Consider the following 72,089-nt stretch of genomic DNA (forward strand, 5'->3'; position numbering starts at 1 on the left):
GTTTTTTTGTTTTTTTGTGACTTCTTTCGACTCTCGCTCCTTTCTAGTTGTTTAAGTCTATCCTTTAGTATGTCAAGTATCCCAATACCGATGCTGAGCTCCCCCTAAAAAACAGATACACAATCCAGTGATCCCTTTGTTGGAGTCATTTCATTGACTGTTGGAGGAGAAGAGAGTCACTAATACAAAAAAAGTGAAAGAAGGCAACCCCGGCAACCATGATGTTGGTTATATTTGTGTAAAGGCTATCAGTGAATGACGAGGATTAGGACGAGTTAAGGAGATTATGTCACACATTCACAACTCAGCCACCCCAGTAGCCACCCACACACACGCGCGCGGATTCGAAATAAATGAAAATGTTGTTGATTTGAGGGTATTCTGCATGTCATGTCTGCTTTTCTCAACACTATGGGATGTTGTTTGAGAAAAGGGCATCATCAGAATTAAGTGAATAATAACAGGGAATTGAGGCTTTTATTTTGAAGGGCACTCACGAGCTAAAAAAAAAAAAAAAAAAGACTACACACAATATGTGGGCTTTTCTGTGTCACTACAAAAAAAATCAAAGAAATATTATGGAAAATGTTCTCCACCGGCTTGTTAGTGTCCTCTCGGCTGTTCAGCCAAAGGGCAGGTTGAAAGACACAACAATGGCTGATTGCAATTAACTCCGCCCCTCCGCCTCCACCCTGCCCGCTTAAATCGACACTTTGTGAGTCCATATGGCCCATAGTGTACCGTGGGAATGAACACAATTAGAAAAAAAAAAGAATATGGATTTCTTCAAGTTACCCGGAGAAAGCACAGCAAGCTGTCAAGGTCAGGGTGTCAGTATGCGGGCCCCCAGCCAGGCACAGTGCACCCCGGGGTGAGGGTCCTGAATCCCATCACTGACTGCAGGGCGCCGTGGGAGGTGTCCAACATTACAGCACCTTTAATCCACTGTACCTTAATTTTACAGTCTATGAGTGTACCCGGTTCTTAAAGAGAGGGAGTTGATTAATTTGACGTTACTAAGTATTGTTGTTTCTTGAATTTTTGTACTTTCTAATAAATAAACGATCTGCTTGAATTAATCCTAAAAGAAAGTATGTGCGCAGGTGATGTTAGTGAATCTGTGAAAAAAAACGAAACCGCACCAAGATCAAGTATAATTCTCATCACTTTAGTTCGTTTATTGGTTACATCATATTATTGTGCATTTTAAACTGCAGGTTCGTCAAGGTATTAGGGGCGATGGAGCTAGTTGTCAATTTTAGTTTTCACAATTTTTTTATTGAGATTTATTTTGTAAATGCCATCAATTCAATGAAAATAATATCTTCAGTTTTTAATTTCACTCTGCATTTTTTACGCATTGTCTCACCCTAAAACCATTTTTGTCTGGATATCTGCACTCAACAGTACTCTAAATTCTGATAGATTCTGTCTACTTGGGAAAAAAAGCTGCAACAGGTAATGCATAATATTAAGGAGTGAATGAGTGACATCGGCTTACGTTAAACCATCAAAGCATGCAATATAGATTATATAATAATATAAGCAATAAGCTATAAAGGAATTCTCAACTGGGTTATGGATAACAAGTCCACGTTATTCAACAGTAAATAGTCTATCGAAATACATAATTTAAAATTGTTGGCCACATGTTCTTATAGAACTCTAAGTTTGTAAAGGTCTGCTCAGTATGCACATTCTGAGCACTTTAATTGTCAAGGATAAACCAATACATTAAATCCGAACACATCTGTACCTAGTTGCAATGTTGCAGAAGAGTCTCATGCCTGTTTTTTTGTTTGCAATGCCTCTTGATCCTTGAGCAAGGCACTTCACATCACTTGCACCCACATTCACACGATCAGCCACGAACTCTCCCTCTCTCCCTCTCTCTCTCTCTCTCTCTCTCTCTCTCTCACACGCCAGTGACGTCAGGCTGGAGTTTGGAGTAGAAAGCCAAGTGGATGAAGGAAGTAGAGATCTCCACCCTCCAGCCTTCCCCTGACATTTCTCATAAATATTACCGAGGCTTATTTGAACAACTCGCAACACAAAGTCACATCGCGTCCTGCTTTTAACCTGTTTTCGCCTTTCAGAACAAGCGAAAACTGTCTGTCTCTTTTTTTCTTCTTTTGCGCTTCAGGCTGCTTCTCACCACATCCAACTTTATGCGCTGGTTGCTGCGCCGCGAGCTGGACGGCTGCTGTAGTCGCTAACAGGTCACTGCCCCGGGGCTGCAGACTGGTTCTTATCCCGCAAAGAAAGCCACACGTCTGACTGTCAGATACGGTGTATAATTTCGTGTCTTGATCTGGGCTCTTGAATCGGAGATCTGTCAAGTTTGGCAACTTGGGATTTAGTTCCGCCGATCTTCTTGCTGCCGGTAAGATTCCAAGGAAAGTGCCGCTTTCTCGCCTTTCTATGTTTTTGTAAGCGGGAGAAGGGGACGAAGAGAACGTGGACTTTTTTTTCTCCTTTAACTCTCCTCTGAAGTCTTGTTTCCATGATGAGCAAACCTGCTGGCTCAACAAGTGGCTGTCTGGATATTCTGAACGTCAAATCAAGTAAGTGTGGCTCCTCTCTTTGCTCACGCGCTCAACAGTTCGGTGTGTTGGAAATAGTAAGCAGGCCTCGATTGCAAGTAAATGGTTATTTACGTGACCTGTTATCTCGAATGGCAAAATAAATTCTCTGTAGTTAATCAGTCAGATTATTCCTCGTGGTCTCAGGAAAAACGTGAGTATAGTGCTCCGCGGGGAGACAATCCAGCTGTCGTCTGAGTGCGTAAAGTGGGTCCATGACGGTTTATTGAAGCGTTCGTGGCCTGGCTTGAAAGATTTTCTCTTCGAAGTAAATGTTGTTTGTAAAGATGAGAGGAAATGAGATTATACTCTGTAACAATGTTCTATCGTTATACTGGATACCACTTGTTGACTCTTCACGTCATTTTGGCTTTGGGATATATACTGAGGCCTTTCGCAACAAACTGTTCAATGACTGATAGTCAGCTGATTTTTAGATCAACTCGGTGTATAAGACACTTTCCTTTTGCTCTATTGCTAGTTTTGTTAATACGTTTTTTAATGAAACTGCGCCAATCTTTCATCAGATAAAGCACGATTTTATGCTGCCCTGATTAAAAAAACAAAACAAAACAAAAAAACCCATATAGGCCTACAAAATCAACCTGAATGCGTTTGGTTATTTTAGATTTAAACATGATGGCATGTATAAGTGCGCTGTAGATAATTAAATGGCGGTCAAGTATTTTGGATCAATTTGAAACAGTGGCTTCTTTTTCTTGACCTTTGCAATGAGGCCTCATGTGGCTTCACTTTAAATGAGATAAAGGCTTAATCGCTCTGTTTGAAAAGAAATATATTTGTGTCTCTTTTAAGGTTGTTAATATTTTGCAAAAAAGGTGACACACTGCTTCTTCCGTTCATTCGCGTGTTCACAGACTGCTGCAGATTACCACTTAATTTCATTATAAATAAAACAACTTGCACTATCATTCTGCACAGCTACTGTCAGTTAGGGTCAACCCCAAATTATGGGTGGTCAGCAGAAAGATGTCCTGCAGTCAGTAAAACTATATTTCTCTTCTTGTAGCAGCTTCTCGCCCTGATGGTGATTACGTTAATAGAAGATGCCATATATCTTCAAGCAATTACTGCACACAATGGGGACGAATTGGACCCCCACAGCGGGAAGTTAAATACATTTCCCCCTTTCACAACAAAATTTTGCAGCATTTTATTTAATTGACAATCGACAAATCCACAAAGAAATCTCCCAATTTGTTGAAATGTTGCGCACTTTATTTCATGCTTTAAAGTTTTACATGGGCTGTGCGCAAATGGACTTGATTTATCGAGCTTTAATTTATTCAAATGATGTTAATTAATAAGATACTTTAATTGGTAGGGACATTATTGTAATTACCAGAAACAGACGCGAATAGCAACAACAAAGTGGATGCATTTATTACTACACAGCATCGAGATTATTTTTGAATTAAACTTGAGATAACATGTTGACTTTTAGCAGGCTACGTGTTGCTTAAACTCTCAGGAGACACACATTCTGCATCTCTCTACAGCACATGTCAATGTCACGGCTGTGACCAACAGTCATCTCAAACGGTCCTCTGGGTTTCAATAATCTGCCAATGGAAACCATGTAACTCTCTCCTGGAGTCATTGTTTTTGCTGCTCACTGGTTATTCCCATGCTACCCTTTTTGCCGGGTCACTGGTGAATCAATGAGCAGGTGGCAAAACGTCAGTGTAATTACATAGACGGCGTTTCCCTCCAGAATAAAGAAAGACTCCCTCATGTGCATATAAATATAGTTCTATAGATTTCTAAACTGAATCGTCAGAGGGTGGAAAAAAAATCAAATTTTTTCATCTCTACCGGGTCGATTTACATACACTTCATTTGAGTTGGTGAAACGAGTTGGTGTGCATTATTCTCATGGTGCAGTGTCACTCCCTAATCCCGGGGCCTATAGACCTGCGGGATAAAGCAGCTGTCGAGTCCCATTATGAAGGGGAGTTGGCAGCTTGTCGAGATCCAGGCAGTCAGACGAGGTTCAATGGGGGAAAATCATTAAGTTAACACTTTCCCCTAATGTCTCCATTGTGCGCACCCGGTCTTTTGTCTTAGAGAGCTCAGATATGACGCTTCCCACCGGACTTTATTCTGGAAATGTGCGCCATGAATTCCCATGGTGGGACGAGGCGCGGGGCGCTGTCCAGTATGAGTGTATATTAGTATTTTGTAGGGATTCTGACCCCCAAAAAAATGAATTATGCGATTATTTGTTGGTGTAAAAAGGGCTTAAACGACTCCATTATCGGCTTTTACTGTACATTATATGCACATTGTCCACATTCATTATACTGTAGGCATAAACTGAAATTTATCCAGATCTTTAATACAGTTCCATTTTATCCCATCAGAATTTAAATCATCATAGCCGTTAATAGGCTACTTTTTTCCCCCCCAGGTCGAATTCTGGACATCCCCTGCAAAGTGTGCGGAGATCGCAGCTCAGGGAAACATTATGGTGTTTACGCCTGTGACGGCTGTTCAGGATTCTTCAAGAGGAGCATCCGCAGGAACAGAACATATGTCTGTAAATCTGGCTCTCAGGTGAGGCCTCCTTCTTTCTTTCAAGTTCTCAATTATCCTCTTTTTTTTCTTCTTTTTTTTTTCTTTTTTTACAAAGGCCCACGCAGGCTTTGCCACATGTTTTCTCTCTCGGAGTCAAAGTTGGCACGTTTTAGTTTATTTTTGGTTTGATTTCGTTGATAAGAGGGTAAATTTAAAAAAAAAAAAGCTCTTCATTCATTTTGATTTACGGCTATTTCTGTCCAGCTCACTCCATAATAAATAACCAACCAGAAAGTTACACACTATTTTACGTGTTATTAAGAGCACGATTTATGTGATCCAGCTTCCACAGTACTCACGACAAAAAAAAGAGCTTCACGCACATGTGCTCATTTTTACGCACAGATTCTGTTTACTTTTCTCTCTTTGCGCTGTGTTAAATCTTCCCTGATGAGCCTAATTGTGTCATGCCTCTACCATTAAGCATTGGGTTAAACACCGCGCTGCTGTAATATACCAGGTGTAATCCAATCTAATGTGATGACTCTCAGGCGAGGATTTAAGGCAGCAGAGGGCGGGATTGAGTGCTTATCCTCCGGGATGAGGCCACACTGCATCGGCAGGGGACCAGGTCGATAACTGCGCGATAATAGCGAGAGCTTTCACCTGGAGATTGGCCTCCCAGGAAGATAATAATAGGAAGCGTTTTTATTGCAAAACGGAGAGAAATTCAGGCTGTTAATCACCCTGTCTGTCTGTGTCTGTGTGTGTGTGCAGGGTGGCTGTCCCGTGGACAAAACCCACAGAAACCAGTGCAGAGCGTGCCGTTTGAAGAAGTGCCTGGAAGTGAACATGAATAAAGACGGTAAATGGGTTTAATTGAATTATCACTTCAGCCGTATACGCGCTGTGTGCTAGCGTTTGGGTTAGAGGTGAGGGACTTGGATGGAAAAGTGTGTTAAGGTTGTTGATAAATGCTGAAAGTAAATGAACAGTTTAATGATTATTGCTGTTCGTATTTTATATCATTAAGAACTGTATATCTGGGTGAGCAGGCATAGATTACATTAAAGATAATTTGACCTTTATGCAAACACCTTTGTGTCCTTTATGGGAATAATTATCAATTAATTATAAACAAAAGTAACCGTATTCAATGGGGGAAAATTAACTATACACATTGGAACGTCTTCATTCCTTCACTCTATGTCCACTTCTGTCCCGTCCCACAGCCGTCCAACACGAAAGGGGCCCCCGGACGTCCACAATCCGCAAACAGGTCGCCCTATATTTCCGAGGGCACAAAGAGGTGAACGGATCGTCAACCCATTTCCCGGGATCCTCTCTGCCCGGCCCTCCCTTCTTCACCACGGTCACCCAACTAGAACCTCATAATCTGGAGATAAGCGGAGTGGCCACCACACCGGAGAGACAGGCCATCGTGGGTCTGGCACAGCCAACACCGAAGGTATTGAGCTGATTTAGTTGTCCTCAAATATTGCTTTTTTTCGTATATCCCGGGATTTAAGTTATTTGCTCAACGAAGTTTTCCACTGTGACCGACTGTGCCTGTTGGAGATTTTACTTAACTTTTATAAACTTTATGTATAGGCTAAACCTAGCCTAATTCATACATATTAAAAAATATCTGAATATTTTTTCTTTAGTGTATCCTGTGGATATTTGTGTAATTGCCTTCCCAAATAGGATTACAGATTTTTTTTTTTCGCAAGGGTGAGAAGTTGAAATTCTTGTCCTGATTTAGCAGCTACAAATCCGCCTATTAGATTTCTAACTGTAAATCCTCCTCAAGCAACACCAACAATTATAAAACCAGGTGCTGGGGCTTGGAATTTGACCTTGTATGCTTCACGGTTCTCTGCACAGTGTTTCATTACAATTAAACAAGCCGATCCTTTTGTTCATGTTTTGTGCCTACTCCAGTATCCACATGAAGTCAGCGGCACCCCGATGTATCTCTACGAGGTGGCCACAGAGTCTGTGTGCGAGTCTGCAGCGCGCCTCCTCTTCATGAGCATCAAGTGGGCCAAAAGTGTTCCCGCATTCTCCACCCTGCCTTTATCTGACCAGGTACAGTGAGGACTGAGGGGCAAGGGAGAAGTTTATGGGTTCAAATCAAACCGTTAACGTAATGGAAACGTTTAGGAATTGATTTGGTCAATAATTGACGTCTCTATGTGTATATACCCTGTAGTAACTTTAGTTTTGAAAACGTTTAATTTCAAAAGCTGGGACTCTCAGCTTTTCCAACATAACGACTATCTGTGCGCAATATTGAAAACATGTTCTTACTGTTTTCTTTAATTTGTTACTACTTTTTGGTAATTAATGCTGCCTAAGAAATAATAGAAACATTCTTAATTGAAATGCAAATCTAACCTTGGAACAACTCCTCCTTGCAGCTGATTCTTTTGGAGGATGCGTGGAGGGAATTATTTGTTCTGGGCATTGCACAGTGGGCCATTCCCGTGGATTCCTCCACTCTCCTCGCTGTTTCAGGTATGTCCGAGGCACCAAGCGGCTGCTTCTCACATGATGTAAATAAGGTTAGGATTGTGTTGTTACAAAGTGTTCTAGGCCTCATAGCATTTCTCGGCATGTATTCCCCCAGGGATGAACACTGAAAACACGGAGTCTCAGAGGATGAATAAGATCATGTCTGAGATTCAAGCACTTCAGGAGGTGGTCACCAGGTTCAGACAGATGCGCCTCGATGCCACTGAGTTCGCCTGTTTGAAATGCATCGTGACATTTAAAGCAGGTTTGTGGCCTACACTTGTTTTGCTTAACATGTTATAGAATTATCATCTAATTAAATCGATTCAACGTTTTGCAATAAAAAAAAGAGGTTTATTTCTACTGATAATGATTTAATCCTTTATTTTCTGACTCACAGTTCCTACGCACGGCAGCACTGAGATAAGAAATTTCCGCAACGCCAGCGCCATCGCTGCACTACAAGACGAGGCACAGCTCACGCTCAACAGCTACATACACACCAGGTAACACCTAACTCAATCAATGAGTCAATCCGTCGGTCAATCAGTCAGAAACGCATGTATGTTTCACTCACAGCTTGATTCATGACGCAGAAGTCTCTGAACTCTCCTGTAATTGCTGTACTCTGTAATTAGCAGCTATTCGTCACAGGTGTGTTAATTGGCTATAGACCGAGACGGTCTGCAAATAGAGTATGAACAACATGGGCCCGTTTTGACCCTCGATGTTGTCTTGCAGGTATCCCACTCAGCCTTGCCGCTTCGGGAAGCTGCTCCTCCTCCTCCCTGCGCTCCGCTCGGTCGGTCCGTCAACAATAGAGGAGGTGTTTTTCAAGAAGACCATTGGGAACGTGCCCATCACCAGGCTCCTCTCCGACATGTACAAGTCCAGCGATATATGAGCACGCGCTATGTCGACAAATGGAGGGGAGATACTTGAAGTGAAGGTCCAGAGAGCCACCGAACAGAAAACAGACTGTCAATCATAAGGTGCAACCGTTGCCTTACAGGCTCGCATAAAACAAAGACAGCAACACAGCCAGAATTCACCGAGTAGCCTGTTAACAGTCAGTAGAGTTCAGGATTAGTTTGTAACTTTCATTGTAGAATGACTGAAGCCGCCATCTTTGCTGTGGGCACCGACTGCCTGCAATGTGTAAATGTTGTCTAAAGACTCTGGAGAGCACAAGCCAACTAGGCATGTCATACTAAGAAATATATATATATATCTATATATATAAGTTTTTCGAGTCTCTGAGACCAATGAGCTTGACGACCAATCTAGTCTTGTATTGCTGTGTTCAATCCCAATGGAGGAAACCAAATAAAGATGACGCATGCGTAATGGGGACGTGATTCGCTGTCCTCTCAATCCGGTGCTGAAACCAAACGCACGAGTGAACGAAAAAAAAAAAGCCTACTCTCTTGAGAATCATCAGCTGGCATTGCCTCCTGACTGTAATAGGAAATTAATATGAAGACGGTGTTTGTATTTAAATGGTAACTGTCCTGTTTGTGTTGGTGTGCCCCGTTTGAGGCGCAGCAGTGAACATGTTGAGGTCGACTTTGTGAAGTTAGACACTAACACTGGATAAAATGATGTTCAGCACTTGCAAATATTCTTTTGTGGTGTGTGATGTTTCTATTATGTTGTACATATTTGGAGTTATAACTATTTAGAGTTGTAACCATAATAAAATACACTGAATTAAACAGTTTTCATAAAAAAATAGATATGAAATATCTACTGCAGATTGGAAACTTGTTTGAACTCCACATAACAAAATAAGTGCACAAAACTCAGGCTTAAATGAATGAAAACGTCAGTACTTCATGTGGCCTTACATTAGGACAGGATTCGGTTTTTAAGCTTCTAAATGATCGTTCATTTTAAACTAGTCTTTATTCCAAATTAGCTGGAAACCAGTTGTTTAAGACATTGACATAGTAGGTACATACATTTGATCATAAAAGCCAAACAGCACTTATTCTTTCACAAATCTTCAACTGTTTCATCAAACTGTAAGTCAGACACAATGACTTAAACGTTGAATGACCCAACAGTCCTTTTTTCACATTAACAAGCTTTGGAGTTCTAGCAACTATAATGGATACAATAAGCCAAGAGCATGGCAACAGAGCTACTAATAACAATGTGACACATTAAGGTCATGTTGTGATACTAGTTCATATAAATTCACGAAAAGGCTTGGAACTGACAGTTCTGCTTTCAGAGAGGCCATTTAGGTTGAAGTACCATTAAAGGTAATCTGGTGGCATTTGAAAATCAATGCTTGAACATACTGTGATTAAACAACCATTTATTTATGATCCATTATTTGTTGACCAGTCAAATACGCTCAGATTAACCTGACCATCATAAAGCCTCCTGCATTAAGTCATGGATTAAATGTGTTTGAACCATTATTTTGAATCTGTGTTCCAAACAAATAAAAAATAAAAATAAAAACAACTCAGGAGGGTTTTAATAAACTCTGTGACGAGGCCTAAATTTATTGGTAAATGAAGATGATGTTGAATATAGGATTGCAGTAATGTTTGTGGCATTATGCAGCACCTGGTTGACTTCCTGTGGGGAGTGAGAGTGTGAGTCCAAATCAACAGATGTAATTATGCATGGAGACATTTCACCTATTTTATTGGAAAATCTTCAAAATAAACAAAAATGGCACAGCAGTATACAAATCTCAAAATGCATTAAGCCAGTACAAATACTGCAGTTCCCTCTGTGTAAATTACTTTTTCCTAACTAGAAAATCACTGTGATAACTGGGCAGGTGCTGGTTGATATATACACACACGCTTCCTTTTTTTAAGTGTGATTTGAAAGTCAAGGCCCATCAAATACATTTGTGCATGTGTTTGTGTGTTATGTTGCTAGTTATGGTGAGCAACATGCCATTAGGTCTCACACACACACATATATGGATATACTGTATGTGTAAATGAGGGGAAATGCTTGGTGTGTTTACAAGAGCTTTGCTTACATAGAACGCTCATTCAATGTTACTATATAAATGAATATATTGAAGACATATGCCTAAATGATAAATACATAATATATCCATGTTAGTGGCAGTTCCAGACAAAGAGATACAACCATAAAATACTTTTTAACCACACTTATGTATTGAACATTCTTGACTCCAATTAGAAGGTGAAGGGGAAAAAAACACCCATCAGGCTCACTAATTCAACTAAAACAGGCTGTGAATGACTTTGTTTTGGTGGGGCGCAGGGAGGGAATGTTGTCATTGAAACGCATTTATTGATTCATTTTCGTCTGAGAGGAACCTGGAGCAGTGAAGAGAGCTTTGGGTTGTTGGGGACCGAGCTGGGCCGGATCAGGCCCCAGCGGAGCCATCTTTTTATATGATCAGGCTTGTCTGATTTTGGATGGGGTGTAGTTCTTGTCCAAGGACTCGTCCTGTAGAAACATGTGCAGGCAACGTTCGTTCTGAGCAAGAGGATGACCCGCCACTCTGAAACACACAAGAGCAAAAGGCACATTTGAGACACCCACACTACTTGAAGACTTAAGGACACTGAAAAACAGAGCTGTGAAAAAACACCAGACAACAAAAACAGGCGGCTTCTTCTGGGGTAAGTAATCAGTGAAGGATTTGTGTTGTTAAAGTCTTAGCATGTACAGATTCACTTCTTTATGTGATATAAAGTGCAGGAGATCTTAAAAAAAGAAAAAAAAAATGGTGACAGGAAACTAAAGTGACATTTCCCCCCCCCTTCTAGATCTTTTACATTTGAAGTTTCATGACCTACTCATCAAAAAGTGTACATAAGCACAACTATACCGAACATCTATACCAAAGTTTTTTTTCCATTCTGACATGACAGTGGAACACACCTGATCTGTTTGTATGTTTGCCCTGTGTCATGCCAATTTATGAAACAGAAAATACATCAAGACAAGACACTCTTTAACCCTAAAGCCCCTCAAAGGAAGTAGATGGAGCGGCTGCCTAAAATGAATTGGTCTTTTACCTCTCTTTCAAAAAGGTATTGTACATTGAAATGCCATAGAACGAAAATTATTGTTTACAGTGTTTACATTTTAAAGTTGGTAAAGTCTTCCATGTTATCAGGATGTGAGATGATATCCGTGCTGTCACACACCAGACTGGGATTAAAGCCACTCCCAGTTAATCTTGGGTTAATACTTATCTTGGTTTCTGAAGACTTCCTGGAGCTGTTCACCAACATCAACACTTGAGCTCCTTTCCAGCATAACGAGAGAATCGTGTCCATAATCAACAAACCTTTAAACCGAGGGTTTGTGGGATCCTGGTAGCCTGTATGAGGCTTCAAAGACCGGACCATGGAGTGCTCAGGGACTTTGACTCATGATATCACTGTCAGTGTCTTCTGTCACCTTTCTAGCATCTCTGTTGTCCACAGTTCACATTATTACAGAATGCTTTAAGCTGTGTATAATTCATTTTGTCTCCTTTACATTTAAGGACATGAAAAATGGTCAACTGTGTTAGAGATGTTTGGTGTGGATTTTGGGTCAGGCAGGAGAAGAGTGGGATAAAAAGTCAAAGAAATGATGGAAGACAAGGTTTTACAAAAGGCTGCAAAAATAACTGAAATATGTTGAAACTCAACGTAGTTTAAGGGGACAATAATAAAAGTGTGTGTGATGGTCTGAGACATTCAGTCACTGATGAAGAGGCTTATTTACTGTTTGAACATTTTAAACACACAGGACACTAGTATATGTCACACGCAGTCAGGACTATCACATATTAACATCTTTCAAGCAGAAGCTTTAAAGTTTTACACATCATGGCCAGCCATTGAAAATGGAGTAAAAAAAATAAATCACCAACTCAAAAAAAAGGAGGCTTGTATATTTACATGATGGAAATAAAAACAGTACTTTTTTAAGTGTTTTGTTGAAACAATGTGAAGAAAACTTTGTATATTTGTGACCGTTTCTTGTTTCTGCTCAGATGACGCAAATGGTTTTAACAAGAAAAAGCCAGAGCACCTGAGACCCCTAAACATCTCATTTTGAAATAGTTCCTCTCAGTCCACATGGACATAGTGACATTTTTTGTATGCAGACATCTTAACCTCTAAGGGGAAATAGTTTGGAGTAATCAAGCGGAGTGTGTGTGTGTGTGTGTGTGTCCCATGTTTAAAAGGTTTGTAAAATGTTGACATGAGAGCCGAAGAACGCTAACGTCTCATGGCCTGGCTTGCTTTTTGAAGCAGGGATGTGAGCCACTTTTCTTTAAAAAAGGAAGCATGAATTATATCTGACTCTCCTTATTATCAAAAACTGATGGTTATCTCATCTCCTCCTTGTCACTTCACAGCAACAATCATGTTTACGCTTGCAAAGATTTCCTCTTCACAATGCTCTCAATCACAGATAAATAGTGCTGCCAGCCACTCGGGCCAGTATCAAGTCTGAACAATGCTGTGATCAACTCCAGTGTTTCATTCATAGAAAACAAAGAAAGGAGGGGGGGGGGGGGGTCTTAATTACAAACACATTCTCATCTTCTTAAAAAACCCAACATATTTATGGATTTTAATTTTCTCCACTGTCTTTGCGTACTTAATATTCCAACAGGAAACATTGACGCATTTGCACATGAAACAAAGATAATGGCCAAGTCTGCAATCAAAGCAAATAATCACAATCACACTAACTTTTATTGTTCTGCAGCTGTACACGGGGGACACGCTAGATCAAAAATAAGCAGAGGTGCACACAGCATAGCAGGGAACCAAGTGCTATAATTTGAGCCGCAATTATCATAAATTACACAACAATAAAACAAATGTGGGAAAAAATAAGTTGTGGGGGTGCGCGCATGTGAGTCCTCTTTGGGTGTTCTTGTCTTTTGCGTGGTAATTATAAAAGAGAATTAAGAAGTGGAGTGAGATGAAGAACATTTAGCTTCACGTTGTTCACAATGTGAAGAGAAGTTAAAAAAAAAAGAAAAAAAAGTTGACTCTCGTTATCGCAGGAAGAGTTTCATTGTTCCTCAGTTTATATAAAACCTTGAAGAAATGCTGAATTTTTTTTTGCAAACATCTGCAGCTACAAAGAAAACGATGTGAAGATATAACCTCATGAAAAGTTTGGAAAGAATGGGTGAAGAAAAAAAAAAAATGCGGAAAGCTTACTTGTTGAGAAACTGTTCCAGAGCCAGCTTCCGCTCCTCGATGAAAGAGTCATCAAATATCCCGTCATCCCCTCGGAACGGAAGCTGCCGGAAGAGAGCTTTTCCTGGGAGAGGTGGGACGACCACCTGGGAAATAGAAAATGACATGCATACATTATAAACGTGGATGATGATAGTGCTAACCAATCACAAGAATTAGCAACTCTCTCAAAAAGACAGCTGAACACAGAGTTCATGCTTCTCATTAATATCAGGACAAAGAATCCATCTTCAGACAAACTGCTGCGGATCAAAAGGACCTTTTAAAAACTTTCTTCTGTATACAAAACCATTGCAGATGTGGTTAATGTTTTGTGCCGATTTGATAAGCCAAGCACTCAAGAGCCTTTGTGTAGAGTTCCCCTCATGGCTCACCTTGCTCTCTCTCTCCAGCTCCGCTCTGAGCCACTCAAAATCGCTGTACCGCCTCCGTACGGAGGACTCCTTGAGCTTGAAGATGGGAAGGTTGGTCTGTGGAAACACACGAGGAATAAGTTAAAGGTGTGCACTTTTAAGTGTTGCCTTGATTCACTGAATATATTTCCTATACAGTTGTAATCTGCAATCAACAACGCCATCCCTTCTTGGACCAGGACTCCATCCTGGAGTGGCAGCCATTCATCTGTTGAATACAAGTTATACAGGGCTGTTTTCTGTCCTATACTCCATATTCTGGACAAAGGCCTGCTGATATGTAATTGTTGTAGCTCTGACTACAAATGCACAACTGAAACGAGACCACTGTCCATCTCTTCACGATCCAGACCTCTGTGTAAGACTGAACCTGTGTTTTCCAATGGTTTTCTGGAAGAGGTAAACTACACCAATGTTCAGATTTCTCTAAACCCTGAACGTTGTTGGAAAGAAAAAATTGGTCTGATGTCATTATTACCCAAACTTAAGAGGACATAACGTAGGTCCAGTCATTTGCATTCATTTTTAAATGTTGCATATAACAAACTGTCAAAAAGGTTGATCACAAACCATTATTGAGAATGACAGATGTAGACTTTAACAGACAACTACAATCACACCTCGATGTTTTGGTTTTTTTGGGGGGGAAAGGTAAAGTAAACAAATATTGACACAGAGTGGTGAGGACAACTCTGCTAAATACGGGATAAAGACAGTGAAGCATTGAGTTGCTTTGATGTGGAGCGTAGCTCTGCGTCATCTACTCTGACTTTATGCAAGAAAAAAGGAGAGAGAGCACACAAAAAAACAAAGACCCCTTCAATGTGAACCAAACTGAATGGAAACATTGAAACTGTCCTCCAGGCGGAAAAAAAAAAAGAAGAAGAAAGAAGTTCATCTGTGTATTGCTCACCAAGGTCTGACACACTCACAATGTGAAGCCATTTTTTTGTGTGGTCCTAGAGTTTATGTAGATGAACACAATCTATGCGTTATTCCAAATTGCTGTTGACAAGCACTTGAAAGAGAATTTCATATTTCGAAAAAGGGGAGATGTTTCGACATTGACGGGGAACATTGAGCAAACGGCACATTACGGCACAATGCCAAACCTCTTCATCAGTCCTGACAGCACATGGCCATCTGATGACAATGTACAAAACAAGGAGGAAAAAGAATGAGCATTTCATTGGCAGGCCACATTCACAGAAGGTCAGAATTCATGGAAGGAGGAATCACAAGAGCAGAGCAATTGAGCAGGCAGGCACAGCACGAATACGGTGAGAGCGGGGGACTGATCGATGAGCAGACTTACTGTGACTGAGCGCGGCAGAGGGTATGCGGAGTTAACTAGAAGGCTGAGTAAATGGCTGAACAATGGAGGAAGAGGAGGGGGGGTAAACGTGGTCATAAAGGAAGAGCAGAGAAACTGGAGAGGTTGGGAGCTTCGACCGCTCTGTGCAGGACTAATTGAGGAGGAGGGAGAGCAGGAGTGGCCTTTTTGCTCTCATGGTCTTTCCTCTTCAGTCTTTTTTCCTCCTTATTTCCCCTTGCTCTGTAATAATAAGTCAGATTTTCTGCCCTTGAGACTCCTCTCGTGTCGCTTCAATAGGGAAAAACAGAAGCGCTTGTTTTTTTCCCCGCTTTCGTCCCTTCTACAAAATGTATACATCGTGCCCAGATTTGGAGGCAAATGAAAATGTGTTCAAGAAATGTCCAACGCAGAATGACACAATGCATTGCTTGTGAAGTTTTATGATTGTGATTTAACATTTCACTGTACAACAAATGCAGGGCGATTTTTTTTTAATCCAAATTTTATTTCGAGGAATTGACGGGTGGCAGGTCTGGTTTCGGAGTCGAAACTCGTTATGCTTCATCGATCTAATCAGCGGACTTGACAAGCTAGCTAAACGCTAGCTTAATAAGTTGTTTATTAACCTAATATTTGCAAGAATACTGGAAAAACATGACTAGAGGCTGTAAGTAGGATTAGGGAGAGAGTTCCTGGTGTGACATGTAATGTCTGTGACAACCACTGTAGTTTCAGTTAGCCACTCGTTAGCAACCGCCATTTAAAGATTGCGTAAAAACTTTAAAATTCACAAGTGGGGTCTTAGCTAACGTAGTTTATCTCATCTAACAAAACATCAACATCTCTTCAGCTTGTGTTAACCACAGAGCTTATTTCAGGCGTCTAACCACAAACCCATCCAAAATCCCCATTGACTTTTAGAGTTAGGAACTCATTGCGCTAAAATGCAAACTCACTTCCTGGTTTTAGGACTCAAAGCTATAGCAGTCTTTACGTAACTCTGGCATGTAGCGTTTAAAACGAGAACTGCAGGCAAAATTCAAAACATTGGGGAGAGCCGTCTCCCCCGACACCCTCCTCCCCAGAGTCGACGCACAAGCAGGTTGCCATGTTCGCAGACACTGAAGCTTCAGTGTTTAGCCAGCTCTGCATCGGCCTTGAAACCTTTCTACACTTCTCTCCATTTTTTAAATAGCATCTCTTCTAGTTTTACCATGTTGATTTCCCTGATAACTTGACTCATATCTGGCGAACTGAGGGGTGTCCAAAAGGGCCGTTTGGGGGAGCCTTAAAACTGCCGATCTTTTCTAGTCGCCACAAACCAAACCACTCAGGACTGAAATGGAAACTTAGGTTGACATACTGGCTGCTGCATTGTCGTCAGAGAAGCCAGTATTTCAACAGAGCATAAGTTCCTTTATTTAGGATTATAAATTATAATTATAATGCCATTTTATAATTTAATTAAGTAGATATTTAACAGTGTTTATTTAATTGGCTGCGCTGCTGATAGCCTTTGCTCTTTTTAATAAGGTCACATTACAGTTAATTTAAAGTAGAGAAAGGTAAAATAACTTTGTTAAAAATGGTAGTTGGGGCTATACTGCTTGTTTTTATCAAATGGGTTTCTTTAAAAAAAAAAGAAAAGTAAATTAAAATAAATAAAAAACAGGCTCTCCCTCTTTGTTAGTGCCCTTAAAAAACATCACTTCCCTGCTGTTTCAAGCTCTCACCAAGTGAAGTTCTCAATGAGCCCCTCCACTTCTCCTCTCTCCCAGGATTATCCTAGATTTATCACCCTAGTACTCCGGCATAACCTCCACTCTCCCCTCGCTGTCGTCCGTCCCTGCTGCGTCATGTTACCTCACAGCATGAAGCGCCGCAAAGTTAATCCCCCACCACAACAGATGACAGTTACAGGTAATTTGCCACCACCATGACTCTAATCCCATCATGTGCACATGGAAAACACTTAACCACATACAAACGCACACTGACGTACACAAAAGTATGCTTGCACAGGTGTTGAGTAAAAGGCTTTGACCAGTCACACAGTTAACAATGTAAATATAATAGCCCCAAGCATTTGAGCCTGTTTGTACACACACAGTCTAAGTCTGCACACAATGAAGCTATCAGGGTGAGTGTAAGGAAAGAAAGTCACCTGGCCTTTCAATCCGCATCACCTTCTCAGACCCTGTGATTAAAATATCAGCATGGCAGGACAAGAGGAGGGACAAAAACAACGGAACTGAAAAATGAGAGGTCTCACTCACTCCTCTCTCTGCCTCTCTCTTACACACCCACAGTGAGAGAGAGAGAGAGAGAGAGAAAAAAAAAAGAGGCTGTGCGTGAGAGCCCTACAAGTCAAAGATCAGGTTTCCCTGGCCTGTGTTCTCTTTTCACGGCTGTTCAGAGGTTAAGGCCTCGGGTGTCTCAACTTACTGGCCCCTGCAGTGATTGGGACATGGGACCAGCCCACATCCAGAAACTTCATAGAATTTCATTAATTGTCTTCGAAGAAAACACACACTTTTTCCTTTCTTACTTTCAAAACAAGAAAATAAAATAGAAGAGAAGGAGGACAGAAAGGTGCAAGCAACTAGAGTTAGAATATCACATTTACAGGAATTCAAAGACGTACAAAATAAAGGCTTTTATTACAAGAGCTTACAAGAGAAAATGCTGTCTTTTTAAAAGAAGGAGCATAAAGCTACGTGTTTTTTTTCTTGAAAGTAGACCTCCTAGCTTCACTTTCCATTATTGTGCAAGGTGCAATCTAAGCTCCATAGGAAGAGCATGTGATTCATAATGTGTGGGACACAATACCTTAGGCTCATTGAAAACGGGTTGAAAAGAGGCAGAACCCTTAAAAACAGCGAGAAAGAGAGAAAAAAAGAGGAGAGGGGACAAAGATCACTCGTCTGCGGAGAGAACAGTTCAAGGCCACCATGCATTAGCTTTTAGCAGGATGGATTAAGTCAAGTTTGAGAGTGTGCATCCTAAACCTCCCCCATGCACCCTTCTTACCCCTCCCATGTGCTCTCCTTTCAGAATAATGGAATTAAAAAAATAGCAACATAATACCATCTCATTGCATCATATTCTGAAATGGGGGGCGGGGGTGGGGGGAGAAAAGACAGGGAACAAAAGCATTGGGGCTATAGGTCTTTGGCTCTCTCCTCTCCATGTACTCTCACACTGGTTCTCTCGCTCGCCGGCCCCTGTGGCCTGACAGCCTACCCTCTCTGCGACTCGCCGAGCTGGCAAAAAGCTGCTTTGTTGCCATAGTATCAACTCCCACTTTTGATACTGTCATTTCAAGTAGGATATGGTAGCCTTGATACAATATGTTCCCTATTTCCATTAAAATAGTTGTCGAAGAGGATGCTGTAGACTTTGGATTACACTTGACTGTGCCTGACAAGCCCCCCCCCCCCCCCCCCCCAACACACACACACTCCCCATTTTATTAATGACCAAAGGCCCCCGCCCTGATGCCCAAATGGAAAAGAGAAAGAAAGAGAGAGGGAGATCTATGGGAGTTGAGATGAGGAGGGGTAGAAGACTGAGTGAGCGACAGAGCTATAAGAGGCCTTTTATGTACTCCTATCCATAAACAAAGTGAGATCCCAAAGTTCGCTCCCCTCAATGTGCTCTCTGGATGAGATGGGAACCAACTAAAGACAAGAAATTTTGATAATATGCAACATCCTCTTCCCCTTTTTCCCTTGACAGACACACACACACACACACACACAACAAAACTCCAGCCCCTCTGTTTGCTGAGGGTCCACACAAATACACTTTGCAGTTGAAGGGGGTCCTCTCAAAGCCAGCTATAACGGGAGAAAAAAATAACATTAAGGTGATATGACAGGCTTCTCCGTCCATTAGGAACCTGGAACAACATGTGCAGGTGCATTAAAACAACAACATGAAAACCTTCAAACCTGTTTATGCTTTAAGAGACTTCAGAACCAACACCTAAAAAAAAAAAAAACCCAGAAGGATTCAGATGAAGACAAAAATGCATTGTTTCATCAAGACCCTGGACATTACAAGTCTGCTCAGGCGAAGTGAGATATCCGCCTCCTTTCAAAGTTTTAAAAGTAGCTTCCTCCTCCTGTAAAGAGCTGACTGAAAGAAGCGGATTGATCCCATTGATTTGGAACAAAAAATGCCGGTCCGGTTGTCAACAAGTGACTGCGTAACCTTCCTCACAGTGACTGCAACCTTCTCACATGACAATCCGATCTTTGTGAGATTTGTTTGGCCACTGAGTTAATGAACATTCAGACGCTTCCATTGAGTCACAGTGAGTGTTTTAAACAGACGGTGGGTATTTTAAAACAGAGTCAAGGGATATAGTCGAAGATTTCATTCCCCTTGCTGTCGTGTTTATGATATATTGTAACTCATAAACAGTTATCAAGAGGACTTCTTTAACCCCACCATGAACTAGGCAACTGACTGCAAACCGCTGGGAGGGAAATGGGATAAGTAGCAATGGGGGGGGGCTGGTGAGGGGGTGGCTTTCTGCCCTCCCATGGGTGGGGGGTAACGATGGGGAATAAACGCTCGGGCTCCCCCACACCCTGGCCTGTTTCATTCTTCTCGTCTCTCAATGAGGGGATTAGGAAGAGTCTCTCAGTGCAGCCACAAGGACTCTCTCCATTTCAGAGGGACAGCAGTGAGAACTTCAGACAAGGGAATGAGCTATAAAACACAAATCGTATAATATAATTAGATCAAATCTAAGTCATTTGAAATATCATGAGCAAGATGGGGGGGGGGGGGGGGGGGGGGGGAGCAATGCATGAGGTATGTAGTCCATGTGGAGGCATTACAGATAATGCTCTTAGCATGCTGGAGACGGAGCAAAATGCCTCTAAAGAAAGCTGAAGAAAGGAGAAGCAAAGCAAAGTTGACACCACGTTTGTTGAGAAGTGAGGGATGCGCCGCTTATTCCGTGGTCTCATGCAAAGCAGGGTCACACGGGGCTATGAGGTGCACAATAATACTGATTACACGCATATGCTAATTATTACACGCTAATCAAGTACAGTAGTCTTAAATTCAGCGCTAATGCCTGGAGACGGCTTTTCTCTCCCTCAGCCCGCTTCTTTAGGGTAAAAAGGGAAACTATAAATACTTTAGGGCTGCTCAGCAATCTAAATGATCCAGACCACTAACTACAGGGGTGCCAGTCAAATGACAATTTAAAGATAGGACATGAAGCAATTAGATCAGCCTTGTGACTGCCTGACAATTTAAGAGTCCCCAGACAGCTTGCATATCAAATAAGCAAACAAGAGAGAATATGATGAAAGAGGTGCAATCATTAGAAACAAAACTTTGCAAGAATGAAAAAAATTGATATAATTAAGGAATAATAATCCAACTTTCTGTTCCTCTCTTTAACCTGATTCTTATATTATATTGTGTAAACTTATGTAAGTCAGACAACCTGTTCTTGATCTTTGAAACTACTTTGAAACTACTATTGCAAAATACATGAATATTCAAAGACTCTTTTTGTAATTACTGTCGAGAGGAAGAGTAAATAAATATTAGAAAGTAAGGGAATTAGTTTTGTTTGGTAGATTACTTCTTTGTTGTCAAAACGCTTCTTGGCAATAAATCGTGTCCAGCTGAAAAGCCTGTTTACTTCCCTTTTAAATGGTAACACATTTCGGGATGAGCAGCAGAGTTGAGTATGTGAGGTGCGCCCCCACGAAAAACTTTACAAATCTTCTCTGCCAGAGAAATAAACAGGCTTTCCGATGGTGTGAGATTTATTGCAGAGTAGCATTGCTACAACATACTTTTTCGAGCTATGTTTATAAGGCTGAATGATATGACAACGTTGTACCACGCAAGAGCACGAGAACACTCGTTGAATGAACTAGACTTTGAGGATCAAACGTGTTTGAGAAATGAGCACCATACGGATGGCCAAGTGAGTGCGTCCACTAAGGTGAAACATTGAAGGACCACTGAATTGTCTGAGATCAATAAAGTTAAATCAAAGCTGAATTTGCCCGAACAAACTTTACTTCTTAACTAAATACATAAGACGTTGAAAATGATTTTTGGGGGGTAAATTCAGCCTTTACTTTAACACTGTTTGGTCCTGTGGCACAGGACACAGGATGTGTGTTTTGCAATGTGTCCGGTTAACCGTCACTCTACTCTCACATTGCTCAATAAAGCAAAGTTTCTGGACAGAGTTAGCAAATAGTTGAACATGTCAGATTTCACAAGAATTGACATATTGCAACAATTGTATGTGCTGTTTTTTTTATACAACAATTTAAACCAAATATCAACTGTTTATTGTCAGATGACTTGAGACTTGACTTTATTGGAAAACATTTGTTCTCCTCTTCATGATCTTCAGTAGAGTTTGAGGAAGGAAGTAGGTTAGGGGGTAGGAGGGGGAATAGGAGCAGATCAGCTTGTTGCATCCTGTCTACAGCTCCAGAGAAGCTGACTTGTGTTCCTCTTGGACTCCATACTGGAGTGACTGGCTGTAGATGAGTCATTATCAAGGATGAGTAACTGAAGCATTTTAAATCCACCAAATAAACACCTGTTGAATATGACATACAAGGAGAAAGATCATACAAACCTAGCATTGTGTTAGGATGGTTGTTTGGACAGGACCAATGCACTTAACATGTCTTTGCAGTCAGAAAATAGGGTGTGGCTGGAGATAAACTTTGAAGTGTTCAAGTAGGTTCGAACTTATTTAACTTATTGAAGATAGTAAGTAAAGCAGCTCTCCTGTCACACCGCAGAGGGACGGGAGTGTAAACAAACTGTTTCAGTAAACAAACAGCGGCTGCACGTCTCTCTTTAGAGATAATTTATATATCAATGGCCTCTTATATTTTGAGTATTAAACTATTCTTCGGCTAAACACAACCATCGTTAGCTTGCGTGAACGAGTTAGTTCATACAAAACAAGCTAACCAGAGTTAGCTTGATTTAACGAGCGTTAACGTTGGCTAACCGGATTCACCAATAAGCTTTCGTCTTATTCAGAAAAAAATAAACCAATCGTCTCAGTATTAAGTAATTTAATAAACTCGTTTCTAATGGGATGTGACATACCTGATGTCAATGAGTCATAACTTTCTGTGACTACATAAAGACCGTTTATTTTCTTGGCTAACCAGCTTGAAGCTAACAGCATTAGCATGTGTGAGTGCAGGCTCACCTTCAGTCTGACTTCGTACGTGGTGTATCTGCCCCTGCCCACCCCGATGGTCTCAGGGTTGCTCACGTCAATCTCTAGAAAATTACTTGGCGGTCCATAAGCGTCGTTTAAGTTCTGAGGCTTGGTAAAGAGCCTTCTCGTATCGGCTATGGTATCAGCCATTGCTCCCCTGTCCTTCTAGCAGCTGTGATAAAGTGAAGTTAACCAGATTGTTATCGTGAGGCTTCCGTTTTTGACCTTCAAAATAAAACTTTTAACTGCTGTCCTTTCCGCCGAATAAAACATAAAACACGAAAACGTATTATATGGACATGTTTTTTTATTGTTTGTGTTCACCCGAAAGTGTAACATTTCTTTTGATACATTTTAAACGCCAAAATCTACAAATAGTAACTTACTTGTTGAAGGCAACTCAAAACCAGTTCCGGTATTGCTCAGCGTATCACGAGCGCTAGCTTTAGAGGTCATCACTTCCGATCAGCTGAGGTTCAGCTGACGCTGCTTGGCCACCTGCAGCAGGGTTTGTTTATAGCCCCCCCACACCGACTCCGGCACATTCATCAGGTGTTTAGATGATAATGATACAATTGTAATCTTTATTTTTTGTGGTTTAAAGTCAGACACTTCTCACATTTTTAAAGGTGTTTCCACAATATATGAGCAAGCACATGTGATCCAACCTACTATGTTCCTGACGTTTATTTATTGCTGTTACGCGATGCAATGCGGAATCTTTTGGCACTGATGCAGTCTAATTTCATAAACCAAATGAATATTATAGTGCCTTTATATGCAGCTGTGTTTCCATTGTTTCAGATAGTAGGCTACATTTAATTAAATCCAAAATATATATATATATATATATATATTAGATATAGTACAACTAAATATATGGTACAATTTACAAATAATGCTCCCATTTTAAAAAATGTCAAATTTTTTTCTCATCTTTTGTCAAGCTCTGGTGAATGAAAGCTCAATAAAGTTTTCGCATTTTGAACCATCATGGCGGCGTACACGGTCCGTGCAGCTGTCAAATGCTCAGTCCAGTTTGTCCTTAAAGACACTTTTCTGATCTCAAACAAAGTTGGCCGTCTGTCAGCCAGTTGCACCAGTAAAGGCAAGTGTCTATACGTCATTTTGTGGTAAATTGTTTGTTTGTTTGTTTTCGTTTTCTGTGGGATTGAGAGTGTCACAGCACTGTCCTCTGAGATAAAACATGTTTGATAATTTGTTTACAACATCACCTTTAACATCTGGATCATGATTTATGCTATTTAGATTTATAATCTATTACAACCAAGTCTTTTTTTTGTTAGCGTTGAGTTTTGGGCTTCTTTGCTGTATTGATTCCAGGTTACACCAGCTGGAGGACTTGCAGTTCATCCTCATCATCGTGCTCTCCTGAGTCTCCAGCAGGAGAAACATGTCACCCGAGTGTGAAGCACTACGATGACCTCGTTCAGCACGGCTCCCTGAGGAAAGATGCTCAACAGAGAGAGGTGTTCCTGCAGCTAGCTCAGCTGCAGCAAACCCTGAAAAACTACAATAACAGCGTCTACGTAAACCCACCTCCATCGAGTCTGAACTCAAAAGATGACAGACGTCAAAAAGAAAACAAAGATGGGACACGTTCTGCAAAGGTAAAGGAGATGGTATGTTGACATTTCATGATACAATATCACAACGGTCTGAAAATCACACCTGAGAACTCTCCACTCTATACCCTGCAGCAATATGAATAAATACTTCCCCTTGAAATACAATGCTTATAACTAAAACTTTTAGGAAACATTATGACATTGAGAATCATTGTGATTTGGCCCATATTTGTTAAATTCCTTTTTCTTTGATTATCTGTAAAATATTTATCCTAAATTGATACTTGTTATAAAAAACAATGGATGCTTAAAAACATTCTTCCCCACAATTGTTTTCCTAATTTAGCCAAATGATTGAGCTTGCAAGATAAAAGAGAAGACATGCACATATTAAAAAAAACAACAATTCTACAGTTCATTTAGCAGAGGAAACATTTTGAAATTCTTTTCTTCAGTGTTCTTGGTGCACTACGGTCTTCCTATCTACAAGTTGGTACCTTACTTATAAATCTTTAACTAAAAAAAGACAAACTTGGCTGTCTCACCAATATCAATACCAAGTTAAAGTAAATGTTGGAGTGTTTGTAGTCTTGCAGACCACAAACAATGACAAGGCTACCATGGGGCTTTTATTATGGTATTCCGGCAGTTACTGACATGCCACTAAATATCTTCATGATGATGACCAGCGCAAAATATCTGATTTAAATTACCTTTTTGTTTTTACTCTCTGTTCTACACAATATAGAAATATTGATACTGATTTGGATTGTTTACCATCAATATGGAATAATGTCTTTGTTTACAGTCGCTATCAGTGCAGCATCTGGACCCTCATTCTGTCATAGAGCTCCATTGATGTTTAAAATATAGACGGGACTCTAGAGTCCACTGCACTGTACTCAAGTTGTAGCACCCATGGTGGCCATGAGACTCAGGTCAGAGGGAGGGTAGGGGTCTGGGAAGCTTATTGTGCATTTGAGTTTTGGACCGGTGTAAAGTAGGGGGCTGTTTTTGTTTTTAGGTCAGGGGAGCTGACTGTCTACTATTTGGTGGTGGGAGTATTTTTTATTTTTTTTTTTCCCGCTGGTTGGCTGGCACAGACACACAGAGTTAGGCAGAGATTTTGGAAGGCAGCAGGGCAGACCTCCTGCTGGGCTCGTCCCGGCACCCCTCTCACTCTCACCATCCCCATGCAGTAATGAGGGGATCCCCATTGTCTGCCCCATTCTTGTCCTTTTTGCTTTTGATTCGGGACTTTGACAAACACTTTGGTGTTAGGCTATCAACACCACCAACCCCCCCCAGCATCAGCTCCTTTTTGCACCTTATTTCTTGGCCTGTCTGTCGCACACACACACACACACACACACACACACACACGTGCACCACATACACACACACTGACGGGAGTACTTATGCAATTATTCTGGTTTGAATCAGGTCATACCACTGTCCTTTCGGTGTCTGTTCTCTCTGTGAAAGTGCCGCCATTGTCCTCACTAACTGACCAAGTCTGTGAGGAGAGTACACTTGACTTAATATTGACCCAATGTGGCGTGGTTTTGCGGATGGTCGGCTAACAATGGGCCATTGTTTTGCTGGAGCCATCCTCTCTAAGTCAGACCTGATCAGAGTCCTCCTGAACATTATTGGTCTCGATCAGGACAGTTAGACCAGAGAAATGGAACACAGCCAATAACAATAACTCTGTTAACCATGAAAGTGTGAGACGTGACACCTTTAGCCGTAGATAAACATGTTCAAAAGCAGTCGCTTTAAAGCCAAGTGACCCTGTCCTGCATGTGAACTTTCCACTCATGTGCCAGTCAACATCCTCCAACAGGGAGGGGAGACGAGTCCATAGAGCCCAGTGAGACAGAGTGGCTGAGGAACGGCCTTGTGCTTCTCCACTCTGCCGTGGCAGAATGGCTTCCAGCCACCGCTGACAATTACCCCGCCATGCCAGAGGGCAGCCTGGGAAGTCAGGGAGAAGTCACACACTGTTTTGCCAAAGCAGACAGGAAAGGCTTGTTGCTCTTCCAGAGTTTCACTCCAACTCAGGAAGGCAGGACGGGTGGGGACAGTGGGATGAAGAGGGAGGCAGAGAGAAAGAGGGAGGATGGGTAACAAGTTTGTTTTTTTCATTTAGTTTTCAATTGGCCATTGTGTGCATTTATCAGAGTCAAGTGCTCCTTCTGTGGTGGACACCAAGTGCAGGGGACACTGAGTACAGTCTGTGGTAAATAGTTGGTAAATTGAATTTTAAGAGCACAAACCTGTTTTTCTAGTTAGTGCTGAGTTCATCCAAAGCCATGTGGTGTTGCCTTGGTTACAGAGATGGACCATCTTCAACAACACAGCTTTCACATCGGACATAGAAGCACCAATCAGATGTTGCCTTGTTTACATATGTTTCAAGTTATCATCTGCATATTGTGATTAAACTGATGACATATGCGTTTTCATGGTCTGGCCATCTTTAGAGATATTTGGCTTTACTCAATATTTCTCAGCCGGGTCACACAGAAGACGTGTTTTTGAAGCATGGACCTTTTGATGATAGGAGGCAGGCAGCACAATGACTTCCAGCAACACCTCAATGAAACAGTACCGTATCACAATTAGCAGCGCTAAACAGGCTGCACAGACAAGTCCACTCCATCTCGTATGGAGCCTCATCCAGTCCTCTCCGTTTTGTCTGACAAATCCCCCCATTGTTCCTATGATGATGCTTTTCTTTCGTGGGAACCCCGGCTTGTCTTGTTGATTAGATCCCCTTTGTCTTCCTCCCCTGCAGCGGGCCAGTCTGGAGAATGTGAAACCTCACACTGTAGTGGTGGCTTAATGCCTCAGCATACTGTGTTTATGAAACCACGATTCACTCTTATATGGTAATGAATATAACGAAGTTTATATAGGTCACCAGTTATGCTGTTTTGTTATTCTAATAAGGAATTAATCTATGCAATAAATAAAAAAAAACAACCTGTTGATTTATGGGTAGCTGATGCATTATTGTTTGCAATGACAAGCAGCTGTTAAAAGACTTCATATAAAACAAACACAAAACAGTCATTTCCTTCTTTTTCCTCTTTTCCCGTTAAAGGAGGAACCCTCTCTCACACCACCACCTCCACCCCAAGGCTTCTACATTTATGGAGACGTTGGTAAGATCACATTGAAAAAGTTATTCATATCACGGTTTAAAAAAAAGTCTTTAAATATTTGTGTATGATGCTAAATTCCTAAAGTTTTGGATCATTCTTGTGACGGGCCTTCAAGGTACTGCAAGAAGGCCACGAGTAGTCATCTAAGCAGCATTAGTGTCACATTTTTTTTTTTTGTAACTAATTATTGCTTATGAGTTTTTGTCAATGCATTTGCTCAGGCAAGATTTTACACGAATGTCGCTGTTTATGAAATTGACATATAGTGGGGGGGGGGGAATTAGTTTCAGATGTTGATCAGAGTTGTTTGATGAAAAATGTTGTTTGGCCCCAGGATGTGTTGAAATTTACATGGAGACACTTAGGTTTGGAAATGGCTGCTTAACAACATGTTTGAGATCAATACAGAAGTAAAAAATAATAATGTACTTTATCTTTCATTCCCGTTCGCCTTCAGGCACAGGGAAGACCATGCTTATGGACATGTTTTACGCCCGGGTTGAAAACCCTCGTAAGAAGAGAGTCCACTTCAATGGCTTCATGTTGGACATCCACAAAAGTTGGTATTCTTCTCCTACTCTTCAGTACAAACTGCATCAAAGTTGGCTTTCATTACTTTCTGGAGGGTTTTCTGACTCTTAGTGCGCATCAGATGCTATATTTATCTCTGTGTTTGTCCTGGAGCCTTGCTGTTAATTGTCTACCATTATGCAAACAGGTGAAATTACAGCTTTATTCTGTATTGTCACGGGGTTTGGGTTTACTCATGCAGCTGTGCTTTAAGATGTGCCTGATGTTTGTGTGCCACTTTAAAGGGATCCATCGGAGGAAACAAAGCCTGCCAAAACGAAGGCTAGGGAAAATGTTCACCTATGACCCCATATCACCAGTTGCCATGGAGATCAGCAATGAAACCTGCCTCCTGTGTTTTGACGAGTTTCAGGTGAACAAGTGTGTTACAGATTCTTTGAGTGTGTATGTGTTAGCTTTAGGGGCTACAAGTACTTAAACAAATATCTACAATTCTAAATGATGTGGTTTGATAATCCATCAACACATCAACCTCAGAAAAGAGCTTAAAAGGTGCTTAAATATGCTCACAAAAGTACTAAATAAGATCAAGACCAATGCTATATGACCACGACCATTAAGATCAAATCAATAAGTCTAATTCTTAAAGCATACTGAAGATTTAAAGTGAAAACATCTTTAGAGGTTAGTGTGTATGTAATATGAATACCACATGACATGTGCTGCAAAATTACTATTTAAACATTAATGTATCAAATATGATATAACTTTAAGCATATTTAACAGTTCATCTAGTGACAGAATGTCTCCTCTGTTTCTGTTGAAGTTAGAACCGCACATTACTTTGTCTAACAGACTTACTCTTTCTGTCTATTTTAATGTCCTTATTTTTTCTGCTTGCAGAAATATTCAAAGGCAAGGGGAAGTAATAACAGCAGATATGTTATATATTGAAGTTAGAGTCAAATCAAAAGCACAAGAAGTGAGAGTTGTAAATATAACTGTAATTAACTTCCAGGTCAAGGACCTTTAAATCTGGCAGGAGAAAGAAAAGCATTTATATGTGGTCCTTTCTTCTTCTTACGCTCTAACTCATTCATGGTTTATCCTTTCCTTCAAATTTCCACAGTGTCCGAGTTCAATGTTGAGTTTACATTTTATGATTATTTTAACCCCAATTTTTTCCAGGCTGAACACTTGAAGCCTCTGATCCTTCCATCCTTCAAAAACAGGACTGGGGACATCTAGTGGCCTTATATAAGCATAGCGGAATTGTAAAATGACTTCCAGTAACAGCACGTCTCTTTCCTCTCGTTCGAGGTAAAGCAGTAAAACATTAGTGTAGAAATAGTTCATCTGTTATCTGGTATGTTCTAAAGCTTTACTTTTTTTTTTTGTCATTGCTTTAAAACTGCAGTTCAGCCTTTAAATCGTCTCCTGTTGCTTGTTTAAGTTCACACGCGGTTTGTTGGCTCAGAAACAAAGTCGTGTGTTGTTTTTGCAACTAGATCTACACCACTAAAAACACACAAAGTCTCATTAATGCACCTTGGTGTCAAAAAGAGAGGTGACACTTCTGCAGCTGTTCTCTTTTGATGTAATTAGTCATTCAAAGCATTAAAAAAGACATGAGCTTCCGTCTTCATCATCAGCCAAACACACGTGTTGGCGGCACAATGATGCGCCTCTTACTGATATCATTACAGTTAATGCCAGCAGGTCAAAAGGTCACAGAAGGTGCGCTTTCTCTCTCTAATCACTCGCTTTGCATCTGCGAGGATCAAGAGCTGCTCCTTTCATCTGCTGCTTCTTTCACGTTTGAAACCTGGACGCTGTTTGTGCGTTCTCATTGATTTGTTTTGTTTGCCGTCGCCGGCTCTGCTGTTTTCACTTGTCGACTGTTGCCAGTGAATGGAGGGGAGACAAGCAGACATGTGCTCGTTGTTTGTGATGCATAAACAAGAGGTTGCAGAGGTCGGAAGAGTTGGGGGTGTATGTGTGTGTGCGTGTGCGTGTGCGTGTGCGTGTGTGTGTGTGTGTGTGTGTGTGTGTGCGTGTGTGTGTGTGTGTGTGTGGGAGGGGGGGGGGATCTATACCAATCAGCATCCTACTCCACTCAGCCATGCAAATGAGGCTCTGGGTATCAGTCGCACTCTCCTGCTTCCTTAAGTGAGTGGAGCTAGAAAGCGACTGGCGGCAGCGGGTCAGATGGATCTTATCCTCTTAAATGCTAATGACATTTCTCCATTCTCTTCATTAGCACCGTGCCATTATCAGTAATTTGTAGCCCCCCTCCCTCCTTTTACGGCCCTCTAATGAATCCTCACCATTGAGAGGTCCGAGATGAAAAATGGGGAAGAGAGGAAGAAGAAGAAGAGTGAGAAGAAACTGCTCGAGCGTCATTGTCTCAGGGCCTTGGTGACTGTGCGGCCTCTGTGAAATTGCTCATAGGTTGTATACATAAAGAGGTGTAACATCAAAAGAGCTTTAATTTGGCACCCGTGGGCTACGCGGCAAACTGACAGCCGCTTGAGTAATTGGATGCTCATTTAAATATCGGCATTGGCGGACGTAGATTGCGCCATTATTTTTGTGTTCCACAAGTGCTACATCAGTCCCCCCCTCCACCTTTCTTCTTCCATTCTGCGGGGACACATTTTCTCTTCCTCTCCCCCTTCTCATTCAGCAATCAATATTGTCTCTCATACTATGCCCATGTTGAGGGCACATGAATAAACAAATCCAGGTTGTATAAAAGGTCATTTTTAAATGATTCTTTTGTAATGAAAATAAAAAAATCCTGCAGTTGGAGGAAATGGGGACCTCTTCAGCAGGACACAGAGCTTGGCTTTCTGTTGATTCTCATTACACACACACTCACACACACAGACGCACACACAATCACTCACACACACAGGCACTAATTTCATGCCCCGAGCCACCTCTCCTTAGCAAAATCAAGGCTTTACCACAAATGTTAATCAAGTATTGGCAAGGGCAGTGGGGCTAATATGCAAAAGCAGAAGACTCTCCAGAGTATGAAAGGAGGCATATGCTGTGGGTATGGCCATCAGAAGTGGCTGTTATATACAGCAGAGTAGTTCAGAAGAGAGGGTGGGACCGAAGACTGCCTACTTCTTAACTGCTATTATTCCAAAATGCCTTACAGTAACACAAAAAAGCCCTCAAAATAAAGCACATATGTACCGGTATTTATTTTTTCTTCTTAGCAATAGTTATGAATGAGTCACATTCTGTAGTTATTATGTGTGGCACAGTGGAGGAGTTATTCTAGTTTATGTTGTATGCATCCAAATCTGGAGATTTGAACAAATTGAGATGTGGGAGAAACATCTTAATTTCCTGAAGGTAACAAATGACAACCTGTTCTCAGAGTGTTTATGAGGAATCATGAAGAATAACGTTGTATTGCAGTAAAACTGAGAATTCTGGGGGGGCTGATCGGAGTAAAAAAAAACCTGTCAATTAATGTGCAACAATTTTTCTATAATACTATGTATAACCTGCAAAAATACAGGCGTACATCCAGTGTGGATAACACCGTGTATAACTGTAGTCTCACATCTCAAACTTACAAGAAAGGTCAAATCCACTGAAACTGGTAAGAACTACTTGTTGAACAGAGGTTGAAAAATCACTTTATTTTGCAAAATTAGCAAAGCAATCATATTTCTCCTTTTTTTTTTTTTAAGTTTATTTTGGGGCTTACTTATGCCTTTATGAAGAGACAGGACAGTATTTAGAGTCAGAAAACGGGTAGAGAGTGAGATTGGGAAATGACGGAAAGGAGAGGAGCCACAGGTCAGATTTGAACCCAGTCTGTCTACTGCAAGGATTTCAGCCTCTGTACATGGAGCACGCACACTAACCTCATGGCCACCTGCACCCCGCAGTTTCAGTTTTTTAATACATCTGAAATACTATGAAATGACTAAAAACAAATCTCTGAAATGATATTCTCGATAAAACGTGTTTTTGTACATCAGTCAGTGTTCTGACAGCTGAAGTTTAGCAATATGTCTCTCATGTTTCTGTATGTTAAGAATACTATATCTTCTGTACATATTTTTCAGTCATTTGCCATGCGATGTTGTTCTGTAAATTAAGTGCATTCTATTCATGCTCAATATTGTGCTCCCATGGTCCAAAGTCACATGTATTAAATACATATAACTGTGCATCACAGGGTTACATATTTTATCACATCTAACGTTTAAACAGAGTTGAAAGCGGGATGAGTGAGAGAATAAGAACAAAAGTGAGAGCACTTGGTTACTAATTTTAAGGTTACAGCTGTTCATTAATCGTCTAAGCCTAGTGTTGTCATTGACCTTTGGTAATTGTGTGCTGGAAATAATGTAGATGAAAAAGGCAGCGAGCAGTTGAATTATATTTATGTATTATAACCTTGCAGCCTTGTGTCAAGTTCATGTAACACATTTGCACTTCCATTAAAGCTCTTTTCTGGACCTTGTGGCCTCAGTCGGGATCAGCTCTATGTTTTATGATTTGATTCCTCTTGTTTTCTCACCTGCGTTTGCCATCTTCACGTCGCTCTGTCTGTTGATTAGCTCGGGAACGCTGCTTTGCCGCAGATACTTGTCCTCAGCAGAAAGCCCCTTCGTGACCATTTGCAGTCAGTTCAAGTGGTTTAGGTGTGTGTGTGTGTGTGTGTGTGTGTGTGTGTGTGTGTGTGTGTGTGTGTGTGTGTGTGTGTGTGTGTGTGTGTGTGTGTGTGTGTGTGTGTGTGTGTGTGTGTGTGTGTGTGTGTGTGTGTGTGTGTGTGTGTGTGTGTGTGTGTGTGTGTGTGTGTGTGTGTGTGTGTGTGTGTGTGTGTGTGTGTGTGTGTGTGTGTGTGTGTGTGTGCGTGTGTGTGTGCGTGCGTGCGTGCGTGCGCGCGTGCATGGATAGACTGTGAATGGCCATAACCAGACACAAAGGGGTGAATGAGCACACCTGAATGACACTAATCAACATGGAGTGTTGATGGGATGGCTTGACCTCGGTCGCAGACACACACTCACACATTAACGTACATGTGGGGGACGAGAAACTGTAAATTATACAATCATGAATTTGTCTCTCTTCTTTTGGGGTTCTGTTCTGTAAGGTAACGGACATCGCTGATGCCATGATCCTAAAGCAGCTGTTTGAGACGCTGTTTAAGACCGGGGTGGTGGTTGTGGCCACCTCCAACAGACCCCCTGCAGGTAAGTCAACCAGTGTTTAAACACAACATTTTGGACTTTTTAATGTACTGTTATTAAATATCATTATTCACTATAAAGCTATTATTAAAAAAAACACTGTTCCGTAAATGGGTGTTATTGTTTATTGGTTTATTGAAAGGCTGTATGTAGCATTCTGCTCTGGTGTGCGAGATCTACACTACACACTTAAAGCAATAAAAAAAAACGGGCTTATTGCAAAGACAAATCCATAGTGCTGACGATTCTTCTATAGGAGCTCATAGTTATCATGCAAAATTTTAAATGACTTAATGGAACTTTTATTGCCTTGAGGGGATTGACTTTGCATCAAGAGCATAAGAAACAGTAACAAGATACTAACAACAGTGCAAAACACCACATATAGTGTACATGGAACAAAATAATTAGGAATACATTGTAACAACATCTTGTGTTGTGGAGGATATTAAATGATCGCTTTACAACAAATTATAATTCAATGGACTCCTTCTCTCAGGTTACAATCCAAAGAAAGACTCACTTAAGACGAATTCTTTTGGTTTACGAGACAACTAAGCCATTTATTTGTCTTGTGAACAGTGTATATATTGTAAATATCACACTTGGGATGTTAGTAGGCTACACATGAGGGCTCTCCCAATTCCCGTTAACTTTCTGCTTACCTTCCACTTTTATCAACCAGTGAGTGACGCCTCGCTGTAAGTACTATTTTGCTTTATCAAAACCTCGACAGGTCTGTACTGTTTGACTATTATTGGAAGATGCAGTGCATCGGAACAGTTTTCCTCTGCACCTAAGGGATACTTCACCCGTTGAAACATTAATCTGTATCACATTGGGTCATTCTGTATAAATAGTCGAAATGTGAAATACATTTACAGACATTGAGTTTAGATCCTTTCAGTGAGGTCCCGCCTACTGATCTGTAATAGGTCTGTAGCTTTAGTGGTCAAAAATATGAGGAACAAGCGATGTATTTTCACCCCCTTGAACCAAAGCATCCTCCGATAACGCAACATGACAATTTCCCTTTCAGACAAGAAATGAGGATGGGATGCACAAACATTCAAAAATACTTCCAGGTTTCTGTGGGTGAAGTATCCCTTTAAGTGATCAATGCACTACTTTGCAATAAATTCCGTGGTTGCTAGGGGAATACAGCATGCTATGTTGATGTAGAAGTTTGCCAATTTAACCACTAGCTGCCGAAAATTGCCCATTTTTTTATTTCTAATTTGAAAAAAATGTGAAGAATTCCAGCTATCAATAGACAGCTCAGCTTTAAGGGATCGAGGAGTTAAAAGGCGAAATGTTGTATTGTATTAAGCAAAGGTTTAGCCCTGAAGATCCATTAACTATTCAGCCAACAAAACACTGTGTGCCTGCAGATAAAATAACAAGCAATATTTCATTGACTTCAATGCTTGCTTCTCCTCATCTCAAACCCCCAGTTTCTCCACATAAATCTACATTATTCAATTAATACTTTTATCCAAAGTGCTCCGCTCCAGCGGGAATCAATTGAGTTTAACACCACCACACACGTTAACAGCAATGAACACAGCGCTCCCCGACATGATTCAACCTTTTACACAGGCTTTGATGTTGCATTTACTGGCAGCCACGTATGGTTGGATAGAGAACAGTGAGATAAATGCATGATGTGTTGTCTGGCGTCTTTCTTTCTCAGGAAAGATGTTGATGTCTCAAAGTCTTGAGTAGGTAAAGTGGACGGCAGCAAGATGGCTCTCGCAGACAAAGACGGGCATCTCTGATATTTACTAGCTATTAAGAACAAAGCGACAAACCATGCAAACTTAATAGAGCGCCTACTTGGTATTAATTACATGGTTAATGGAACACTGAATGCTATAAGAGACAACTGGACATGAAAGGCATACATTTTCCATCTTTATTGATGTGGAGATGCTGGTATCAAAAAGCCCTAGATGTGCTTGGAGGGGCATTGAGAGAGAGCTTTTTCTGCTTGATCAGCTAAAGTGGTATTTTGTTGTTTTTAAACACTGATGGTGTGTAATGAGTTTGAGGAGGGTTAGGGGGATAAATGACATCTTATTTTGGAGTGGAACAGCACCCAGTGCTTGCGACCTCACATGCAGTTGAATGGACTTAAAGCGATACTTCACCCATTTGCATCAAGCTTTGTATCATTAGAGCCTGGCAGTATTTTTGAATGGAAGTGCACCCTGTCCTCATTTTCCACTGAGACGGGAAAGCTTCGTACTTCTCGTCTGCTTAGAAGCTATGATAACAGGCTCTATGGAGAAAGCTGATAAGAACCGAGAATGACGAAAGCAGTGTGTTTCAACTGCAGACTGATATGGATGAAGGGGATTTTGGGGGTCTTGTGCTCGAAAAGGATTTTTCGTCGCTATCTGTACGAGTCGCAATATAGCAGCGAGGTGGCTGCTGCCGACAGTCGGTGGCTGTGAGACAAGGAGCCCAGGCCGGCTCGAGCTTGTGTATCTATGGAGTAAGCTGAGAACGACGGAAAAAGTATTTAAACTTCAAACTTATATTTCATTTTCAATCTTTATGTAGCTCAGTTCTTGGCAACTTGGGTTGGGAACCGGAGGGTCGCTAGTTCAAGACCTGATGCTGACCAAAATATGGAAGTTGGTCCGGTAGCTGGAGACCTCTCGAGCACTGCCGAGGTGCCCTTGAGCAAGGCACCAAATCCCCCACAAGCTCAAGGGGTAGACTAGCAGACTAACAGTAGTGTCACACAATTAATGATGCTGGCCTGTCTTCAGGCCACGATGGAAATGCTGACAACCATTGACCACAGGAACACTGTAGTTTCTTGAACAGAAGTCTCTGGAACTAAAAGGGACCTTTGGTCATAAGGGGGCCAGATGTTGTTTAACAAGAAGCTACCATTACCAGCTAGGACACAACCGCCTGTAAAACCAGAAGTGTTTGTGGTTTTCCCAGCAAGAACATATACTGACAAAACTTCTTGCTTAAACACAAAATATTGATTTTACATTGGAGCTTTTGTATTTGTTTTAACAGTAAACCCACCAAATATGAAACTGTTATTAAAAAACTTTGAAACACAGCCAGACTTGCTACTTCCAAGTAGTTCAAGTCTTGTGCTAAGCTGTAATGGTCCTAGGATAGAGACAAGCAAAAATTGAATTAGATTATGAATTAGGATACGTCATGCCTAAGCCTTGTCAATACAGATGATAGATAGATAGATAGATAGATAGATAGATAGATAGATAGATAGATAGATACTTTATTGATCCCGAGGGAAATTCAAGCTCCAGATGTTACATACAAAATAAAGTGCATACAATATAGGAGTTATAAAGTGAGTACTTTTTGCGTGTCAGGTGCTACTGTTGTTAGCTCGAGCCCAAACATCAACAACAACCACTTGTTTGTGTTCGCAGCTGGAGAGAGCTTAAGCCTCTATGTGTGTCTCTGTATGTGTGTGTCTGTCTTTGTTTATGTTCGTGTGTCGTCCCTATCTGTTTTATCTGTCTATCACGGATGCTACTTCAGATGTAATTTGTTCCAGCCGAGCTAATTGAAACCTCTATTCAGCGAGCTGCTGTGGACATTGTCCGCCCTGAAAAGGCGACAGTCCTTTCTCTCGCCACCATTGTTTGGGAATGTAATGAATTTTATGTTGCTGCCGGTAGAGACATCCATTTTTCTCTCCTGGTCCCACTCCTTTTGTCGTGCCTCCCCACCCATCCTTCAGTTCATCAATAGCCACTTTATCTGCCAATCTGTGGCAGGGGAATGACATTATTAGGAGGCTAAACAGCACCTCTAATACAGGCCCTCCCCTCTTTTTTCAGATCTGTACAAAAACGGACTTCAGAGGGACACCTTTCTACCTTTCATCGACGTGCTCAAGGTAGAGACAAAGTCATCCTTCTCTTTTTCTCGTTAATTTATTCATTTGTTTACCACACATAAACACACATACACACATTTGCATGTGTGCCTCTGTCCCTCTGTGTGTCTTGTTTCGCGAGTTGCTCTTTAGTGGTTTGATGTTGTGTGCTTCCTGGATGCCTTGCACAGTGTCACAAAGCTGTCTTTGATCATACCAGGGCATGATAAAGACTCACACAGAGAGCGAGAGAAAGGTAGAGCGAGATGGAAAGAGCCAAAGTGAACACAGGAAATGTAAGTAAGAGATGGGCGGATGAGCTGGGTGACTGACCCAGACTGCTTGCATTTCAAAAGTAAAAGGGGGAGGCGTGTGCTTAGCATTTCCAGCAAAACATCTACTTTGCAATTTAAGCAGGTAGAACCATTATCCTGCCTGCATCTCAGATGATCATTGATGTGTTTGGAGTGATCATGATCATAAATAATTGCGCCATCATTTGTAGTCATGCATTTTGCAACAGAGAAAGGCTACATTCTTGCGTCTTTTATTGGTATTTCGTCCAAATATTAAAGGCAAGTATATCCAGCTGCAGTGTTTGGGGATGCACACATGTGCTGCTTATTCTTTATTATTCACTAAACAATCAGGAAGAGGAAACACTAACCAGAGTGGATAAAAAAAAAAAACAACATTAAAAAGGTCACTGGTGTAGATCAGTTGGTGGAGCAGGTGCCTCATATACAGAGGCTACAGAACAGGATGCATTGGCCACGGGTTCAACTGACCACAGCTCCTTTTGATACATGTAATCCCTACTCTCTCCTTCCCTTGACTTTTCTCTCTTTAACCCTCCTTTCAATAAAGGCTAAACGTCTTGCCTTATGCTTATCAAACAACTGGTTTGTATGTCTTAAGAATACAAGGTTTCAGTGCATATTTCTCACACAACTATTTACTAGCAAGATTTAAGTAAATTATGGATTATATTCTGTATAATGTGGTTGCACGACTCCTGGTCAGGCTCGAGATATCGTTCTATGGTGGGGGGGTGTCAGAACAGATTAAACTGCAGCATCTAGTCCTAAGAAGGTTTCAGGATCATCAGACATCCAATGTATCTTTGAACACACACACACACACACACACACACACACACACACACACACACACACACACACACACACACACACACACACACACACACACACACACACACACACACACACACACACACACACACACACACACACACACACACACACACACACACACGGTAACACGAGCATATTAGGAGCCCTTGGAGTCACTCCCATCCCCACCCACTCTCCCAGCAGCACCCTTGCCCTCTCTAATCCACCCTCATCAGGGTCCTGAATGCCTGTTGTTCTTCTCTGCCCCTCACTACCTCCTCTTTCAGGGTCCCATGTTCCCCTTTGTCAGGCCATCTGGTTTTCGGGGTCGGGAGTTTTTTGGGGGTGCATGGCTCTCTCTATAGCAGCCTTCTCAGAAAAGTTAAAGCATGTTTTAGCGGGGTCACGCTGCTAACTAACTGACCCTTAATAGATTGAATTAATACTGGCAGGGAGCAGCAGTGTGGGTCCTCCTCCCTGATGCTGCCAGCTCCTGCATGTGCGTGCCTGAGTGTGTTTCCATAGCGAGTGAGGGTGTGAATGAGGGCATTAAAAAGTAAGAAATAGCCCCTGACCTCTCCTCCCTACTACCTGAGCCGGAGTGGAGGAGGTTAATCCGCCTCTGTCCAACTCGGTTGACGTCTTTATTTAACTATTGACTTCTGGTTAGTTGGGACCCCTTTTTCCTCAGCGTCCCATCCCCCTAAATGTGTCCTAATCTTAAAAGGATGGTTTTTTAACCCTATCTGTCAGAGTTGGGTATTTAGTGCTCATAACTGCAGTCAATGTGGTTCTTTGCAGATCATTTGATATTATCAATGTTTTGATCCCAATGTTCCATACCTATTATCAATTCTGATATTTAGATTTTTTTTTGTTGAAATTCTCTTTTTATTGAATTCTTTCATGTCCAAACATGCCAAACTTTTCAATTAACCATCTGCAATTGTACAACAATGATAATCGTTTCCACCAGAATAGTAACCCTAACCAGGGTGGGCTGATATTTAGATTTTAGAATTGGCCAATACCAAGAACCTCTAACATAAAGCGACAGTGACATAAACACTCGGACATTTTACTGGTGAATAACACTTGTTACTTCTGGTTATTGTTCCAAGATCACTTCCCTGAAAATGTGCTGGACAAGGATAACATTTTAAGTAGACTTATTCAATTAGCCTTTTACAAAAGGACCAGATTTGAAAAAAATTCAAGTGCAAATGGGTCGGAGATTTACATGTATTAGTACGTTCCACCCTTTGAAGTAGGGAATTTAAACATGTTAACATTGCAAGCGTTCAGTCAACATACTGTTAAGGTGATGTTTCATTAAATCTTATCTTTAGTTTAGTTTATTAGTTCATTAGAGCAGCAGACAAAATAACAGAGAACAGATGTACTCACAGGGAATAAAAGAAACGGGGAGAAAATGCTCTCAAAAGGAGTAGGGTGAAGTTCCCAGAACTTATGTGACCCCTACCCCTCCTAAATAATAATAATGTTTTTTTATTATTATTATTCAGGTTGTTTCTGCTAAATTCCACCTGCTTGAACACTCTGGGTTTAAGCTTTTTTTTTAATATATCACATAATGTGTTTTCATTCCAAACGATAATCAAACAATGTACGTTCCAATAAATGTGTCATGTTAGCAGCTTAATTAGATGAAAACACAATGATGATGCTTTCCACTTAGAACTAATCTTTTAGTTTGTTCATTTTTGGCTGCATCAACTATTTTTTGAGAGGAGATTCAGAGGCCATATTAACCCTTTATAGTGTTGCCTCCAGACAACACAGGCTGTTTGAGCTAGTTTAAGTAAATGAAACATTCATTTAATTATCCAATGATATCTCAGTTCTGGGAAACTCATATACTTATCAATGATTATGCAAAAAGTGGTCACATGACCCACAGGTCTTCATTTTGCTTCTTTGTTCAGCACATGTAAATGTCACACACACATGTTGCATTCATTTTCGTTGAGATAATCACTCACAAAAAAATCACCTTCATAGATAATTAAAGAAGAATTTAAAAACTTCTACAAAACATATCATTAAATATTTGATGTGAAATTTAAAAAAAAGCTTAATGTTTCCCTGAGTCAAACAGAAAATGATGCCATACCAGCACACGAGCTTATAATACAAGTGTATTGTATGTTAAATCTGCACCTTACACTTGGCACTTTCAAAAAGGCAGAAGGCAGCGGATCAGAACGAGCATGAGGTGTCATATAGTAATGAAGACGTGAGTGACAATGCAAATACTCAGGATGTTGTGGCTATTGTTAGGTGTAGTGCTCAACATGTTCTAGCTCTCAGTTTTTCTGGAGAGAGAAATTTCTTCTCAGATTTTCAGAAGCAGTGGGGTGAATTAGTGAGGAAGGCGATTTCTGTGTGTATGTGTTTGTGTACCTTCAGGTCTTTGTTTGTGTATGTTTGTTATGATAAGGTGCACATGAGCATGAGGTCATGGAGATGTTTAATTTTTTTTACATTGACACGACATTGATTGTAATGATAAGATATGATCAATCAATGATATGATTGACAAACGTTTTAAGAGATAAATAATGGTCCAAGGAGGGGAAAACATTTTCTACTTAAAATTGAATGTTTAAACGATATCAATAAACATTCTCATTATATTTTAGGAAAAGTACCTTGCCCAGTACAAGAGCCACCTCCTGATAAGATCCTGGGTTTGCTTCAGTTGGCCACATTTCCCATCAACACTAACTAGACATTGAGATACATCTTATGGGCAAATTCCTTTTAATTCTCAGTAGATGTTCTCCTGACAGGCAAGCAACTTCAAAAGACCCAAAAGTCCCTGACTGCTTTGAAATATTTGGTTTGTTTTCTGTTTTCATTCACACAGTCATTTGTAATTTCTTGTCCTTTTCAGCGCATCTGTAGACTCCATCAGGGACTCTATTCAGTTGTTCAGGCTTCTTTTTCTTTGTAGCCATGGCAAAGCTCAGAGTTCTGTAAAATACAGGGTTTAAGGGCTTTTTTTAATGGACACTGCCAGTATTGTAACTAAGATTCTCTTTCTCCCTCACAAACCGTCCTCCCTCTCCACTCCACTTTTCATTGCTCTCTCCCTCTCCATCTGCGCTCTTTATTCTATTACCATCCTGTTCTGCTCGCTGGCTTTACTCACCCAAGGTCAGGTCTCTATATTTTGGTAGCAGAATAGTGACTTTATTTTCCCTGTGCTTGTTCGATTGCAGTTGTGCACAATGCTGCCGAATGGTGGGTGGGTGTGTGTGTGTGTGTGTGTGTGTGTGTGTATGCGCGTGTGTGTGTGGTGTTGGTGGTGGTGGGGGGGGGGGGACATGACAACAACCCTGAGGCAACTTTGAGTATCTGTGGGTTTCGAGCTGTTAACCCTTCTTTTGAGCCGTTCTCCTTCTCCTTTTTGTGTGTGTTATTGTTAATAATTCGCAGTCCGCTGTGCAGTTGGTGATGAGAGAAAAAGAAATATAAATAAAAGCAGGATGATACAGACAGAACATTCTGAGATGAGGTAGGCCTTGGTGAGAAGGACGGCCTGTCAGTTCATCTCCAATAGATGTTGATGTTTGATGACTGTCATTGTTCTTTCAGAGCATTGAATAGCGGGGCAGTTTTTTTTTTCTTTCATATCAGTTTCTAACTTGTACAAAACGGAACAATTTAAAGACCACAAAATCGATTTTTGCTCCTTTTGAATTCTGCCTTTCTATTCATTATCTATTTTTTAATTGATCCACTCGCCCTTGGCTTGTAATTTCCCTGCATCCTAACTGATGTTTTCCAACGTTTTATTTTAAGCATGGGCTTGTGTCAGATGCCTTTGATCAACCCTGCATGCATGCGCACAGGTGCATTTTAATCTACTGTATGTATTCATTTGTAAAACAGGCCACCTGCAAACTGATGACAAAATTAAATTCACTTTGCTTACATGGACATTTGAAGCCATTTTTCTGTTTTGTATGCTCCCTGCTTCTTTTTCACTCCACATCAGCACAATCCCCCCTTTGAAGCCTGTTTTCACATTTGTAACATCATTAAACTAAAAACAGCTGTTTTGAAAATGTGATTTAGATGTTACGAATTTCATTTTCCTGTGAGGTGTTTTTAACTCGCTATAAAACACAAATACCAACGCTTCTCTGTGACCTAGAGCGTAAAGAAACTATCTATGAGATCCTGTCTTTTTTTAATGTTTTTATTTCAGTTTCAACAACTTGTACAATAATATCCCCAGTTTCTCATTTTTTTGTTTACAGCTCTATGGTTCATAGATATTTAACTAAATTGAATTACAACTTCTTCAACTTGTATTTGTGTATGCCGAGCTCGTTTAAGCCACTATTTCCAGAGTCCCAAAGAATCTCATTATTACCTTCCACTTGAATTTCCTCCCTGTATTAAAGTTACAAGATGCGCTTCACTACGTATTTCATCCCATTTGTCCTTTGGTATGTCTGTATTTATTCCAGTCCCTACTCCCTTCCATCTGCTATGTATTATCCAAAGTCACGCCTATAAATGCATGATAAAAGTACAAGCCAGGCAAGTAGTATGTGGGATTTTGGAGTTTGAGGTTTCCATGTGGTTTTGATCATTTTAATGGTTTTGGTCTAACTCTTTGGTCGGCTTCCTTACTAAATGTGTTTTGAAATAAGCCTGTCCAATATACAGATCAATTTTATTAAGTTACTTTTAAAAGCCTGCAACCGCTGCCAGAGGGCATGTGTCAAACAAGGCAATCAGCGGCACCCTTTGAAAGCGACCTGTCATTACATTTTCTTTTCTCCAAAGAGAATCACAATAAGCTGACATATTAGATTGTCAAAAGAGAGAGAGGGGTGTACTGCAGGTTACTCTTGATTGTGCAGCAGTGAAGGTTCTTCAGCAGATCTCAAGGAAGTCTGTAGTGTGTCAGTGTTCTCAGGAGAACAATTTGTTACTGGGATTGTTTTATCATGTGTGCTGTGTTCAGGCTCCAGCTCAGGTCCTCAGAGAGGTGCACCCCCAGGAATTTAAAGATTGTGACAAATTCCACCTATTCTTTTTTATGTGCAGTTGTGCAGTGTGGTTTTTCTTTGGGTTTTTTTATAGTCAATTATTATTTCCTAGTGTTTTTTCTGTTAAGGTGCAGGTTGTTGTCTTTACACTATCCAGAGAATGTTTGGAGCTGTGGGTGGATGTGCAGTCATGGGTGTACAGGGAGTAAAGAAGTGGACTGAGGACCAACCTTGGGGTAACATCGATGTTAAGGATGATGGTGGAGGAGATGCTGCTTCCCTGCCTGACATGTTGAGATGTGTGAGAGAGACAGAACTTGAGGGGGGGGGGGGTTCCCCTTACTGAAGCGTGTGGAGTTTACTGGGGCTGATTTAGTTGAAGGTGCAACTGAAGTCAACAAATAGTATTCTGACATATGTGTGTTGGGCTGTTCCAGGTGGGTGTGGCCTGGTGTCGTGCGAGGGAGATTGCGTCGTTTGTTGAATATCAGAAGTCCAGATAGATATTTTTCTTCTGGTAATTTTTCCAGTCAATCAACCGATACATTTTAATTTTTAAAGTCAAATCACAATAAATGTGTTCTATTGACACACAACTTTATAAGTAGATTTAGACCATGCTTTTTGTAATATTCAAGACAAAGACCCTATAAAGGAATGAACAATCACATAGCGAGGGAAAAACTGCCTTTAAACAGACAGAAACCCCAAGCAGGACTACACTCATAGGTGGGTAGCACTCTGCCTCAACCTTCTTTGAATGGAATTGAATTAAGTAGCTGTTAGTTCCAATCACCTGCATGGAATTTATATTGGGGTCCTTGGTCGATCAGGGAGCACAGATTCCACCAAATTCTGCAGCGGTTTGGGTCCTCATCAGGGCTCGAGATGGGGTTGAAGGTGGGGGGTCCAGTGAGGTCCTGGATCAGGAAAGGTGGGGCCTCCGACTCAAAAGATGTTTCCCCAAGAGGAGCAGCCCAGGCAGGGGGAGGTTGTGAGAACGACCTCTTGGAACAAACCACGGCTGGCCCAAGGCGGTCACACTTTAAGGGAATAGATCATTAGGTGTAATTAGGGTGTTCACATTGTCATGTACCCCCCCTGACTGCCCAAGAATGAATAAAATCACCAGATACCCCCCCCCCACACACACACACACACACACACATACACGCACGCATACACACACATACACGCACGCATACACACACACAGACAGCAACTCCCCAGTTAGTGAAAACACTTTGATGTCAGAAGAGTCGTCCAAACTTGCCAGCATAAAGGCACTGTTTTAAGCTTTCTCTCTTTTCTCCCCTCTTGCTCGCTCTCTCTCTCTCTCTCTCTCTCTCTCTCTCTCTCTCGACCCCTCTGTCCCTCCCCCTCTTCTCTTTTATTCTCTCTTTCCACACAAGGCTGTAAGATACACATGCTTGAATGAACGACAACCTTTCTCCCTACTCCCCCTCTCTCTCTCTTTCTCTCGCTCTCTCGCTCTCTCACTCTCTTTCTCTCCCCCCTTCGTCTCATTTTCAGCCTTCCCACCCTGCGTTTCTTTGAGGTCTGGTCAATTCTCTCTGGACCCAGACAAAAAAAGCATCAAATGTTTTCTGCTGCCGGGTAATGAGGGAGTGGACCTCATCAGGGCCCAATAGTCAGCTATCCTTGGCTTTTGTTGCATCTCAATGGCACTGTGCTCTTTGAAAAACTCAAAAGCAACTTTTTGAGGAGTAAAAGGATGAAGAGAGATATGGCAGGCTCAGAGGGGAGCAGAGGCAGACATGCGAAGGGAGGGAAAAAAAAGCCACACTGTTTTTATGCTAAACGGCTGTCCAGAAGGAGCAGTGGACAGCTCGGACAAAGGCGTGATTGGAGCTACATGTGTTTGATTGACTTTCTTTTGAAGAGACTCTGATTCTCAGGTCTGTCATCACTCTTGTCAGCACAGCCCCCTCGTGTCTTTGAGTCCTGTATGCACCCGAGCAAGAAGTGTAAACTCAACTAAAATGTGTGGGGGAGTTACTTCCAAGTTGCTTTGAGTGAGTCAGGTGCTCTTAAGACTAGTTTTACTCAATATAGATACAATAAGAACATATTGCCCGTGATCATTTTCAACAAGGCTTGTTTTAAATTCTATAGCACTTCAAGATTTGTTTTATATGAGTGTGTAACAAAAACAAAATATTGTAACTATTATAAGGGTTCCTGCAACTGTTGATTATTTCCCTCAATCGAATCTGTAAGTTATTTGCTTGACTAAGAGGTTGGTCTTTAAAATGCCCAATACCGATGATAATTGACCAAAGTCACATTTGTAGATTGTTATTTATGTTCAACCAAACTATAATAAGTATACTACCTTATTAAAAAGGAATAAAAAGAAGGTCGTGCACAGGATAGTTTCTCAAGAGTGGGCGGCCGGGTTCAATCTGACCTTTTGCTCTACTTCTCTCTCTCTCTCTCTCTCTCTCTCTCTCTCTCTCTCTCTCTCTCTCTCTCTCTCTCTCTCTCTCTCTCTCCCTCTCCCTCTCTCACTCTCTCTCCCTCTCCCTCTCTCCCTCTCTCACTCTCTCTCCCTCTCTCTCCTGACTCTATCCATTGTCCAAACTCTAAAATATAAGCGTAAAAAAAAATTCTCTTGCTGAAGTACTTGAAACAAGTGCTGTAAAATGTGCTTTGGCGCCACATTTAATTGCTTAACTTTTTACATGACCTATGACAAAAACTCACTTTTATAAAAATGTTTACGTCATTGTTTTGTTGATACACTGATCAATAAATCCTCAAACGTTTACTAAAGTCACAAGGTACAACAGGTACTTTAATTGTTTGACTCCAAGGCTTTATTTATTCTTGAAAGGACACTGTGGTTTTACACATTTCCAATGCCGTCAAGATTACACGCACAGTAAAACATGCAAAAATGTTCAGAGTCAATGGTAAAAACCTTGAGACCCATTCAAACCAGTAACAATTTAAAACAAGGTATCAAATTCCTAAACTGTTCAATTCAACTTTATCACAACTACTTTCATCATATAGTAGTGAGAAAGAAAAATCCTAATAACAAACAAAGTGAACATGTGGAAAAGAATTCATTGTGTTGGAGAGTGTGATATTGGAGTTATAAGAATAGAAGAAGAAAAATCCCAGTTTTGTTTTAAACTTGCAACAATACCCCACATTTACAATGACAGTGTGAAGCCAAGGATTTTATCAGCTGATCACAATATTAAGACAGAATATTTGTTTACACTTGTGGAGCTGCATATTGAATATTATACTTGCTTCAAACAAACAGATTAATCATAAAATTGATTTATACAACACTTCATTATTTCAGCAGTACACCTGACAGTACATACAGTGTATTGTTGTTTTCAGCAAAAGCTCAGCAGGATGCACAGAGTAAAGTAACAGTAAGAGAGCAGGTTATAAACTGCAAAGTAGACAGACTAAGATTTGAGTCTTTGAGATGATGATGATGGAGGGGGGGAGGGGGAGGGGGGGGGGGGGGGGGTTGAGGGGAGACAAGACCACAATGTGTAGGCGGATGAAATCTTGGAGGAGTGAGAACTTGACAATCCTCTCAAGATAGATAATCAAGTAATGACCCATGAGGCCGCAGTCTCATCTGATTATAAATAACCAATGGAATCATCACTGCTGATTGTGTTTCCATTTCTCCTTCTCTCTCTCTCTCTCTCTCTCTCTCTCTCTCTCTCTCTCTCTCTCTCTCTCTCTCTCTCTCTCTCTCTCTGTTATTTGTACCTCACTCCTCCGTCAGGAACCTGTGCAGCTTATTTTTTGTAACGCAGGTAGAGACGGTATATAAAGAGTGGGTAAAGAAGAGAGACAAACTGAGTTTCTAATGATGTGGCGACCACAGTGACAAGTTTTTTTTTCCCCCCGTTCTGGAGAGACTATTTACCCATTGGAAGGGTCACAGTAGGTTGATGAAATGACACCTCCCTTTTGTGTGTGGGGGAGGGCGAGTTTGTCAGGTTGTTATTAAGCCTGATTCAGCCAATTGGCTCGGAGTGGGAACCCCGTTTGTGTGAGCGGACACAGAGATAAAAAGTTGACAGCAGAGAAGAAAAGAGTATTTCCGTCCCCTTGCTTTGTGATGATTACTAATTATCCTGCAGCTTAAGAGGGCCAGTGGCAGAAATTCACTGATTTCATAATTTCTCCGGAGCTGTCGTCGAATACTCAGTCAGCCACCAATGGCTCTGATGGGATGATATGCAATTTCTTTCTTTTCTTTGATAGAATGGTGGAGATGATGATTATAGTTTGTGCTGCACCCCCTGACATGAATCCTGTTGACGTTTTACACCGTGTGGAAAAGTTTGAACTCTCCGTCACAAGTTCACCCCTGCTGTAACACACATGAATAGCTGCAGGAAAAATAGATTAAACTAGTAAAAGAAGACATGACACAAAAGCACAGCACTGCCAGAGGAGAGGAAGACCTCTGCCCAGCTTAATTTATTCGCCCGTTCTGCATTTGCTTTAAAGGATTTAAACATCCTTTAGAGATGTTACCTTAAGGTTTGGATCTCAAGCTTGTTACAGCCCCTTTTGCAATGCATGTACAGTAGGATGCGGGATGTATGTCTCTTGTTAGATCTGTGTGAAATAATAAAGAATAGTGGCACAGCATCAGAGGTAACAGAGGAGTAAAAGAGACGACAACAATGTGAGTCTACCGTTATCGTCAGATCCGTTTTTCTGAGTATAGCCTGCGCTGTTTGACGATACCTCACAACTCTTTTGCCACTATAAAGCTGTTGCTGTGTATTATCACACACTCTGACCCCACTATTTAGCTGGTCGTTCAGGGGTTTAGTGTAAAAGCTGGTTCAACAAAGCCTAAAGCTCCAGCTAGATGTATTGGGTACCAAGAAGCTTGTTAAATCCTTTATCTGTTCAGTCAGGCTTTCAGCTTCAACTCTCACATTTCAACAGTGACACACAGGATTTAAGCAGAATAGTCACTGTTATAAGGGCCAAAGCTGTCCACATAGCCAAATCAGAAATCAATGTGTTGATTTTATTTCATGTGTGATACATATAACGAACCTTATGTATTATTGCCTTTTAAATTAAGTCAAATCTAACGAATCACTTTTTGGCCGCGGTAAATAGTTACAGAGTAAATGTGCGGCTGTGGCCCAGTGGTAGAGGCATACATTACTCAACTGGAAAGTTAGAGGTTTGATTTCTAGCTGATGCAGCAATATTGAAGTGTCCGAGACGATGATCCCCCTCGAACTGCTCCTGAGTGGCCTAGCCAACAGTGGGTGGATTCCTATCAGTTTGATAAGTTAATGCTGATGGGTACTTCACGTAGCATGCTTTTCAGTGTGTTAGCGTGATATGGATGGGTTAATGTGACATGTCATGTAAAAAAAAAATCATTGAATAAGTGACTAGAAAAGCTAAATACAGTTTCAAGTTTATTTACTATTTATCATTTTGAAATCTGCAACTGGAAATAGTTCTCAACTAACGCACGAGTTACATGTGCTTAAACAAAACTATAATGAGGTGCTGTAATAGTCAAACGGAGTAAAACAAACTGTAGTTAGTTAATATATCAAATGACATTAGTGGTTAACATCGACTATTATCATATTTTATTTATGTTAAGAATTGAAATCTATCTAAAACAATGAGGACCCCCCCCCCCAACAATCTCAAGTGGTATTTCTTGTTGAAGGGCAGCCATGTCCAGTGATGTAAATACAATCCTTATCTCAAGTTATTACCCTGTTGCAGGCAGAATTGCATTGTGAAGGCAAGGCTAATAATAAATGATTCTCTGCAAACATTTTTCTAAAACCATTATAAGGTATGATCAACATAATTACCCATAAGGCATACACATATTTATTCTTACTGTATTACTTTTAAACATAAATAAGCCTTTTTCAATATTTGCCCTTGGATCGACTTTTTGTGTGTCTTTTACTTTGTTGCTTTTTTCTTTTTGTCTGTACGCAGGAGTACTGCCACACAGTCTGCCTGGACTCTGGGATTGACTACAGGAGGCTTGACAAAGCTGAAGCAGGGAAACTCTATTACCTGTAAGACAAAAAACGCACAACACACTAATATTGGTCTGATTTACTTCCAGTCCGACTCATCCATGAAACTCTTCAAGGTTCTGATAGAGAGTTGAAATGAACCGGCATCCACGTCGTAAACACAAGCGTTCACATATGTACACACGCACAGGAGTGTTTGTGCATGTCATGAAGGACGGGCGGAGAAGGCAAACAGATGGATAAATGAGAAGAGGCAGACTTGGAGATTTATAAAGCCCTACATTACCTTGAGAGATCCATGAAAAGCGTGCAAGAGGAATCAATAGAACATGAGAAAAATAAAAGAAGAGCTTGAAAAGCTAGTTTCCTATTTTGCTCATTACTTATACGCTGTTATGAGCACACACATGCAGACAAACAAGGTATGAATGACACTGCTGTTGCTCATCGCTGGGCTGAAGCTTTCAAGTGCTTTCGTCTTTTCACTGTATGTAAATAGACACACAGCACCCTTTTCCCCAGAGTTAAAACACAAGCACACATACAGACACAAACACACACTTCACAATGTCATTTAGCGCGTATTCACAGGCTAATGCTCATGTTCAGAGCCCGACATCCTGTTTTTTACTGATGAAGTGAAAAGCTAAGTACCCTCCCTCCTGTGCTCTCCTAGCTGCCACCGTTTGATGTGGCCACTTCAACATTATTAATTTCATATCCTATTTTGTCTTTTCTCCATCATTGCCTGTGTGTGTTCCTGTGTTTTTGTGTCCGTGCGTGTGCGTTCAGCGCAGAGGAGCCTGGTGCGGAGGCCTTCCTTGATACACTGTTTGAGGAGCTGGCTCTAACTCAAAAACGAGGTAAGAGGGTGGAAGAAAAACACCATCTTTTAGGGAAAAATACACCTTATTCTCATGGTGGCTCCACTGTCCTTGCAATGAGTTGCTGATATTTAAAGCTAAACAGTTAGCTAACTATCTAGCTAAGTGTAAGTCATCCAAAGTAAAACACTTTTTCATGAAATGTATTCCATGATTCATACAGTATCTTTGTAAAACTGCAACAAAGCACGATAATCCGTCATAAAGTAAGAAAGACTTAAAGATAACTGTGTGGGTCTGGATCTGTTCCAGGTTTCTGCCTCTCAAGAGCAGTTTTTCCTTGCTGCTGTAACTTTGTGAAATGTTGCTTAGTGCTGTGCTCATGGTGCCTTCATGTTGGGTCTTTAATCACAGCATAATAAAGAGTACAGTCTAGACATTTGTTGTGCATTGGTGCTATACAAATAAAGATTGATTAACTGATAGATTAATGTTGTCGTGCTGTATGAATGAAATGATATTGTTAGATTCAGCTTAAGGTAATTTAATATCCGTTTCATAAATTTTTATCTGTCAGAGATCAAGATAATGTTTATGCTTCCAGTTTCAATATAAGCTATAGTTTTCTTGTAATAATGTTTATCTGAGCACTATACAGTATGTCTTTATGAAATGTGCAGACAGACTGTTTAAAAAACGTCGTTTTTAAATTGTGGATTCTCCTTTATATTATTTACTTCTTTCTTCCTGCTTTCATTAGTTAAACAGCAGATTACAAGAGAAACTACGAAAAAATACTTGTTTCTTCAATTAGTGCTTAACTCAATGCTTTGATTAAATTTCATCATAAAAACAGTTTGTTTGCAGTTTCGCTTCTAATGTTGGGTGTGTGTATCCATAGTAACAGGCCCTCGGCTGCTCACAGTGCTGGGCAGAGATGTGACCTTGGAAAAGACCAGTGGCTCCATCGCTGACTGTACTTTTGATGAGCTGTGTGGCAGAGTGAGTACTTTTTCTGCTTTATATATTTAAGTTTGTTTACTATGAATATTCAGAGAAAATCAAAACATCTTTGATTGGATTTTTAAGGAGCTTGTATTTACAATAAAGGTAACTTTTGACTTTTGTCTTCATTTGACAGATAATGCATATTAGATAATTACACATAATTAATCTCAGACTGCCTTTAGAAGTGTTCCCCCCCAATCTGTTTCTAACTCGGAAAAACATATTTAAAATCTCATACAGTACACTTTCTCAAAAAACATCGACAAACCACTAATCAGAACTGCTCAAATTCAAAGCACTTCTCTCTCCTCTTTATTGCCTGTGTGTTATGTCTCTTCCCTCCTCTGTGTATTGTCCTGGCCCTTACTCTCAAACTGAATCACCTTCCCTCCATCTCGCTCCCATTCTCTGCTCAATGTCAAAAAGCAACTCTATTGACAATTTTGTGAATAGTTGAGCCTGTTGTGCTTCAAATGAAGCAGTGCTGTGTAGTAATCTGCTGTAAAGTCTGAGGCCTGATGGACGGCGGTGAGCTTTTGCAGGCATCCCAGCTTCAAGGATTTTTCTCCCATCTGACATATGTTGGCACGTCCACTTTAATTTTGAGAGCAATCATCCTGAATGGCAAAGAACCAAGGACATGCACTAAAATAACAGTCTGAGCCAAACAGAGAGACTGCTGCATCGTAAGTATGTGTGTTTCAAGCTGTAGATTTAGAAACTCTTGGCTTGTTTTCCAGCCTCTTGGTGCCAGTGATTACCTGGAAATGGCTCAGCTCTTTGATACTGTATTCATCCGCCATGTTCCTCTGCTCACACTGAGCCTGAAGGACCAGGCCAGGCGCTTCACCACCCTCATAGACAACTTCTACGACAACAAGGTACGGAATCATTTTTGACAGACAAGATGAGAGCTTGTAACTGGAAATTAAAAAGAAATATATACCAGAGATGTTATCAGCAATTTAGTTCCCTGGTAATTAGTCTTAAGGTAGGAAAACACTTAGTATCTCGTGCCTTCATTGCGTCATTAGCTAGCCTTTGGCCTCTTTGCATGTGAGCATCCACATACCCATACTGAACGTGGTTAAGCTTCGCTCCAGTCTACCCAACCGCACTGCCTCTTCGAGATACCATCTGTCCACTGTGACGGTTAACATCCTGGCAGTAGAGCAGGGAAAATTAACATTTTTATAGTCCAAATTAAACGTATACACATTTTCAGCATCTTTTGGTTTAGCTTTACAGAGTTTTCTGGTCCTTTTAAGCACTAACCATGAACCAAAATGTTTAATCAGACTTAGTTCTTTGGTTGAACCTCCCTTCCAAACTCTCTCAACAGCCTTTTCCTGTCATCGCTTTAAGGTCACGTCAATATAAAAGCATGAAGTGAAAAGTTAAAAATTCTATGAAAACTGAAGCACTCGATGATAGACATGACTGTACTGTAGGTAAGTCACCATGCCATTTAATCTTGGAAAAGGTTAGATAACTTAGTGAAACAGCCTCATTAATAGAAGTCAACCTCAGTGAAGTACCAACTTTGTTCTGGCCTGCTTCCTTCGAGCAGCAGTTTTATCAATGAATTCTTTATCATGACTTTATGGATGAAATGAAGCACCTAAAAGTGGACAGAAATATATATATATCACATCATTTTAAAAGGCAACTGATGAATGGTTCAACATTAAACCAACGAAGCAAGCAATCAATCTTTAATAATAAAAGAACCACAATAAATAACATTCCCATATGTCATCGTCCCTCTGGTTCCAGGTGAGGGTCGTGCTGCTGGCGGAGGCTCCTGTAGAGCGGCTGTTTGTCCACACCGGAGGGGAAGAGGAGAGGGACAGACAACTGCTGGATGACCTCGGCCTAAGCGGGGTAATAAACATGTGATACAACAGAATATAACCAGAAAAAAGGTCAATATTTGGTCAAATGTTCTTTCCAAAAATTGTACAACTTACAAAATTAATCAATTCAGATCATTATAGCAGCTGAAGTGAGCAGCCCTTCAGTTCAGATCATTTTAGAGTCAGCAGCCCTTCAGTTCAGATCAATGAGTTGTTTATGTGATATTGTTTTTTCAGATTTATTTGGGGCTTTTTATACCTTTATTTTAGAGAGAGGACAGTGAATAGAGCCAGACGACACGTGGGAAAGGAGCTTCAATTGGGATTCAAACCTGGGCTGCACGTTCTCCGTACATGAAGCACACACACAAAACCGCGAGGCTACCAGTGCCCCGTTTATGGTTGCTGATTACAAAATTAATAATAATGACTAATCGTAACCTTATTATGACATTGCACCGAGCCTACAAACACATGTTTTAACATGTGTGCTTGATAACAAATGGCTAAATTATGTATGTCGATTTCCATCACATTTATTTTTTCCCTTTTTTAGGTTATTTTTTATGAAGTTTAATTGATGGCTAAGGACGCACTATATTTGTAACGTGCACAGTATCCTGGCACAAATTGGATGAGTAGGTCTTTGAATCAAACAAGCAATTTTTTTTTTTTTACCTGAACATGTTTCTGTTTATCATGCACTTACCTTATGATGATGACACCTTCCTTCAGGACGCAGCAGAACGTCTCACCCTGTTCACAGCCGAGGAGGAGATCTTTGCCTTCCAGAGGACCGTCTCCAGACTGACTGAGATGCAAACAGAGTTGTACTGGATGGAGGGAGATCGCAGATACAAAAAGCGTGTGAACACTTAACATCTACTGCCGTTTGCTCGACAAACATACTGTATACCTCAGGACAACATTTTACCTCATTAACTTCTAAAACAACACAAGACCAGTTCCTGTTTAGCACAATAAGAATCCTTCTGACATCGAGAAAACACCTGATTTATATGGAAATGTAAGTGATTTGGCTTCAGTTCTGACTTTCCTTCATGTAAAGTTAGTGTGTTCTTGTTCTCCTGTTTGGTCCTCTTTTATGAGGTGTGCTCTCTCCCCCTTGTGGACTTTTAAATGAAAAAAACCTCTCCAGCATGAGATATCCTCAAAGCAAACTGAGGCCTACTGCAGGAAGAGAAAGCAGTGACCCTCAGAGTAGTCAGCTACCGCCCTCTTATGGCTGAATTTGAAAAGCTCTTTTTAGCCTTATGAATTAATGTCCATACTGTCTGTGTGGCTTTGATGAAACCTCAATTGCATATAGTCTGGTAGTAAAACGTTAGTTATTATTTTAATGTATTAAATAATAAAACTACACCTACACTGCTGTATGTTAGAGCATGAAAGGGAATTTGCCTCAACTGTATTACACAAACTGTACATTTGAATTAAATAAAGATTTAATAAACATCATCTTTTGGTGAAGAAGTGTAAATATGAAAATTGATTATTATTTTTTTTACATGTAAAGAAAGGCTCTTAGACACAATCAAAAGGTAGCTAGAACTGTTTACTGTGTGGTATTTTAAAACTTCTTGCTTTGTGCCTGTAGGTGGCAGCAGAGGCCAACTAATGTAATTGAGGCTTGTTATTGCCTCCATGTAAGGATTAGGTCATCCTAGTGCACCACTCCAGCCTGAACCGACCCACACTGACAACTACAATCAGAACAAAGTGCCCTACCTACAGAATGGAAGCTAAGAGCCTTATAAAGAACACTGTGATGTTTAAGTGTGCAGCCAGTATTATGGCATTAACACAAAAACACAGGATTAAATGTATAATCTGGTTACATTCGAGCCGCAATACGTGACTCAGAGGCCAGTCTATGTTTGTGCAGGTGTGTGGGTGTGTGCACAGATGCATGTGCATGGTCAGTATCTTTGTGCTTGAATCTGTAGACAGACCTTATGTCTATCTAACTCTCAGTTAAAGAAAAATCAATAACACCCTACGCTCAGACCCCTAATCCAATCAGAACATTTTACTATTTGAGGGACTCATCAAACAGAAACAGAGATGGCCGCCATGCTTGGTGATTGTCTTAATTGGAATAATCAGGCTGGTTTAGAGGGGGTGGCCTTAGTCTCTGTCCTCCCTGACGACAGCCTTGATAACCCCTGCTGACGGAGGGAAGGTGGAAAATACCATACATTTTGTATTTTCTTAATTACAAAATTAATAGAGACTGTTAAAAATAAGCACATTTTACCTGATCATGCCTTTATACTTATGGGCTTTACTTGAAATCTGGGTGAACTTGGATGGAATCATGTTTTAAGAGAGCACAAGGGACAACTTTATTTGGGTAAATATATCCTATTCAAATCGGAAATAAAACAGGGATTAGATGTTTGTTTGCTTGCGTGTGTGCATAAATGTGCACTTGTTCTATCACTGTTAAGACTCAGACAGGGGCAACTCAGGTAAATCTTCTTATCTTGGTGTAGAATAAATCAGCCAAATGCCAGCTGAGACACTGCAGCAGGGCATTGAAGGGACACTGACACTTGTTTGGTTCATCACATAAACACGTATGAAATAGAAATAGAACGGGTGAATATCTGCTACCTCATTGTGGGGTACATTTGGGAGAAAAATCCTGTTTTCATTTATCTTAACATTTTCAACAGTTATATCATGGTGCAGGAATTATATAATGTGAATTTAAAAAAATCTCATTCACAGTTGTTTAAACACAGTATTTCTACACTCACACAACACACGCTCAGACACCCTGACCTCCCTCTGAGCATGCAGCCTGTAGTTGACTCCATAGTTCTCTGCTGGAGCCAAAATGCTGCATCAGGTATTCTCTTTGATGTGAAGGGAACAAAAAGCATTGCACAATGTGAATATGTGTAGACCGACTATCTGCTGTAATCCTGTCCAGTGAACACTTCAGACTGCTGCTATAAATGAACACGTTTGTGCTGCACTATCCTGTCTAGGTAAATGTGTGTCAGTGAAGGCAGATAAACAGTAGCGTCCAGTCTTTTTTTTTTATAGAGCATGTCTTTAAACCTGCTTAAGTGTATATTTTAATGAAGAGCTCACTATTGAACCAATACACCAGAGTAACATACTGTTCAGGTAGAGTTGAGCTTTTGACACTAAAAAATGTGCAATACTTTTTCAATTTACAATAAAATATTTTTAAATAATATATTAGACTGTAGATTTTCAGTAAGATATTTGCATGAAGCGTTTAAGAAATATCTTGTTTTGCTAAACTGTGAACGCGCATTCCTTCACACAAAGCTCGAGCACGTGCAAATGGTCGCGCACCTTGCACAACATTCATCCCTCCCTGGAACAAAGAAGATGTGAACCAGGCTGTTTTTTTCATTTCATGGTGGTGGAGGAGGAGGAGGAGGAGGAGGAGAGAGTCCAGATTATCACTTACAGGATGGCTGACCATCTAGGATTTCTCCCTCTTTATCGCCCAGGCAATAATAAACGAGATGACGTAATCGTGAACGGGCTCCTGAGGATAAGGGGGCGTGGCAGATCAGAGTCAAGCAAATGAAAGGCAAAATCGGACATTAAAAAGCAACCAGAGAATATGTGAATAAATATGTGTAAGACTTTAAGAACAAAATCACATATGTATCAGATTTTCTAATGTTAAAGAAACACCGTGTGAGATACATATTCTACAATTAAGTGTTTTTATACATACCCATGCTTAACACAGGCTACACAAATAGGCCTAGCCTACGAAACATCGTATTGAAATGGTATTTCATATTATAAACAAACAAAAAATCTCACTGAATGGTTAAGAGTTCCACATGATGTTTACTAAAATACAATTTTAAGAAAATGTTTATAAAGATAATACTGATGGTTTATAATTTCTTGAATCAACAACAGTATATTTATCTTTTTATTATCTTCAGTTTTGGATGATGGCAGATAGGTCATAGGCCTACCTCTTTTTTTCTTATTTCGTTCAACTCTTTATCAGGCTACAACTAAAAGTTTCTTTGATCAGCCATCTGATCTATTAAATAAAGCTAAGCTAAGCTAAGCTAAGATATAATTAAGATATAAAGCACACCTGTAGTGCAAGTCACACCAGGACTTCTAACCATCTCGATCTAAGACCATCAAACCGAACAGAGCATAGCAGACACTGACACAAACACAACTTTCTTTAATTAGCACATTTAATGTGTTCCTGTGTACACTTCTGTGTGTCTGTCGCTGACATGTCAGGACGTGTCCTGGCCACAGCGCGCGCGGACAGCTTCGTGCTTATGAGCTGCAGTGTCTCTTTAAAAGGCGATCCAGGGGGCTGGCACATGCTCGTGTCTGCGTGTATGCGTGTACGTCACAGTGTGTATGAGTGGTGGAGAGCAAGTCGAGATACAGTAGTAACCCAGAGTGAGGTGGCAGTCATATTCCACATCGACACTGACTTGCCCTGCATACATTTACAAACCGCCTCTGTATAGCGAGCGCACTTACAGGAGGGAAAAGGGAGGAGAGAGTCAAGATGGCATCTGGACGTGTCCGTGGACAATCCGGGATATAGTCTCGTATTTCTCTCACATTTGGTTCCTAAGAGCGCAAGTGACTGGCCGTGCAAGGTATTTCATATTTAAAGTATTCAAAGCGGATTTATTTCCCACAGAGATCAGGTCTGAGCAGTGTTTCTCCTCTGACATTGATCTTAAATGGTAGGATTGAGACTCTTGCAACAGAACGAGATGTTGAGTGGATGCGTATTTTCGCGTGGAATTATGTCTTTACATGTTTCATAGTCTTTATTAACAGCGTCTTTGACAAGAACTGATCAACCCCCCCACTCTTAGCTGTTGTATTGTAGACTTGTGTTAGGCTCTGGCTGAATGGGTTTCCTTCATTTTTCTCTTTTTGTCCTCAACAGGCGTTAATAACGAAGTTACTCCTTGTTGGAATAGCAACAAAGGACGGGCGCGCGCATTCATGGGACTCTCCTTTGACAGCTCTTCATTTCTTCGTTTGTAACTTTATTACCTGGCAGCTGGCGGTGACATTGTGACCAGAGTAGGTAGACCATGGCTGAGGCTCAGCTCCCCGACCCACTACCCGACTTGGACGTGGCCATCGACCCGGACTTTGAGCCCCAGAAGCGGCCCAGATCTTGTACCTGGCCGCTGCCTCGACCGGACTCGAACGCGGTGAAACCTGGGAGTCATGATACAGACATAATCCCTGAGGAAGAGGACGATGATGAGGACAGTGCAACCCCGACAGCGATCAGTATCAACAGCTCTGGTGTGGTGGCAGAAGACCAGAGCAGCAGCAGCAGCCCCGTGCCCGATGGAGCGCTGTCCTCCCCCGGACAAGAGAGCGGTGGCTCCCCGCTCTCCTCGTACTCCCCCTCGGCCACCTCTGGAGCCCTGACCCCAAACGGCTTGGCTGCTCAGCAGACCCCGAGGAAAGCTTCATCTCGCCGTAACGCCTGGGGGAACCTCTCCTACGCTGACCTGATAACCAAAGCAATTGAGAGCTCTCCGGACAAGAGACTGACACTGTCCCAAATTTACGACTGGATGGTCAGATCCATCCCTTACTTCAAAGACAAAGGAGACAGCAACAGCTCTGCAGGATGGAAGGTAAGACTCCTACTCTCTCTCTCTCACTCACTCACCCAGCCCCCTCCTTCCTCTATGAAAACAAAAACAAAAAGCATGTGGCTTGTAAACCCACTGACGTACCCACACAGACAGACAGACACACGCACGCACACTATTACACCAGCCGATGTTTAAGAGCATACATTAGGAAAGTCTGTCGCTCATTATTCCTCTCCTCATTATGCTGAGGGAAATCGTCGTGCAAATGGGGGAAAAATCACACCAGGGAGGTATTAAAGGTCATTAATCTTTGAAGACAGCGTGAGGTGAGGTGACCTGCACATGATTATCTTTTGCATAAACCAAAACACACGACATTGCACTTATTCCCAGACATTAAAGCGTCAGACGTCCTTTGTCTTTTTTTATGTGACGTTTCTCATGTGCATGTTATTCCTCTGCTGCCACAGCCGCTGTCACATGGCTGTAATTAGAGCAAACAGAGACGTTGTAACCGGTTTGTCTGGAAACACAGTAGCCTATTTCGAGTGACACGACCCTGGTTTAAGACTTAGAGAATGATACTATTACATAAGACAGTTTACTGAACAGCAGCTTATCCATTCATAGGACAAGGAGGAGTTGGATGTAAACAAAACGATTTAACATTAGTACTGCCTGGAAGTGTGAATCCTGAAACGACCTCCTCTCTGGTTACACTTACTTTCATTGAGTTTTTTTTTTTTTTTTTTGTAGTCCTGAAAAGTAATATCAGGGTTGTATAAGGTTTTGTTTATATTCTTGGAGACAAAATATATGCCATGCTACTCTAAACTTGTTTGCTGTTTGTTATGTAAACCTTGGCAGAGAGCTGTCAGTCTCTTGGGTCAGGTAGACAACTGCCAAGGTTGCTGGTCTCACCATGGGGGAATTACATAACAACAACCCGGTTGCTGTAAATTTGGGTTTGCTGTTAGATGATCCAGTTCCTTCCCGAAAGAAACATTTAGGATCCAAAGAAGGAGGGAGTGGGCGCAGAAGGTCAGAGAGCAGAGATTAGCACCCATCAGAGACTGGGGGAGCCTATGCGCAATTTTTTTTTTTTTCTTTTTTTGTCAGGGCTCCTCAGATTTTCGGTATGTGATCTGCCTCAGTGAATAGAAAAAAAGGGATATTGTGTGGGATTGTGTGTGCATGCATGTGTGACTCCACCAAGTCAAGGCTGGGTTCACAGTCACCATCCAGGACTGTTGCTCCAGGAATCTTGGGCATGAGGGCCAGCGGTTTAGTGTAACTTGAGGTCTGCCAATAAATCTCAGCTCACAGCCTGGGACTTTTTTGGTTTCATGTGTTCAACACAGACTTAAAGGAAGAGTAGGTAGTTTTTTTTTTATTGTCCCACAGCTATTTACTTGAACATCTTGGTTTTTGGTAACTAACTGGTCGTTGTATTGGATCAATGCTTAGACTAACACCCTTAGGGATACTTGATGCAGCATTTTATGCAGTTTTGGAGGCCCATACCGACAGTTCTCCTACTAACCTACTCACATTGTTTCTCAGTTTAAAGACTTGAGTGAGCCCAAAGCTGCACAATGTTTTAGTTCAGTTACCAAACCTGTCCTGTATAGCCCAGTGTTCCCAGGTGCTCCCAGAACTACCCCTTTACATGGACTTTTTTTGCTTTTCTTAACAGAGCCCCTGTACTTTCAAATTCACTTTCAGAGACTCTAATGTTTCCACACAGAGCCCAGTTTGAACTCCTACAGTTTCATGCAGTCAGGGCACCTTTGTTGAGGAGATTTGCTCAGCAAATCCCAGTAATCCCCCTGGGTTTTTCTCCCAGGTTCCTAATTACGTCATGCTGTTTCATATCTTTGTCAGTTAACAATTAGCCCTGGTAAAAGCAGGTGAGGACAGCCAAGTATGCATAGGAACAGTTGGATTTTTTTAAAATGTTTTGATGGTTTCCAAACTTTCCTGTTATTGGCCATTACAATCAACTGGTAGCAAATGTAAACTTCAGTGATTTATTCTTGAAACAAAAAGTAGCATTTTTTCCCCTCTCAATTTTACACATTTTAATGTAGTCAAAGTTTGTGGAGATATTTATGTTGTTTGACAAAATGTTACACATTACAATACGGCTTCTTTTAACAAATGACAGAACAGGAGTGTAGTCGTTTTGGAGTATGTTCTAGTGCTAAACATTATTCAACACACAGTTTTCGACCACGACTTTTATTGAAGAAGTTCAGATGTGATTCGTAGCTTCTGTGTGCTAAGATTTGGCATGGCAGGGGAGAGACGCGCTACATCTCAAAATAGCACCTGTAAACACGCCTTTAACACTCAGACTGTGTCTTTCACTTGAGTGTCTTTGCATAATCAAGAGATTAGATGCACCTACACAGGCAGGGCACAAAAAAGTGTGTGTGTGTGCGTGTGTGTGTGTGTGTGTGTGTGTGTGTGTGTGTGTGTGTGTATTCCTGGCTGCAGTGAACCTTGCGCTCTAGTGTTACTTAACCCTGCTGTAACAGGCTCCCTATTCCCAGCAGCTGCCCATCATAGGCCAAGACCCAGTTATGTCACAGTGACACTAAACACAAACACACATGTCTGATATTCTCATTTAAGGTCGTGAGGGTTTTTACAGCCACATGCACGCACAATCACAGTACATACAGTTCTTTCTAGATATGGATGACAGCTCGAGTTCTCGTATGTTTTTTTAAACTGGCTGTACATTCCCCTGCCCACACAGACATGTCGAGACACACAAAGCAGTTGTCTGGAGATGTTCAGGCCAGGTTATCGCCAGGGTTCATGACCGTCAGCGGCTGCTGCATGGTCTTCATTTATGCCCGGCTTTGAAATGAGTTTGCCTCATTGATGAGATAACTTTTATCTTGAGCTGCAACGTGGAATACTTATTGTCAACAAGGGGTTGTTTTCTCACTCGTGTGGTAGTCTTAAACTCTGTGTTTAATTGCACCTCATGTTCAGCTCAAACCACAAACTGGTGAGTCATGACCACAAGTGTTAAACACAGATTTTTTTCATTCAATCTTCCTCTTGACAAAGAGACCAAAAAGATTCAGTTGTGAACTTCAGTACTAACTGCACTTTCACACATTCCTTCATCTTACTTGTCCGTTGGCGTATTTGAGACAGACCCTCACAGGCCCAGCAGGCGTGTTGATTATCATTTTAATGGTCTAGAACACTGAAAGTGTTGATTCTTTGGGGCTGAAATTATTTATTGTTCCAATCAGAGCAGGATGGGGTTGACAAAAGAGAAGGGCCTGCCAAGAAAAAGGGAAACAACATTAGTCCTTTCATTGGTTGTCCATCAATGCGGAGTGGGGCAAGCTTTATGTTGGCGATGAGATCCCAGTGTAAGCTATGAATAACCCTACAAGGCATGGCTGCTGTGGGCTGAGTCTGAACTTTTAGTAATTATCTGAGGTCTGAATGGCTTGTAAGGAAATTCTTAGGATATTGAAGAAACTATTAAAAAGATTATCAAGGAAGCAGGGGCTGTCTGTGTTAATGTGTTCGCTCAGGTACTCAGAAACCAATCTGGAGGCCTCTCAGATGGAGCTGGCACTGTGCCAAGCTGAAGGAACTGAAGCAAAAAAGGCAATAAAAAAGGGGGAGTGGGGGGGGGGGGTCAGAAAGGAGAAGTGAAGACAGTAGAAGGAGGAGAAGGGAGGGGGTGCTGAGGGAGTAAATTAACAAGCTTTGCTCCAAATTGGTGTATTACAACTGCCCTCTGGCTGTGATTCCCAATGAAGGGGTTTGTTGGTGTGTGAGGCCAAAGGGGGCGATGGGTTATGGGAACCCACCAGCTCTAGACACCCTCCAGGTCTAAGTAGTTTCACTCCGAGAAGTCAAGCTCAGCATGGGGGAGGACCCCCAGGCCCTGTTCTAGTTCCATATCCAATCAATAAGCACGTTTTTGCCTTGAATGCTGGTGGAGTTCTTCTTATTTTACATTTGAAAATTAGCCTATCTGGAGAAAAATGTGCAGAGTTTTGAGCCTTACACCCATATTTTATTGATGAACAACCGTTTTCAGTATAATGCATTGGGAGCCTCAAGCCTTCATACAAGATTTTAGAGAACCTGCAGGGATTTGATCTCATACAGCTAAATCAGAATTGGGTTTTTTTTATCGTCAAGTACATTTAGTACATATTTACATATACAAGGAATTAGTCTTGGTGTATTAGTGCGAAAGAAAAACAAGGCTAAAATAACAAATACTTGAATAAAATAAAATACAGGAAGCAATTGAAAATATGTAAAATTATTAATTAATCGGGTCAGATGGACACAAGGTGACACACTGCTTGCAATCATTGTTCTGGTTGATCTTAAAAGTGTTGGCTGGGGTTTTGGTGGGTCAGAAGGTCTGCACATCAGTAAAGTTCCTCCATATGAAATTATGGTTGAATAATGTAGGATTCAAAAAATTTCCACAAAGGTATTTTTTACCAATCTATTTTTAGGTCTTTAAATCTGAAGCCAAGATCAGCAGTCAGTTAGCGTAGCGTAGCACAAAGACTGATGATATATTTTGTTGTGTTTCTACATTTTCTCTAAGAAAGTATGGCAGCAAATCACATTTTAATGTCTCTCATTTGTTTTCCCATCATACCCAACCATGTCACACTGCACCATCAGATCTCCTCTAAGACACTTATACATTATTCAGCTCGCTCTGGATGAATTCAGATCAGTATTAATTTTTAAGAGCCTGTTCTTGGCTAAAGGCTAACCCTCTTTCTTAGTTTCTCCCCTTCTTTCAACGCTGTTACTCCTCCTTTCACTCCACTCTCACACAACCTTATTCCTCATTATTTTCCTGCCAGCACCCTCATTTGTCTGGATGTAAAACCCTGTGGTGAGCAAAAACACTGTGTCCCTGTGTAGCTCGCTGCTGCTCCTCTGAAGTCCGACTCTTCAAATCTGTTGTTGGCTTTAATGAATGGAGATACATCTCGGGCCTCATACTTAACACTCCCTTGACTCCTTTGTGTCTTTATGTGGACATCATGGTATCACTACCATGAGTCCCTTAAAACATAATATTCAAAGGTGCTCTGCTCAAACAACATGGCCATTTTATACTACAGTTTTACACAGAAACAAATAAAGCTCGTAAGCTAATGAGCTGAGGAGAGTTTTGTGGAAGATTTTGTGTCCTTTAGAGAAAGTTAAGCTGAGCAGTTAAAGTCATTTTCGTCTTATTGCTAAACGCAGCTAATTAGCTGCTAACAGTAGGTAGTCTTTATTATTCATTGGCTCTTATTAAGGCAGCAGTAGCAAGTAGTGATGAAAATGGATCACACATGTCACAGTTTGGATTTGATCCAAAAAAATTATCAAGGGTCTGATTTATTTTTGTTTTTTGGGGATCTCGAAAAGCAACCAACTCAAGTACGACCTGCTTCTGTCTATTGATTGTCTACATGGAACTACATGTACTTGTTCCCTCGATCTGCAGATCAGATATGGCTGGACTGTGGTGGTTGATCCGAACAGTTCACAGATGTGTTTCTTGAGGCATTTTATCAACTTCAATAGTTGTTGCAGTATTGTGCAAGAAAAGCATCACATTTCAAAGTGTTCTTTTTAGGTAATATTGATCGATTGGGTTATGTTTGTGCTGTAATGTTACATACAGCATACAAAAACACGACATCAACACTAAGTTCTTAATCACAACTACAACAAGAATAAGTCTAAAGGCTCATTATCTTTCCTGGGGCCCTTTAATCACAAACATTTCTGATCCTGCCATCAAAGCACCCTTACACTGTAAAACAAAAAGAAAAGCGGTTTGCACAAAATGAGATTAAACTAAACTTTTCCAACCATTGGTGCATAAAACTGCTCTTCCAGCCAGCTAACCCCTTCAAAGCAAATACAACTGATGTAGCAACAATGCATCAAGAGCTTGGGAATCGAAATACGTAGTAATACCAAATAAGAAGAAATATCCAAGAAATGTAAACCAAAGCAACATAAAACACAACACACTAGCTCATGGTAGAAGACTGACCTTTAGGCCGTTTTCACACTTGACTTCTTTTTTCATTAAAAAATGGTGACTAGGGACATCATTTTCTAGGGAAGGTACACACGCACCTACTCGACTCGTCCTTATTGGTCCGCTGTCAGAAAGGCGCTTGACGTCACTCAGTGCTTTTCTGAAAAGTTAAAACACTTCGAGCACAGCACTTTCTGAAAAGGTGTCCACTTTTTAAACAGGTGTCGTCCTTTTTCCATAGGGTTGTATGTATTTTTTTTTAAAAAGCCTCTGGCAGTTAAAAAAAAGAAGGAGTCAAGTGTGAACACGGCAACGTTTGGCTGTTTGTTAGGGACTAGTCTTTAACTGGAGCCCCAGGGTTCAACGTTAGATAACAACTGTCTGCCTCTTTTAAAGCGTCCTTTAAGACAAGTTATTGAGTTCCTCCCAGCTTGAGACTCACTATTCTGTAGTTAACCATGTCCTTTGACCTGTTTGGAGAAGGTTTAAGCAAATTTCAGTAGTATAAATTATAAGGGACAGGAAAGTCTAAGTTATGGCAGAGAGACTACAGAAACACCAGTCTGACAGGAAAATCATGCTATGGACATGTTGGTCTAAGACACACTGTCTGTCAGTCCCTGGAGATATAAACAAAACGTGTAGTAAACCATCTATTACACGTTCATCTCTGCGATGTTTGCTTTGTCTAAATAAGACGACTCTTTAAATATGCATAGGAGAAAAACAAAAGTGCTGAACGGTAAAAATACACAACTCTGTTCCACTTCTAGACGCAGTGTTTGCAGAAGTGTATTTTTGTCTGAGGTGTGTATCAGCTGTGCCAAAAGAAGGCATATACTGATATTTTCAAAGCAAGCGTCTGTGGCAACTTTTCACATCACATAACATAGATATGAAAGTGAAAATAATTAGCTGTTACTTTAAAGGACCAAAAAAAACCAACATCAGATCAGCCTAGTTTAAGATAAAGAATGAAATCAAACTAAGTGGATCCTCTCATTTATAATCTCATTTGTTTAATCTCCACAAGTGTACAAGGGGATTGTCAGAAAAGATGTGATCGAACGGACAGTATAATATGTCAGAGCAGCCGTCACTCCTTAAATACTGGGAAGAATAGCTGCTTAAAGTTTTGTGGCAAAATATTTAATAGTTCTTTCCTCAAGAAAGATCAAATAAAAAATCCAAAGCTTTCCCGATTCTTCTCACTTCCAGCACTGCTGCTATTTAAATGCTGATCTAAAGCTCTGTTCAGTGTTCAGCTAGGCTAACCAGCTGCTGGCTCTTGTTAAATATTCACTTTACAGGCGAGCGGGTGGTGTCAATCATCTTGTATAATATCTAACAGTCACTTGCTTCCCCAACTAGTTGTTATCTAACCCATATGTGTATCGATGCAGCAAACAAAACAGTGGGACTCAAACACAGTCAAGGTTGTATTTATTTTATTTTTATGGACAGTAGACAACAAGAAGTCTCACGGGGCAGTTAAAGAGTGAATTTAGGAAAATACAATTAATGACTTCTCAGAAGACTGCAATAATCTTCCCTGCTGTGCATGTGTCTGTACGTATGTGTGTACACATAGAGGAATGCATACTTATGTGGGGTGAGGGGGTTGTTACTTGTTTGTCGCCATAGCAACTGATAACTTGTCAAGCAGGTGGGGGGACGACTTGCAGTTAGGATGACAGCTGATAACAGAGTGACCCACTGAATGCATCTCCCTCCCCTTCTCTTTCACACACAGACATATTTCAACACACACACACACACACACACACACACACACACACACACACTGCGCATAGCTCCCATTCTGGCCTTGCTTCTCAGTTTCTCCGATAACCACATTGCTGAAGTGGGCCCCTTGCCTCTCGGCCACCTCCTCCTGTAATCAACCCCTCCACCACACACACACATACACCCCCCCCCCCCCCCCCCCTCCACACACACACACACACACACACACACACACACACACACACACACCCGCCCTCTGTTCCTTAAGCACATACATCAATAAAAGTAACTGTTTTATTGAAGGCAGCATTTAAAATGATGACTTTGATAATGATAATGTTGTTTCTACTTTGGGGGGTTGTAGAACCAGGTGAATGTCTGAGCACCTCTCTCCGTTCTGTCACCATCATATGAACTCTGTCCACAGTTATGTGCGCGTGGCTGATTTGAAGTGATCATCTCTGAGTTTGGCTCGCCGAGTTGACTCTTGGTTTTTAAACTTTAATTTGTTTTCCTCCGAGCCTGTCTCTTTCGATTACACCTCTCCACCTATTCAACAGCACAGAGTCTGCAAAGGCCGGGCCGAGCTACTGTTCCTGATTAACATTTAATTGACTGCAATGACATTTTCTGTGTAAGAGGGAGGAGACAGGCGGAGGAGAAGGGGAGGTTAGGAGAGGTGGGGGTGAAAGTGATGTGCTACTGACATGTCATGGAGGAAAAAAAAAATCACACATTTTTTCTCACTTGCTCTGAAAAACAAAACAAAAAAAACCTGCTTTGTCGGCACTTTTTCCCCCATCTAAAAAGACACTGATCAAAAACAGTCAAGTCACGTGTTATATAAATAAGCCCTTTCAAAATTAAATGAATATAGGGAATATTGTAAAACTCTTTACCTAATTATAAGCTGGAAAGTGAACAGGTCTTGTTTTGTCTCTCAATCCAAAACACATATTCTGATAACATCGCTTTCTGGAGAAGTGAATAAATGTTGTTGATTCTAAACCAGATTCCCACACTGTAGTGTGTTGTAGGGTTTTACGTTCACTGTCTGAGTTACGGCTGGAAGCTCTCCAACCCCAGAGACGGCACTCCCAGATTTGATAAACAAAGATTGCGAGTGCCATCAAGCAGCCAGCCTGCCAGCCACCTGTTCATCCCACAGGCTTTCTATGTGGACACGCAGGATTCTCTTGTCTCTGTGAAATCCTACAGGTCAGAGTCACACATGCAGCAGGTGTCAGTTTCTGCTATAAATTACACAGTTTCTGTCCACATGCTGGGCTCCAATGTTCCACATCCTCCATGGACCATTAAAGCAAGGGAATGATGTTTTTCATCTCTTTCCAATAATGGGTTCCCATAATGACTGTTTAATTTTCTGTGTGTGGTCACGTGTGTTCGTATTTATTTAGTTATTTCACATTTAAATACAAATAGTAAGCACATTAAGAAAACATACTAAGCATGTTTGTCGAAGCTTTAAGTCACTACTACGGCGCTGAACTTCAGAGAGTGTGTGTGTTTGCGAACGCGAGGTACTGTTGAATGAAGGCAAGGCATTGTTGAGCTCGCTGTGGCTGCTGAACTGGAGGCTGATGGCATCAGCTGAAGTTACGTAAAAGAACTGGTTCTTTTTTGTGTGTGCAGTTCATTACATTGAAGCGTTTCTCATGAATAGGAAAGTAAAGCCAGAATTGTGGATCTTGCGTAACTTCTGTTTTCCATATCAAATCTAAAAATATTACAGTATGTCAGGCTTTCTTGGCATTCCTGTGCAAGAGGCTAAATGCAAAAGGACAAAGAAAACATGCAGAGGGTGAAATTTCAGCTTTAAAAACATTTCACGTTTCCTTTTTAATATCTCAACATATTAAAATCACGCATGTTTTCCCCCGATGTCACCATGAGGAAGACATTGTGGTTTTAAGAGAATTGACCGTAGGTGTGGTATACACAGTCGTATTCCCTCCATTTAACCCTCTTGTCCGTTCTCTCTTTATTCATAATTGCCGTGCTATGGATGTTGCATCGATTAGACCAACCGCAGTGTTGCCTCAATTTCCAGTGAAATGCACAGGTCAACACACAAGACTCACCTTGCGTCAGCACACTGCTCACGTTTATTCCAGAAGCTAAAGTCGTGTTTATTTTCTTAGGACATCCCCCCCCAAAAAAAAGGGAAAAAAAGCTCCCAGAAATGCGCTGGAGGAGGTAACCTTAGACTGTTTTTCACTTGTAAACCTTCTTGTTTCGAAAACTGGTAAACTTATGTTAGGATTGTGGTAATGGATAGGATTGTGCAGAAGCAAATTGCCAACGAAGCAGCTGTTCACACTACATTTTAAGGCTGATACACCTGTGGCCCCACAGAATAAGGCAAGTGCATCTGATACCTATACAGCGAGGAATCTCGTTGATGCGGAGTCCTTGAGATCTCAGCGTGGTTCATGGCTCTATTCGACTTTGTGACCTTCCGATAACACAGCGGACATCTGATTAGTTAGTCGCCTCTTAAAACTGATAAGGCGCTGTAACCATATTTATATCTAAACTTTCATTTTTAGAGGACGAGGCAATAAGTGAATTTGTGTTGGTGCAAGAACTGCTTGACTGTATGTCTCTTGACATCTTGGGATGAAGAAACTAGGCCAAGTCATAACCCAGATTAGGAGTTCCCTTTAGATCAGAGGAGCTGGGCCTCCCTCCTCTTTATTTCTACCCTTCTCTTCTCTTATCTGTTATCGTTTATGAGGCCAAGGTAAACCTTTGTGTTTGCACACCTGGGTTTTATAAGAGAGAGTGGGGGAGGTTGGGGGTGATAAGGGTCGGCAGATATTCCTACAGCAGCAGCAGCAGATAGTGTCGATCTAACAAGTATGTCTCTATGTGTTTGCTGACAGTGCACAAACTGACTTGACCTTTTGCCAAATTATTTGTTTACACGTTTGTTCTGTTGGGAAAAGACTCGAGAGCTGAAGGGCTGACAAAAGAATCTCGCAAATGAATTCAGCCCTTTAAAAGCCAAGGTAGAAACTGTGGAGTGAGAGAAACCTGACTCAGGGGGTCGTGGGCTGGAGCATTTCTAGGAAAGGTTGAAACTTCACTGCTGTCCGAGTAACCCAATAGAGACAGCTTTCTGATGCACCGCTCACCTACAAACCTACAGCCTCAGTTTGACTGCAGGCCTCTGGTGAGCAATGAACATCTTCCACACGCATATTGTGCTCTTTTGAAATTCAACATGCGAGTGTTACATTTGAAGTCCAGGTCTAAAACATAGATGGTACACCAAGGATAAGTAACAAAGGTTATCAGGTGAAACATGTGGACCAGCTGAACTCCTGTGATAAAAACTGAAACACTGTACAGCTAACAAGTCTAACAGGAGATGTGAAAACTGTCGTTCGGATTTTTTTTCTAGGTCAAGCCATAAAGAGTTTCTGTTAATCAATGTAAATATATTTGCCATTCTAGAAAGATCAAATTGTAAAAAAAAAAAAAAAAGCAGGCAAAGATGTGAAGTTACGGCTCCCTAAATTCTAAATCATTTTTCGTACAAACAGGCCTTTCTTTGCAGTAAAATTGGCATTTTAATATAGACCAGTGAGGATTTCAAAACCTGACTCAGAGCCATTGAGGAACTGCATTTTTTTTTGTGCTGCCAAACTTGATCTATATTTAAACTCCAGAGGTTTGAAGCTTGCCACCGGTAGCCTATAAGTATTGCTATTACAATGCAGTGTCCAATGTCAGCGGGTGTTCCAGCCTATGCATAGATCTGTTTACAGAAACAATTATACCCCAGAAAACCTTCTATTTCAGGTGAATGACCATGTCGCGATAACAAACACCAGTGTGGTGCTGGGAGAGACTGTGATGTCAAGCTGAACGGTTTTCTTGCAAGTTCAGTGATTCTTCAACAATATTATACATCTTAATGGAGTTAATTGGAATGGGTATTGGGACAAAGAGGATGGCGTTAAAACACTTCTCCTCCTGAGTGCCCATCAGTCAATTTGAACTTGCAAATGTTTGCCAGAGTTTCAGTAAGACCACTGGTGCATCCTTACCTTTGCAAGTATGAAGTTCTTTCTCACAAATATTCATTGAGAAATGTTCAATGTGGCCTAGAAAAGCTTAGTAAGCTCTCTTTAAACAAGAACAGTAAAAGGAGACATCCTATGATAAGTTAGAGCACTCTGTTGCTGCTGTTGTTGAATGCATGTTATGGCAGATATCTCTGTTAGCTTATCTTTGTTGTTCTGTCTCTCACCACGTGCCCTGCTTCTTCTTCTTTTTTTTATCTGATGCGGGTAGCTGGGTAAAGAGAATGCCCAGCAGTGTGTGTGTGTGTGTGTGTGTGTGTGTGTGTGTCTGAGTCTGTGCATTTCAGTGCTTATGGGGGCATGAAATCGCTCCAAAGCCCCAAGGCACATTGGGGCACTGCTCTTGCCAGACGCAGAGCCTCCCTTTCTCTTCCCGTCCACACACTCTACCTCAAAAGCCCTTCATCCTTCGCTTTTCCCCATACTTGGTGCATGGCTGTATGATTCCTCTCAACTTGTAGCTCATCCCTTTGTTCCCACTGCGACCTTCATCCCAACCAGCAAGCCATCTGTCCATCAATCCCATAGTCCCTCTGTGCTGCTGAGAAGAGTAACAGATACCCTGAGACACTGACCTCAAGACCTGGAGGGTCTCAAAGCGACTCCACGGCAAGGACAGAATGGAATACACACATGTACACGCACCATTGGAGGAAATTAAGTAAGGGATACTGTAAAACCAACTGGCCATGATTCTGTGTAGGGCACAGGTTCTTGCTAAAAAATCTAATATTTAACACAAGATTTTGACACAGGAAAGATTTACAGATTTAAAAATGACATTATTCATACCTCTACATAGTCCCCTGCTTGTAGGAACTGGTTCCATGACTGAAGAGAAAAAGCAAACCTTAGAATGCAATAAATAACCAATCAGAATCAAGCATTAAACACAGCCGTGTTATAAATCTAGAGTAATACGCTCGCAGTTAGGGAGACTTCGTCTGCTGCACATTTCTTATTCGCTGCTCAGTGCTCAGCTTCAGGCATTTGAATATTGAGGGGGCCTGATATAGAGAGGGCTTTGTATACGCTGTGACTATATAGGCACGTGTGTGTAGTACTATAAGCAGGGGGGGAGGCTAATGTAATGGAAAAGCCCTGGCCTCAGCTGTTGTTGCACATTTTCCCCCAAGAGAGATGCTCACTTTCCCTGCACTGCAAACTTTCCTCTCCTGCTTTCTGGTGAAAAGCCTTCAGGTTTCCCGTGACAAGTCACGGCTTAAAGCAACACAGCTGAAGAAAAGAAAGTGGGGCCCCTCGCGCTAAGTTCTCCTCCTCTTCCTCTAAATCCCTTGGTTTCTTCTGTCATTCCCTGAGCATATTGGTAGTGGTGGGGGAGGGGGACGTACAGTGTTGGAGCTCATGTGATCTGAGAGCAGACATTATGTGCAGTCCCACCCTATTACACTGTTTCT

At 41.1% G+C, this 72,089-nt stretch overlaps 4 protein-coding genes across 5 annotated transcripts in view; 3 read left to right on the top strand and 1 right to left on the bottom strand.

The window, feature by feature from the left end:
• Positions 1-1,992: 1,992 nt before the first annotated feature.
• On the top strand, positions 1,993-10,128 carry nr2e1 (nuclear receptor subfamily 2, group E, member 1). 2 transcript variants are annotated; one of them, XM_079369079.1, is made up of 9 exons: positions 1,993-2,564; positions 5,014-5,159; positions 5,898-5,985; positions 6,353-6,588; positions 7,065-7,211; positions 7,544-7,640; positions 7,753-7,902; positions 8,038-8,143; positions 8,379-10,128. In XM_079369079.1, the coding sequence occupies exons 1-9, from the start codon at positions 2,504-2,506 to the stop codon at positions 8,539-8,541; spliced, it is 1,194 nt and encodes a 397-aa protein (XP_079225205.1). In that variant the 5' UTR covers positions 1,993-2,503; the 3' UTR covers positions 8,542-10,128. The 2 variants fall into 2 exon arrangements, with proteins under 2 accessions (XP_079225205.1, XP_079225206.1); XM_079369080.1 differs by lacking the exon at positions 1,993-2,564 and adding an exon at positions 4,655-4,734.
• A 153-nt stretch (positions 10,129-10,281) lies between these two features.
• On the bottom strand, positions 10,282-23,044 carry snx3 (sorting nexin 3). Its single transcript, XM_079369102.1, has 4 exons — positions 22,815-23,044; positions 14,236-14,331; positions 13,823-13,947; positions 10,282-11,142 (listed from the first exon to the last, which is right to left on the bottom strand). Exons 1-4 carry the CDS (start codon positions 22,974-22,976, stop codon positions 11,037-11,039), a joined length of 489 nt encoding a protein of 162 aa, XP_079225228.1. The 5' UTR covers positions 22,977-23,044; the 3' UTR covers positions 10,282-11,036.
• A 1,119-nt stretch (positions 23,045-24,163) lies between these two features.
• On the top strand, positions 24,164-54,601 carry afg1lb (AFG1 like ATPase b; the record flags this gene model as incomplete). The annotated part of the gene is made up of 12 exons (XM_079371324.1): positions 24,164-24,457; positions 27,525-27,585; positions 28,043-28,144; positions 28,401-28,528; positions 33,248-33,347; positions 37,184-37,242; positions 49,391-49,473; positions 50,227-50,297; positions 51,160-51,260; positions 52,007-52,147; positions 53,043-53,150; positions 53,858-54,601. Coding segments are annotated over 12 exons (1,392 nt in total), but the record flags the coding sequence as incomplete, so codon positions are not given.
• Positions 54,602-57,397: 2,796 nt separating this feature from the next.
• foxo3b (forkhead box O3b) overlaps positions 57,398-72,089 on the top strand; it is a 41,207-nt gene continuing 26,515 nt past the window's right edge. The window contains exons 1-2 of the mRNA XM_079342140.1: positions 57,398-57,783; positions 58,083-58,794. Coding sequence (XP_079198266.1) covers positions 58,234-58,794 — 561 coding nt within the window. The 5' untranslated portion in view covers positions 57,398-57,783; positions 58,083-58,233. The remainder of the gene's footprint in view (positions 57,784-58,082; positions 58,795-72,089) is intronic.

Source organism: Symphodus melops (assembly GCF_947650265.1).
Source record: "Symphodus melops genome assembly, chromosome: 1".
Taxonomy (NCBI): Eukaryota; Metazoa; Chordata; class Actinopteri; order Labriformes; family Labridae; genus Symphodus; species Symphodus melops.

What these genes read in the sequence shown, in the direction of transcription:
- nr2e1 (XM_079369079.1), top strand. Translation starts at nt 2,504, where the DNA reads ATGATGAGCAAACCTGCTGGCTCAACAAGTGGCTGTCTGGATATTCTG. An exon ending in TATTCTGAACGTCAAATCAA is followed by an intron (nt 2,565 to 5,013) that starts GTAAGTGTGGCT and finishes TTTCCCCCCCAG; the next exon opens with GTCGAATTCTGGACATCCCC. An exon ending in TCTGTAAATCTGGCTCTCAG is followed by an intron (nt 5,160 to 5,897) that starts GTGAGGCCTCCT and finishes GTGTGTGTGCAG; the next exon opens with GGTGGCTGTCCCGTGGACAA.
- snx3 (XM_079369102.1), bottom strand. Translation starts at nt 22,976, where the DNA reads ATGGCTGATACCATAGCCGATACGAGAAGGCTCTTTACCAAGCCTCAG. An exon ending in CGTACGAAGTCAGACTGAAG is followed by an intron (nt 14,332 to 22,814) that starts GTGAGCCTGCAC and finishes GTGTTTCCACAG; the next exon opens with ACCAACCTTCCCATCTTCAA. An exon ending in AGCTGGAGAGAGAGAGCAAG is followed by an intron (nt 13,948 to 14,235) that starts GTGAGCCATGAG and finishes TCTATTTCCCAG; the next exon opens with GTGGTCGTCCCACCTCTCCC.